The sequence below is a fragment of the Anabrus simplex genome, chromosome 1 (genome assembly GCF_040414725.1).
Source record: "Anabrus simplex isolate iqAnaSimp1 chromosome 1, ASM4041472v1, whole genome shotgun sequence".
Classification (NCBI taxonomy): domain Eukaryota; kingdom Metazoa; phylum Arthropoda; class Insecta; order Orthoptera; family Tettigoniidae; genus Anabrus; species Anabrus simplex.
The window spans coordinates 86,968,762-87,040,850 of NC_090265.1; the positions used below are offsets into that span (position 1 = coordinate 86,968,762).

General features: G+C 41.4%; 1 protein-coding gene across 1 annotated transcript; it reads right to left on the reverse strand.

Moving 5' to 3' along the window:
- Nucleotides 1–9,602: 9,602 nt before the first annotated feature.
- On the reverse strand, nt 9,603–57,925 carry LOC136857114 (hemolymph lipopolysaccharide-binding protein). Its single transcript, XM_068225658.1, has 5 exons — nt 57,911–57,925; nt 55,442–55,573; nt 38,698–38,830; nt 20,881–21,159; nt 9,603–9,908 (listed from the first exon to the last, which is right to left on the reverse strand). The coding sequence occupies exons 1-5, from the start codon at nt 57,923–57,925 to the stop codon at nt 9,754–9,756; spliced, it is 714 nt and encodes a 237-aa protein (XP_068081759.1). The 3' UTR covers nt 9,603–9,753.
- Between the last annotated feature and the right edge of the window lie 14,164 nt (nt 57,926–72,089).

A 72,089-nucleotide genomic window follows, 5' to 3' on the forward strand; every position in this document is an offset into this window, starting at 1 on the left:
TCCCTTCCAATTTGTGACTTGTCTATTTCTCTACCCAATTTCCTCTCCCCTTCTAAAAGCCTTTTAAAATGCCTAACCCACTCGTTTTCTCCTATTTTATCTCCCTTCCCCTCCGGTTTCGTTCTTCTGATCTTGTTTATTGACTCCCAAATCCTCTCAAATTTCTTCTCTCTGCAATATATATTTATTTTTTCAGCTTCCGCCTCCTTCCATCCTCTTTTCTTCTCATTCAATACCTCTTTATATTCCCTTCTCAATTTACAATATTCCTTCCTTTTTTCTTGCATACCCTCCTTCCTAAACTCCGCTAGGGCTCTCATTACAACCTCACGTTTTCTCCTACAGTCTTCATCAAACCATCCATTCATTTTATTCTTTTTTCCCTCTACCCTTCTCCTCACTTTCTTCCCCACCCTCCATACAGGGAGTTCAATTAATTTTAACACGTTATCCATATCATTCCCTTCTACCGCCCTTTCAATTCCTACCCTTAATATATCTCCCTCCTCTTTCAAATGCCGTCTTAATTTCTCTTTGGTATTATCATCCCATACATACTTCCATCCTCCATTCCTATACCTCTCCTTACTTTCCTCCATCTTTCCCTTCTCATCAGCCACCAAAGTTCTCAATTTTATTTTGATATGCATATGTTCTGTCAACCCATATTCTAACACCTCAAAACTTATTATTCTCCTTAACGCTATCTCTGAGCTTATTCCTATGTCCACCACACTCCCTCCATTTGTTGTAATATACGTCAAATCACCCACACTATCCCCCTTCATCCACCCATTTAAAATAAATAAATGTTCTAGATCACATAACTCTAATAACCTTTCTCCATAACTATTTACAACATTATCCTTGCTCTTCCTTTGCACTACCCCGTCTACTTTTACTTCTTTCCCGTATACCGGTACTCTATTGCTCACTCTCGCATTCCAATCCCCCAATAAAATCATCCCATCTTCTACATGCATTCCTTTAATTGTGTTTATTTCTTCAATCAGTTCTTCAAAAAAATGTTTATTTGCATACACTGAATCGCTCGGATGGTTATAAAGCAGTGCCAGACAAATTGCTTCCGCTGCCCCCTTCCCCATTTTTACTCTCAACCACACTACCCCTTCTACCCTAGTCTGTAACGTCTCCACCCATTCAGCTATCTCATTCCTTATTAAAACTACTATGCCCCCTGGGTTTCGGCCCCTCTTCCCTATTTTTTCCCTTAACACGTTAACTACTCTATAACCGTCCCATGTAATTTCAACCCCCTTCCCTAACCACGTCTCTACTAGAGCAATAATCTCAAAATCTTTCACTAAATCCACAATTTCCTTATTCCCTAACTTCCCCATCAACCCCTCAATATTCAGCATCCCTATCACCATATCTAGTTATTTATTTCCTCCCCCTCCCTCCCTATACTTCTGCATTTCACCACTTCCCCCCTTACTTCTCGTGATTCTTCCTTTTGGCTCCACCCCATCCCTCTCTTTCTTCTCACCCCCATCCTTCCCCTTTTCCGTGCCAAAGCCTTTTTTCCCACCCCATAGATCTTTTAAACTTAAGGATCTCGCCTTATTTAACGCCTGCTTTCTCTCCAGGTTTATTTCTGCATTATTCCTATTTGGGGAGGTTAAGTCACTACCCTGACTCCTTTCCCTTCCCGTCACCTCTTCACTACCTGTATCCACTTCACTTCGGTCTAGTGTCCTACTTGTTGATTCACTCCTTCCTGGGCTGTTCTGACTCACCAAGGACTCTGCTGTCTTCGCTACCTGCCCGCTGACACCGCAGTCCCCTCTTCTCTCTTCCTTCTCCGTACTGATGTCGCCCTGCTCTCGATTTCTGCAACTCATTTCCTCCTCACATTTTTCCATCCTCAGCAGTTCCTCCTGTGTCCACGATCGCGACCAATTTCTGCCTGAAGTAACCAGACACCTCCCCACTATCTTGACTCGCAATCCCTCCGCTCTAGCACGCCACATATGCCGCTTATAGACCTCCAACCGCATCCTATCTTCTTTCTCTATCTCAGCCTTCAAATAAATGTTCGATCCTTTCAAATTTCCAGCATTCCTCAGAAGTATATCAGCCATCAGGGTTGATATTAATCTTAACTTCACCGGCCTATGTCCCTTGTTCCTTCCCACTCTATATATATCATCTATATCAACTTCAGAAAAGTTTATCTTCATTTTGTTCGCAACTATGTCCACCACTTTCAATACTAATTCCACTTTTGATTCTGTTCCTTCCTCAGGTACACCATACACAAACACATTTTTTCTTGCCGATTCGTTCCTCGCTAACCTCACTTCTCTCTTCATTGCTTTTAATTCCTCTTCCAGTACCACCACCTTCTTTTTCAAGCTCTCTACCTCATCTTCTATCTCCGCTAACTTGTCATTTACACCTCCAATTTCTTCTTTTATAAAACTTTTTAAGTCCTTCATCTCCTTCATTTGGGTTGCCTGGTGTTCCTGCATCATTTCCTTAATTTCTTCTCCTTTGCTTGCTTCCTTCACCACTCTCTTGATCTCTTCAAGCTCCTCCCAGCCGAACGGTCCCTGGTTTGGACCCGGATTCTTTTCTATACCTCCTACCACCAGCAGCGTCGCAATAACCGTCGCACACAACATAATCTCCAACAGTCCTTTATAACCACTAATTTCTCTTCCTCTCTCAACTCCACCTTCCTTCCAACACTGCCTTGCACCATGCCATCTTCCAATTCTTAGCCTGTATTGCTGTATCGTTATTCCCATATTGCGCATTGTGAATGGTTGAATGGTCAGCGTACTGGCCTTCGTTTCAGAGGGTCCCAGGTTCGATTCCCGGCCTGGTCGGGGATTTTAATCTCTTATGATTAATTCTTCTGGCTCGGGGACTGGATGTTTGTTTCCCTCTCAACACTTTCCTCTTCATATTCACACAACACACAACGCTACCAACCACCACAGAAACACGCAATAGTGATTACATTCCTTCATACAGGGTTGGCGTCAGGAAGGGCATACGGCCGTAGTAAGGTAAGGGTTATTCTGCCCGAAGGCAGGTCCGAACCTCCGCAGAGATGATCCTGAGCCGGAGTTTACGTGCGGTAGGGTGGCCAGTTCCTTTCCGCTCCTCCATTCCCTTACCCCCCACCAACAGCGCATGGCAACCCATCCAACTCCTGACCACGCCCAATGTTGTTTAACTTCGGAGATCTCACGGGATCCGGTATTTCAACACGGTTACGGCCGTTGGCCTACGACCGTAAAACAGGACCAAATCCACATGTGCGACTTAGTTCGCACCCGCGACCCCACAGGTTGTGGGAAAAGCGGTAGGAAAAGAGGAAGAAGACTGCTTATTGTTAGTTTCTGTTTATTTGTAAAATTTCCATGGAGGGGCAGGGCGTTCTAACCCCCAGCAACTCCTCCTTGGCTACGTCCCTGATATATACAACGTTATGCCGTAAGACTGTAAATTAGTTTATTAATAGTTTTTATATTGAAAATGAAATATTTCTTAGGGATTGAAATACAACATAAATAATTATACGTTTCTATTTTTTTGTGTGTTTATATTTTTTAAACTTCACTGTACTCACATTAGATTATAATAAAACTGGACCATGTGACCAACTTTCTGGGATGCAAAGGTATTGATGATTTTACTGCCATCAGCCGGTGTCACATTCGATGATAAGGTGGCTGAAAGTTCCACGAGTCTGTCATTTTCGAAACTGAATTTCTACGAAATTTCTACGAAATGGTATGACCCAAGACATTCGGGAGGAGGTAGGTTCGAATTGCACCATGGGCAGTGTTGAAGGTGGGTTCCCGTGCAGAGTGGCACTCGGTTTTATTTATTTATTTATTTATTTATTTATATATTTATTTATTTATTTATTTATTTATTTATTTATTTATTTATTTATTTATTTATTTATTTATTTATTTATTTATTTATTTATTTATTTATTTATTTATTTATTTATTTATTTATTTATTTATTTTATTTATTACATGCATTATTATTGTAGACCGTTATGCCTTTCAGCGTTCAGTCTGCAAGCCTCGTGTATTTACCAAACGTCGCCACAATTCTCCAGTTGCAACTAGTGCTGTGGCCTCATTTAGTTCTATACCTTGTACCATTCTGTTAATTATAAGAATGGATATTTAACGCTGATAAAATAATGTGCAACAGGACGCTAACTGTAAAGGCGTGATGTTATACCAAGCGCGGGAACTGAAGGGGATTCCCGAGGCAAGGCGTGGTCATGTGTGACGAAGAAAGAATATGTGAGGAAGAAAGAAAGAGAGATGGGATTTTGTCTGGGGGAGAGACCTGCCATCTTAACAGAGATTTTCAGCGGGAACAGACAGGCTCACCACGCTACGGAAATTGAGTCGTAATTCCTATATTTGAAGGTTTTACAGGAGAGTAATAAGATGGAAATTGGTGCCAGAATTTTCCGAAGCCATAGATACCTCAAAGTCTATTAATATATAATTTGATAAATAACTACGTGGGAGGCCGACTGCCGTGAGAAAATGTTTCGAGGCCACATGCCAATCTCAAGTTGTTTCCCGGGACTTCCCAGCGAGTCGCGTGGGTTCCTGGATTCTATAAGAGCAGAGAAAGGTGGAAGGAGGTGTTCAGTCCGTGATAAGATTGCTGTCCGTGCACGTCGCGTTTCTGCTGATACTCGCGCCAGAAACCTTTGTTTAGGACAAAGATTGTGACTAATAAGTGTTGTGGCGATAATTTGATTCAATAGCTCCGAGATTTGTAAAGTTCCGGATAGCAATTTAAGTAAAGGACAATGTGTAGACATGTGCGGTGAGACCGACGAGTGTTTTAGTATTTGACGCAAAGAGTGCTACCTGTGTAGACTTTCATTATGAGGAGATGAGAGAGGTGTAGCGACGGGTAAAAAAATAAAAATAAAATACCCGTAACAATAAGCTAGGATAGTTGGTATTATTCCGGTCAGAGGTAGAAGACTAGATTAGTGGAGTGGAGTCAGTTTCGAGATTCCAGATATCCAGTATTGATTCCCATGTCAAGGGGAATAAATAGATCGGGAGGTGCTGTGCTGTGAATAAACTGAGTATTTCATTTTAGTGAAGAGCGGTGAGGTGTGCAGGAGACTGGTGTTACGAACTGCCGTCCACGACCCCAAGAAGACGACCAACGGGCTACCCAGGCGGAAAAGGACATCATGAACATGGTACACTGGAAGACGGGACCTAAGGGATCGATCTGGGACAACGCTGCCGCCATGACTGCTTAAGCATCCGCAGTCAACCCGGACGGTGAGGAAGAGGTCTCCAAGATGATAGATAAGTGAACAACAATTAATATATATGTGTAGGGTTGGGGGTTGTTATGCAGAAATACGGTGATTAATTTGTAAATATAGTAAGGAATAGGATTACGGCCCATTAGGCCATTTATTAAGGTATTTTCTTTATATATTTTAGGGTAAGGCATATACATTTTAGTTTATTTTTTTTATAGAAAGCAAGGATTAAGGTAGTTTAAAGGATAGTGTTGCTATACACATAGTCGTAGGGAAGCTTATGTACGAGCTTAAATCAATGTTTCTTAGTGCCCGGCATCAGACGATATCTGCTTGTAATTATGGGTCATTAATGATAGAGTACCCTTATGTTGGGAAGGGAATCTGTCTGCATAATGTAGAGCACGCATGCGGCCTGGATTTAATTGTTTACTTCGTGTTGATGTTGAGTTTGATTGACTGTGTGTGTAATGAAACTACACCGTAGGCTATGTCACGTATATTTGCGACCCCTCGTACTCTGCCAAGTAAGGGATTGAACCCTAGACTTGAGGGTTAATAGGAACACGTCGCAGTGGGTTGACGGCGAGGCTGATGTGATAACAGTGTGTAATACTCCATATGGTATAATCGAGACCCAGGGCGGTCTGTCACGGGCATTGGACAGTTACAGAAATGTATGTGATTCCTCACTCATTATTGTGGCGATTTTCGTCATGGGTTGAGACAAGGTCGAGGCAAGAGCAGAGTTCCGCATGCTTGGAAACTAGGTTATGTTTTTATTTTTGTTTGGGGTGAGGGTGCGTTTCACGGCCCCAAGACTTGGAGGTCGTTTCCCCTGCCTGCACAGCAGGGAGCCTCGCAGCCATTTTTAAATAGACAGGGGGAGGGGAGGAATTCCTTCTCGCAGGCGAGACAAGCATGTGACGGCGGCTTCATTCATTCATCCTTTCTTTATCTCCTACTTTCTTTATTTTGTTTGTAAATGGTGGTGCGTTAGGTAGAAACTGGGTACTAAGAAAACTTGCTTAATCAGTACATTTTGTAAATATAACGTTTGTTTGAATGGACCTTGGTTCATATCCATAAAAGAAAAATATATTTCATGCGAGATTAGAAAGGATATGCCTGTAGTTGTAGGTTCAAACTTACTATCTTTGTTGTGTGCACTTTCCCAAATATGTGTGGGGACCTTTTGGTGGCTTTATTTCTGCAGGACCATTTCTCACCCTGGCATCATATACTTTATGTGTAGGTACAGCGAGGCTGTTCCGAGTAAGGACACATTTGTTTCCCGTGTTCACTTATCGATTCTCCGCACGACATCGACCAGCTAGTGTATATTTTTTTTAATGTTTATCTTTGGATTTATGATGTGAGCCTTTGGGGCATCCCTTTTAGCACTGTTAGTGCAATCAATTGTAATATGTAAAGGAAAAGAAAATGTTAGTTTAAGAATACACAACTTTGGCTCAAAATGTCAGTAAATGCGTTTGTGTTCCTCATTTCGTAAGCATACGTATAGATCAATTATTTTTTTTATCTCCCAACTCTCGTTCACAAGAACCCTGTAAACGACCTTTCCTGCCGACTGCAGTTGGGCTGGCGCATTCATCAAATAATAGGTAAGAAGGTAAGATCGACCTTGCAGTGTTGTTTATGCCCTATAGGGTACAACCTCTTATCTTGAAATCGTTAGAAACCGAGTCTATTTGTCGTCTTGGTCTCCCTCTACTTCTCTTACCCTCCATAACAGAGTCCATTATTCCCCTAGGTAACCTATCCTCCTCCATTCGCCTCACCTTTATTTACTTATTACTGGTTAGACCTAAGTTTATAGGATCTTGTTTCATTCATTTGTTGCGTGCTGCCTCCTCTGTAAATATTGTAACCTCTTTCCAGGACACCCAGTATTGTATTCTCCCTATAGGCTCTAAAAAACGAAATGACGTGTCTGGCTATATCCTGAAACTATATCATATCTACACCACTGGATGGAATTTCATGAAATTTTGCACAAACATTCTCAGAGAGACCTGTCATATTACTGTTTTATTTCAAAATATAGGCCTGAAAAACAGTCTTTGTGAAATTATTATTATTATTATTATTATTATTATTATTATTATTATTATTATTATTATTATTATTATTATTATTATTATTTTAGTTTATTGATATGAATGCAATAGCCCACATACTGATAGTCTGAGGTTAGCCATATGTGGTGAAAGTATATCGGTCTTTGTAGACGTCACCTGAACCAAATATATTTTACCTCAGATTTCCAACAGGCCAGCTTCAACAGCACTAAAAGCACGAAAATTCCTCAAAAGTCTGGGGAAAACGAAATGAAAATTTACGTCTTCCGCTTTGAGTTTATCAAATTCAAACGCAAGAGGAATTCGAATTTAAAACTACAATACATTAAACTTGTGTAATTTTGGAAAATAATTATACCAAGCACAAAGTTGTAGTATTTAAATTAACTTATATTTAAAGCAACACGAAAATCTTTCGTAGAAATGTTACAGATTTTGTCTTACCCATACAGCAAACAAGCTCCTGCTAGATAATGGGACGAAACTATCTTCATATCGGTTTGTTTTCAGACCGACATTTTTTGTTCAGGAGTGAGAACTGAGTGGACTAAGGATATCTTCTCCATAAGTTAGAACTAGGAGAATAACGGACTGGGTCTTGGAGGGTAAGAGAAGTAGAGGGAGAAATAGATGAATGGACTCAGGTTTTAATCATTTAATTATAAAAAGTGTGGAACTAATGTAAATAATAATAATAATAATAATAATAATAATAATAATAATAATAATAATAATAATAATAATAATAACGGTTTTACGTCCCGCTAACTACCTTTACGGTTTTCGGTGACGCCGAGGTGCCAGAATGTTATCTCGTAGGAGATCTTTTACGTGTCAGTAAATCTACCGATACGAGGCTGACGTATTTGAGCACTTTCAAACACCACCGGAATGAGCCAGGAACGAACCTACCAAGCTGGACTCAGAAGGCCAGTGCTCTACAACCTGAGCTACGCAAGTGGTGGTGATTATTGTTTTAAGAAGGAGTACAACTGGGCAACCATCCTCTATTAGCATTAATTAGAGGGTTAACAATGAAAGGGATTCAACACTTCGAAAAATGAAGGTATTGGGCAAAGAAAGACAAGGGCCACTAAGGGCGTGAAAATGAAAGAGTCCCTAGGCCTGCATATGTAATACCTTCGGGGTCGAAAAAGAGCAAACGTTGACCAAGGGAGGTCGGAAATTTCCGGTGAACTACAGTAAATGATGGGTACATGTTTCGTATCAAGATACTGACATGAAAATAAAATATTTGCAATTTTTAAAAAAAAATACGTGTAGTTTAAAGTGTGCAAATGGTTAGTCTTATCACCATATAAAACCCGGCTTTCTTTTCTCTCTTCCGCTTTTTCCCACATTGCGGTGGAGTCGTGGGGGTGAACTGTGTCGCACATGTACCTAAGTGGAGGGATGTATTCACAGCTGCGTGTTACAGTAGTGTAGTGTGGTGTGTTGTATGAATATGAAGAGGACTATGTCGGGACAAATACCCAGTCACCGAGCCAGAGGAATCAACCAGATGCGATGAAAATACCCGACCCGATTGGGAATCGAACTCAGGATCCTCTGAACCAAAGGCCTCAGCACTGGCCATTCAGCCAAGGAGCCGGACAACAAGTCCAGCATGTGGACTTAAAATTTAGTGTTCTGTAATAGAAAGACCACATGCATTTTTAATAACTTTAATGGTTCTCCAGGAAATGAGACTTTTGTGTGTTACAGCACGCGTTTTGGAGCACCCGCCGGGGTTGGGTACTTGGCCGGCCCTTGGAAGGTGCTGCTAATTGAGACTAAACACCGGAGTATGATTAAAAACTGTCATCAATGAAAGACACAAAGTGACATCGCCAACTATCGAACCACCAACGACGGATACGTTCTGAGAATTTTGACATAAATATGTTTTATGGCAGGGGGCCATCCGAAGATTTGTGTAACTTGACGTGACAAAATAGGTGACGGAAGTGTAACCATAGCGACCGTGGAGGCTATGATGTAAGGTATGGATGGATGATTAGACAGTGTTACCTAGCAACCGTGCAGACTATGTCTTATGGCTGGTTGCCATGATGCAGCCGATGATGGATGGCCATGACCAAGAGACATATTTGTAATCATTTGATTTTCGAACAGGGAAGAGTGGTTTCTTTTATTATATATATCTGTACAGCTACAACGAATGAACTAACATATTTATGCCAGATAAGTTTATTTCTTCATTTCGTGTTACATTTCGTGTTATTTGCCATTTATGGTTTTAAAAACTCATTTCATTATTCAAAACCTTACAATCTTGCTTCGAAGATGTTTAAATTACTTTCTTGAAATATTTTGCCTTGTTTTCTATTGAATATTGGCTTCACAAATATAGGCTAGTTTCCATGAACAAGGGATATCGTGTAATAATCCCGTATTTGTTGCGGCTCCACAGTTTTCAGAACCACCATTAGGCTGCGTGGCTGCCCATTTGCTATAGCCAGCACTACTCAAAGGGTAACCTGGAACAAATGCGGAAAGAATACAGAAACACTTGAAAAATATACAAAGTGGGTATTCAATCATACATGATTGTCTTTGAATGTCAAGGATTCTCTACTGAAATTGACTTCACTTGTGGTAGGGTGTCTTCTCTACACTTCCTTCTCATCCCAGAAAATTATCTAGATACATTTGTATAATTCATCAAGCTTTTGTCATATCATGGATCATAGGTTGACTTTATTGATGTTTCATAAACTACACATACATACATATTTTAACAGAATAAATATAATCAACTCAATAAAATCAGGCAATCAGTTTTCCCTTATTGCAGGCGGCCCTACTCTTTTTCGGCAGCACTGATAAGCTCCCAGAGAATAGCAGATGGGGTTAGATGCTGTGAACTTGTCACTTTCATCAAGTCATAATTATGCATAATTTCAATCATGTCTCACGTCTAAATGGACAAATCCATTCGGCTAATGTCATATCCTTTAAAGAAACCGACGCACCACTATATTACGATGAAGTTTGTGTATTGCCATTTACTAGAAGTAGGTGGTCTGAGAAGTAATGTATGGAAGGGCTGACAACGGTGTCTAACTTGTGGTCGGATGGTTTTCCCTCCTACAGCCTCAACCCACACAATAATATATATTTCATAGTCTGAGTGTCTCAGACTGTTGAGGTGCTGGCCTTCTAAACCTAACTTGGCAGGTTCGATCCTGCCTCGTGTCGGTAGATTTACTGGCATGTAAAAGAACTCCTGTGGGACTAAATTCTGGCACCTCGGTGTCTCCGAAAACCGTAAGAAAGTATTTTGTTGGAGGTAAAGTCAACGACATTATTTATAGTCAGACATCTGGTCAAGTATTGGCCACGTATAATGTTTGTTAATTTCCATAATAACAAATAATAATAACCGACTTAAAGAAATTCAATCAAGATGCCATTTTCTTGGAGAACTGATGGTAGGTGGACAAAGCTTGTGCTTGAGTGGAGTCCGAAAGATCATCTGAGATCTAGGGGAAGACCACCGGACAGATGGGATAAAGACATCCGTAAGATTGCTGGGATCAATTGGCAGAACATCGCTCAAGACCGTCCCAGACGGAGAGACCTCATGAAAACCTACTTTGCTTCGGTCTTAAAGAGGCCAGATCGTAAAAACGATTAAATATGGCTGTTAGTGAATAATATGTACAAAACACTGTTTGTTAAGACACCCCTAGAGGTGGGGGTGGGGAAGATATGATATGTAACAATAATTAAAAATACAGTAGTGTCGAATCCGTAGTTTCGAGGTCGCCGAGATGGATAGTGACATTCCGGATGCAGATTAAGTCGAAGTTCAGCCTCCATCGATATGTGGGTGAGAAGGGTTGAAAAAGAAAATTCCAAAACGACCGAGATAATGGATGTGTGCATGTTCTAGATTAGTTCTCAACCAAACTTAATGCACATATGGTAAAAATACTGTGGGGGCAAGATATCCCACGGGGAGGGGTTGACAGACAAAAAATAATCGAAAACGACAGATATTAGTGTGGAATGCATAGTTTTCGGGTTCGCCGAGATGAATTGTGACTCTCTGCATGCCATTAAAGTACAAGTTCAGCCCACACTGACATGGGGGTGAGAGTGAATTGGTGAAGAAGAAAATGTCCGAACTAACCGAGAGTAGTGTTGAACCCAGGGTCCGTAGACTGATTGGTGACAGTCCCAGAGAAACTTGGAATCGTGGCGCTACGCGTAAATAGTCTATACACAGTCGTCACTTATTTGTATTATTCATTTGAAAGGATCAACTACTTCCCAGACATTCCCTGGTGCCACAAGGCCGAACTGAAGTATGGAATTATTATTATTATTATTATTATTATTATTATTATTATTATTATTATTATTATTATTATTATTAGCTGATGTACCCGTGCTTCGCTACGGAATTCTACATTGTAGGCCTATACAGAATTGTAAGTTAGGTAGTGGACACATTGTAAGCAAGACTGTAATAAATTGCATAGCTATTAACGTTACCCTAGAAACGCGACGGAGAAATCACCAAACGTCGTTTCTCATATAAAGCTTGGGTTAGGGAATTTTCGTTGTAATGGTAGGCACGCTTGCCTACCATCAGTCACAATCAGGTTGGGGAATTTCATTATAATGGTAGACACTCACTCTCCACCTGCCTGTTAACTTACTCAGAAAGACTGTCTTAGTGGTTTTCTCAACTGAAATGAACATAGGTCACTACAATGGCGTCAGTAGGGATGGCGCGAGTAAAAGGAATGCTTTCACAAATCAAAAACCACACACTTTCTCACTTTAAACGAACAGTACTACGCTGCCGATCTAACAGTCCAAAGTTCCAGAGCTGGAGTGACCAGGCCGCAGACAGCCGTGAGCCATGAACACTCTTCGTCTTTTTTTGGGAGGGGGGGAGCCGAATAGTGGAGAGTCCCAGGGCAAAAACTATGTCATTTTACTAATCTGTTTCCTAGAAGTACGAGATGAGTCGGAAAATCTTAATTCACTACACTGACGGCGGAAAAATCTATGTGCCTTGGAGGCAAATTTTTCCTCCAAGCCAGAAGAGAAACACCCTCTTCACTGCTAATTTGGAATAAATTGAATGTATAATTTAATAACAGCGAAGAGGAAGAATCTCATTTTCAGAAACGGCTCTTTTAATGGTTGAATTTTGAGTTATAATGTGAATTGTGGTGCTATAAGAGTTTTGTCTGTACATTGCTCAGAATTTGAAAATTACACCAACTTCCCATTATTTTGGGAAATTCCCTCCTTCGAAAATCCTGTTAAAAAGTTTAACTACACCTTCTACTATCTGGTCGTGTTTGCCTATTTCCTTCCATAAAACGGTGCTTATACCATTACATCCTCCCGCTGATTTACTCTTAAGATTACTCAGCACCCTCATCACTTCATCCCTTGAGATCGCTTTGTCCAGTTCCTGAATTTGAAACTCTAGATTTCCCTCTCCTGTCATTTCTATTTCTACCTTGTACCATTTGTCTTCGACCCCTAACAGCTCCCTGAAGTAATCAAACCACTGGACGTCTGCTATATTCGGTTTGCCAACCCTTTTCCCTCCCTTGTTAATTTTATCAATTCTGTCCCATACCCTATCCACTTGTTTCATTTTGCACTCCTTGTTTATTAACTCCGTTTTCTCTATCTTCCATATTCTATTTCTCTCTGCGATTTTTAGTTTGTATTCTTTTCTTAGGTTACAGAACGCTATTCTTTCTTGGCACCCTCCCTTCTTCCTAAACTCTTCTAGCGCCACCATCAGTAATTTTTTTTCTTTACATTCATTGTTGTACCAGCCCTCTTCATTCTTCCTCGACCTCCTAGGGACTCTATTCGCCTGTGCCACCCTTTTTATTGGGTATTCGATTAACTCTAGCGCTCGATCAGTATTACCTTCTCTTAAGGCCTCTTCCCATCCAAACCCAATTACATCCAGCTCCCTTTTTAAAACGGCATTTAGCTGTATTTTCCGTCCGCCTGTATTTAGTATAACTAGTGCCCTTCCCCATGCATCCCTATACCTCCTCTCCCTCTATTTTTCCCTAGCTTCCTTTTATCATTACCCATACTGGAGCATGATGGGACTTAGCCCAGTCTCAAACCTGCATCTCTTTGATATACTCTAGCATGTTCTCTGTACACAATATTAAATCAATCACGCTCCCCCCTGTTCCGTAATGAATGTCAGCTTACCCCTCTATCTCCTCCCCACCATCCATTCAAAATATAAAATTGTCCTGTGGCACATAGCTCTAACAGTTTTGATCCATACCCATTCCTTTCTTTATCTGCACTTCACCTTCTTACCCTCATCGTCATCTCGTCTTTACTGTAAACAGGGAACAGTTCTCCTATTCTGACATTCCAGTCCCCAAGTAACAACATTCCATCTTCATCAAATTTACCTCTTATGGTACTCGTTTCTAGTACTAATTCCTCACAGAAAGTTTCGTTCGCGTAGGCAGAGTTCTGTGGGTGGCAATAAGCACAGGCCAAACATATCTTCCTTTCCCTCCCTTGTCCCTTCCCACTACTAAGCCTGGCCCAAATTACTTCCCCCATCTGGTTTTCAATAACTTCTCCTCCCGGAACTCTCCTTTGTCCGCTCTTTTTTCTCTTGGATAATTTACCTCATAACCTTTCCATTTTATCTCTTTCCCAAATTCAAGCCAGATCTCTAGTAGCGCCACAATGTCAAAGTTTTCTATCGTTTTAATAACTGCCTCGTTACCTAGCTTATTTAGTAACCCTTCAATATTTATAAACCCTACCTTCCAGTCAAGCTATGACTTCCCCTCCCGTCACTCTCGGTTATCTCCCTTACTTTTCCTTCATGTTATTATGGCCCTATCTTCTATTCTCATTCTATCTTTATTTTGTCCTTTGGAGCGCAGCCTGTCATCCTTTTCTTCCGCAAGTCTACTTTTCTTACCCCATAAGTCTTTTAGGCTTAAACTTCTCCCTCTATTCAGGGCATCTCGACCTTTTATTTCCTCGCGTGCTCCTTGTTCTTTATTGGACACTTGCCTACTTACATTTAAACTTCCCGGATCTTGTGAGTCAACTTCTGTCGGCACTTGCTGACTCCCCCATTTCAGCTTCCGCACTGCTCACTGGACTGCTCGGTACACTGACCCCTGGCGTGCGTTCCATACTTGCTTCGTTGTCCCGCGCTGCGTCTTCGTCTGTCTTGCTGACAGATATCCTGTTTTCTTCTCGTTTTAGGTTTTCGTCAATCATCTGCAAATTCTCCACCGTCCTACGCTTTACCCAATTTCCGTTTGAAACTATCAACTGCTGTCCCCTGATATGCACTCTGAGCCCTTGACTTCTTGCTCTAAGTAGATGAGCTCTTAAAGTATTGTGCCATTTCACCGTTCTATAGTTGCAGTATTAGGAACAAAAATGGCGTTCCAGCTATTAATGGATCATTATAAAAGCAATTAACAACGGTACGAGCCGAAAAGATAATAATTTCAACCGGCAATCACGGAAAGAACCACTCTTAGAAGGCGGTGAGAAAGAATGACGAGAGCCGATTATTTAAACCGATTATTGAAAAAAGACTTCCATTAGAACAAAACTCAATCCAGCACTGCATTGAAGAAGGACGGAGTCGTGTAAAGAAACGAGTTTCTTATCAAATTCTATAATCAATTATTGAAGAAGAGATTAAATCCGCGACAGCCCGCTCAACGTCAGCTGTAGGCTGACATATATATGTGAAATTATAGACCAGCTATAAGGAAACGTCAAGTTGGTTCAGTACTACGTCACGGTTGGGCTCGGAAACATTATATTTTTGCCCGATACTGCACAACGTGGAGAGAGCGGAATTCAACTGGATATAAAGTGCAATTCTAAAAGCACATAAAATTTACATCTGTTCGGCGAGCAAGGCAGTTGACAATAAGAGGACATTTAGAGCTGTTATAGTCAAATTAGACGGCCCAGAACTCATATATTTCTTATCATTAGCACTACGAAACAGATTACAGCATGTATAAATTAACTAATGCCTTGTGTTATTCTGTCCCTGACGTAATGAAGACCACTATGATGTTCTAAGAGGCTGAGGCAGAGACTACTCCGGCTATGGTGGCGCTTCACGAGATTGACGACCCAGGAGGGTGGTAATCAGCTGAGAGGACGAGATGGACCCGATTACCTAAGCCGAACAATGGAGCGAGGCCTACCATTCCCGATGAACAACAGCGAGATGGAAGTCACTACCCAATAAGCAAAGTTAAGTCCCCTATGAGTCGTTTCGTAAGTAGAAACCTTTATTCCTTTGGCTAAATGTGATAAGCTTTATGACATTGTGTGTGCGTAGTTAATATTCAAGTGTAGTTACAAGGAAGTAGGTATTCATCTGAAGTTACCGTTAATCCCATACATAGGTGTAAAATACCAGTGAATGCCGTTCGCAAGTTTATCAATATGGTGTTAGAGAAGTGATTGATATTTTTTTTTAATCGTTGTCAGTGAAGTGTTAGAGTATTAAGTGGAGGTTAATATACATGCGTGATGGCTTTAACAAAATAACAAACGTGGAGATCGTATTTAGGGAATGTTTACGACAAAATATAGTAGCACAGTTTAATGTTGTGATGTGCTGTGCTTTGATACTATGACAGTAATGATAATGGTTTTATATGTGTAGGTTATGGCACATATGCTGCGTATTTGATGAAACGAGTGCCTTGAGACGCACTAATATGAATACTACGTGATAATTGGAGTGATAAATGGTGAATGAAATAATGATATGAGTTGATAGTAGATTATGATGGTGATAGTTATTGTTATTTAGAAAGTTGGTCATAGTATTCTTCGAGAGATGATGGTATGTGTAAATTGCACATGCTAAGGTATATATTGAAACGTACTGTTTTCAATTGCTATTTTTATTCCCTAATATATAAAATAGAGTAGGATACGATCTCAATGCCATCAATATAGAATTAATTGAGTATGTAGGATCATCAGAAGAGCCGAGAGGCCAATAACGTCAATATTTAGGCCTTCACTGACATATCTACGATCGTTTTCATGTATTCTCACATACGGCAACTTAATTTATGGTTTTATGGGAGCAGTTTGACACATCACTGGTAACTTAGTCTTTCATATATGGACTTAGATGAAGGTAGAGTCTTCTAATATGTTAATTTTTCCGCTTATGGTAATATTTGTTGGAAAGTTAGTTAAATACACTTGGCAATCCTATATTCAGTCAGATACGCACTTTAATTGAATTTTAACCATGAATTAAAGTAATGATTGAGTGATTTAGCCACATAAGCCTTATGATAGAATTAATTTGAGATTACTTACGACTTTAAGTGGACTTGAATTTGCTTATATGGAGATCAGTCAACATGAAATATGAAACATTATGAAAATTCGCAAACTTAAACTAGTGGAAATCCCTAAAGAACAAACATTATTTTCTCACACGATTTTCCTACTGTGCATGGACATTGATATGAAGTTTTCAGCCAAGTGATATGCATTTCTCTAGTCACATGTGAATTTAAGTTCAAATGATAGAATTTTTGGTAATTTTGAGGAGCAATCCAGCTCAATAAGGAAAGATTCCAGATCTTAATTAATTAATTAATTAATTGATTAATTATTGGCTATTTTCACTGCGTCTTCACATTCTTAATTGAAACCACAATTTGAAATACTGTATATAGTAGGGAGTATAGTTTTGTTTTCACTTAAACCAATTGGATGCATCTGATTATTACAACTATATTGAATAATTTTTCACTTAATTATGTATAATTTAAATTTTCCTTTCATTTAATTTTCACGGATATTACTTAATTACAACATAATTTTTCGACAGGCCAGGATTAGCTTATCGATGAATGAGGCCTGATTTCCATTTATTTGTTAAAGGTTTTCCAAACCTGTTTTCTTTCAATGCAACATAATTACGGCACTTAGAGATGCTGATTGCGTATGAAGCCAGCTACATTGTATAATATAATTTCTCATGATACTCTACGTGATTTTCAAATCATACTTAGACTATTTTGTCAATAAAAGCTGAGTAGTGAAAATATAAAAATTCTTTTAATGCCTACTTAGAATAAGAGCTAGATATAAGCCTATAATGACTCTATTTCTGATTGCGATTTCGATGATAACATACACGAATTTCTTGAAATGCCGTAACAACCTGGATTTTGCGATAAATTTCGGCAATATGCAAGTATGGTATCCGACTGATAGCGTGTTGGAGACGTCCTTCTACGTAGGTTGGGATTTACCATAGACCATCGGTGTACTTTCTCATGCGGAACTCACAACCCAACAATATTAGATAGATGGAATCGTTATTAAGAGCTAGTCTGGAACTCATGTATCCCCACCTGGACGCGGGAGCGGTGCAGTATTTAAGCACTTACTACCTTCACTTCCCATATCTCTTCTCACCCATAATTTCTCGCCTTGAAGGTTGTTTGCATTTCTTACGATAATTTCCGCCATCAGAGTTGATATCAATTTCACTCTGATAGGCCTGCTCCCCCTTACTTTTCCAGCATTTTCCACATCGTCGATACCCACTTTGCTAAAGTTGATCTTCATCTTAGTCTGAATTACATCAACCACCTGGAATATGAGTTCAACTTTACCTTCTTTTACCTCTTCCTTCACTCCGTATATAAAAATACATTTCTTCACACATTCCTGTCCACTGTTCACCTCTACTTTCTTCAGTTTCGTTACCTCTTCTTCCAGATTTTTTACCTTTTAATTTCAGTTTCCTGATTTCTTCTTCATAATTCCCCGTCTTTGCTGATACCTCTTCAGTTTTGTCCTTTATCCATCTCTCCAGCTCTCAGAAATTTTTGACTGGTCCTGGAACATCTGCTTCAGTTGTTCTATTGTACAAACATTCTTCACCTCCTGTCTGACTATTCCTTTAATAGCCTCCATGTTGTCCCAACTCATATTGCCGTTAGCATTTGGGCCGGGAATAAGTTCCACTCCCCCAATAACTAACAGAGTCGTAACCACCACAGCCACCAGCGCCATCTCTCCTATCTTCCATAAATCACTCTTGTGCTCTCTCTTCTCAGATTTTTCCCATTTCATTCTCCATAATCACCTTCCTATCACTGCTCGGTACTGCTCCACACCAACCATTGTCCTGCACACTCCACTCAGCACTACCGTTTCCTTCGGTAGCTTGAGTTAGACTGAAAATACGAATCTGGGACGCTATGAACCAAACGCCACTTCGCACAGTATTCAGTTAAGGAGATGGGCTATAGTAATAACCAAGTAATATTTCTTCTCCGCCACATTTTCCACACTCTGATGCGGTTGCAGATGGGGTCTTTTTTCACACGTATGAGCGTCGAAGTTTTACGACAAGATGCCTTTTGTGAAACCAACTACTACTACTACTAAATGTTTTCATTCCTTTCCTGAAGGGGGAGGCGGGCCTCCTAGACCGTGACGCCGTCTGTCAGGTCAGGAGATTTCTATTGGAGAAGTCGATGTGCAGTGAAGGTGAGAGGGTTGGCGGGTAGGGCCTATGCTAAGAACTGTCGCGGCATTCGCCTTAGTGCAGAAAAATGGAAAACCACAGAAAACCATTCCCAGGACAGCCGACGGTGGAGAGCAGCCCCTCTCCGTCTCTCGAATACAGAGGCGTAGAGCAACCCCTCGACCCCCGCATCACACTCCAAAGCTCGGTTGACCACTCGGAGTACAGCGGTGTCGGACCACGGACCAGCCGTGGCCAATTATGTGCCTAGAACCACCCTGCGTTCGCGACCTGGCACCCATGTAGAGGCATGTATTCAATTATTATTTCAGTAGTAGTTGGCAGTGTGGTATTTTGTTCAGCCACATACAGTGAATGAGGAATATTTAATTTCTAGGGCGTGTTCCAATTTTAAATATTTTTTGATGTTTTCAGTAAGAGATATTTTCTTTTTTGCTAGTGGCTTTACGTCGCACCGACACAGATATATCTTATGGCGACGATGGGATAGGAAAGAGCTAGGAGTTGGAAGGAAACGGCCGTGGCCTTAATTAAGGTACAGCCCCAGCATTTGCCTGGTGTGAAAATGGGAAACCACGGAAAACCATCTTCAGGGCTGTCGACAGTGGGATTCGAACCCACTATCTCCCGGATGCAAGCTCACAGCTGCGCATCCCTAAAAGCACGGTCAGTAAGAGATTATGCGATTTCCAGTCATTCGAGCGGATCAGGAAAGTAATGATTGAAGCCCCATCTAGCGGCGAAGATGGGAATTATGCCGGCTGTCGAATTCTGTCGCACTCCTCTGGGGAAATGATTATTGACAGACAGATGAAATGAAATGATATTGGAGAGCGTCGCTGGAATGAAGGATAACAGGAAAAAACCAGAGTACCCTGAAAAATACCTGTCCTTGCTCAGCTTTGTCCTGCACAAATCTCACATGGAGTGACGGGTATTTGAACCAAGGAATCCAGCTAGGAGAGGCAGTCCCGCTGCAACCTGAGCCACGGAGGCACTTTATAGGATTTATAATAACATTACTTTTACCTTTTCCTAATCGAGTCAGTCATTTCAGAGAGGACACGTACCTAAATTGTCGATTTTTTTATTATTGCAGATCAACATTCTTCTCGTCCTGGTGCGCCTTATCACAAAAGAATCGACAATTAACGGAACCAGTAACATGCTGATGTTTAAGGTTGATTTGTGTGTGGTTTAGAAGTCTTTTAAGAAAGGGCACATGTCCCTGTAAAAGTGCCCTTTCTTGAATGACTTCGGGGCTTATAGCAAGAAACAGCTTCCTGCTCTTTGGTCAAACACTGAGTACACCTTTACTTGTTTACTAACTTCGATGACCAAAATTACGGTTACGGTTAATGCCGTTTCTGAGTGTTCTGGTGGTTCTAAAAAGCATAAGAACTTTACTGCATGGTGGCAAAAATGTTGTTAGAGAGGAGGACTATTGGATGAATCTCGAAGAAGGAGAAGAAGAAGAAGAAGAGGGCCTACCACCTAGGAAATTCGTTTCCAGCTAGCATCATTCATGCACTTTACTCTGCCAAAGATCCAGGAACCGTACGGTCAAAACACTTCAATGGGCTTATTGCTATTGATGGGAATAACATGAATGACCTAGACTAGATTATCTAAGTTAGAAACAGGCCTACAAGTAATGTCAAAAGCATATTATGAATTTTCCAAAGGTGGCTTACTAGATTACAGAATAGTATTCTACATAGAATTTTACATGTCCTGGAAAATGTATAGGCTATTGGATGTAGAAACCTATGAACATGAATACACCATAGGTGAAATTGAACATTTGAAAATTCAAATCTACAGACGTGTAATGCATTAACTTCTGGTGTGATTTGAACCTCCCAATTGAGAACTCTCGACTTACGATAAAGAAATCTTACCTAGCACAGTTGTGTATTCACCTTCCACGAAAAGATCATGGAATCCCACATGAACATCGACCACACCGGCTGCATTCGTTATAACAGGATTCCGTTTGAAGAATGTCCTGATGACATCAGCCTCCATGTCTGAGTTGATGACGATGAGATGTGCTCCATCTTCAACACACTTCGACCTGGCTTTTGCCCAGGGCAATGCAGCTGAGTAGAATCTGTAGTAACCGACACCATGAATGGCTTCATAACCGTGAGGAGGAACAAAGTTGGAAGTTGGTGAAACTGCAAGAAAAACAAATAATCATGATCGATATTTGAATAATATTACAATTGAGGATATAGGTAACAAGAATGAGCATTAAATAAAACCGAGCGCAGTGGCTACTCCTATTAACGCGCTATACCTATGGAGCCAAACTCTGTATTCAGAAGGCAGATGGGTTCGAAAGACGCTGTAGGCTGTCATGAGAATGGCTTTCTGTGGTGCACCGTTCCCGCGTCCAGGTGAGGATACATGAGTTCCAGACTAGCTCTTGATAAACGGTTCTATCTGTTTAACATTGCTGGGTTGTGGGTTCCGCTTGAGAAAGTATGCCGATGGCCTATGGTAAATCTCAACCTACGTAGAAGGACGTCTCCAACACGCTATCAGTCAGATACCATACTCGCATGTCGCCGAAATTTATCGCAAAATCCAGGTTATTACGGCATTTCAAGAAATTCGTGCATGTTGCTACCGAAATCGCAATCAGAAAATGAGTCATTATAGCCTTATATCTAGCTCTTATTCTAAGTAGGCATTAAAATAATTTTATAATTTCACTACTCAGCTTTTATTGGCAATTCAGTCTAAGTATCATTTAAATGTTATGTAAAATATTGTTAGAAATTGCCTCATATAACGTAGACAGTCTCATAATGCTATCAGCATCTCTATGCGTTGTGATTACGTTGCAATAAAGGAAAACAGGTTTTGAAAAACCTTTAACAAGTAATTGAAAACCAGGCCTTAATCATCGACACACTAATTCTGGCCTGTCGAAATACTATGTTGTAGTTAGGTAATGTTCGTAAAAATCAAATGAAAAAGAAAAATTATATAATCAAATGAAACATATTAAATATAGTTGAAATAATTAGATGCATCCAATTGGTTAAAATGAAAAGAAAATTATACTCCCTACTATATACAACATTTCAAATTATAGTTTCAAATTAGAATGTAAAAAGCAGTGAAAATAACCAAATAAATAATTAATTAATTAAGATCTGGAATCCTTTCTTAGTGAACTGGATTGCTCCTCAAAGTTACCAAAAATTCTATCATTTAATCTTTAATTCACATGTGGCTAGTGAAATGAGTATCACTTTGCTGTAAACTTAACATCCGTGTCCATATACAGTAGAAAATCGTGTGAGGAAGCAATGTTTGTTTTCTTAGGACTTCAATTAATTCATAAGTTTGAAAATTTCCATGTTTGTTTCGTAATTCACAATGTCTGATCTCCATATAAGCAAATTCAAGTCCACTCTAAGTCGTAATTAATCTCAAATTAATTCTATCATAAGGCTTATGTGGCTAACTCACTCAATTACTATCTTAGTTCATAGTTGAAATTCAATTTAAGTGCGTATCTTGCTGAATGTAGCATTGCCAAGTGTACTTAACTAACTTTCCAACAAATTATACCATAAGTGGAAAAATTGGCATGTTAGAAGACTCTACCTTCATCTAAAAGTCCATATATGAATGACTAAGTCACCAGTGATGTGTCAAACTGCTCCCATAAAATCATAAATTAGGTTACCGTGTGTGAGAGTACTTAAAAATGATCGTAGATAACTCAGTGAAGGCCTAAATATTAACGTTATTCGCCTCTTGGCTCAAACGATGATTCTACATACTCAAATAACTCTGTATTGATGGCATTGAGATCGTATCCTAACCTATTTTGTGTATCAGGGAATAAAAACAGCAATTGAAAACAGTACGTTTCAATATATACCTTAGCACGCGCAATTTACACATACTATCATCTCTCAGAAGAATACTATGACCAACTTTTCAAATAACAATAATTATCACCATCACAACTTAACATCAACTCATATTATTACTTCATTCACCATTTATCACTTCAAATATCACGTACCATTCATATTAGTGCGTCTCAGGCACTCATCTCATCAAATACGCTGCATATGTGCCATAACCTACACATATAAAAACATTTTCCTTACCGTCATAGTATCAAAGAAAAGTGCATCACAATACTAAGCTGTGCTACTATACTTCGTCGTAAACATTCCCTAAATACGATCTCCAAGCTTGTTATTCTGTTAAAGCCATCACACATGTATTTTAACCTTCATATAATACTCTAACACTTCACTGACAACGATTTAAAAATATCAATCACTTTCTCTAACACCACATTGATAAATTTGCGAACGGCTTTCACTGGTATTTTACGCCTATATATGGGATTAACGGTAACTTCAGATGACTACCTACTTCCTTGTAACTACACTTGAATATCATCTACGCACGCCCAATGTCACAAATCATATCACACATAGCCAAAAAAAATAAAGGTTTCTACTTACGAAAAACGACTCATAGGGGACTTAACTTTGCTTAATGGGCCCTGTCTCCCATCTCGCTGTTGTTCATCGGGAATGGTAGGCCTCGCTCCATGGTTCTACTTAGGTAATCGGGTCCATCTCGTCCTCTCAGCTGATTACCAACCCTCCTGGTCATCAATCTCGTGAAGCGCCACCATAGTCGGAGTAGTCTCTGCCTTCGTCTTTTAGAACATCATAGTGGTCTGTAGTACGTCAGGAACAGAATAATACAATTCATTAGTTAATATTGACATGCTGCAATTCATTTCGTACTGCCAATGATATAGGAATATATGTGCTCTGGGCCGTCTAGTTTGGCTATAACAGCTCTAAATGTGCTATTATTTGTCAATTCTCTTGCTTGCTGAACGGATGTAATGTTTCCGTGCTTCGTAGAATTGCACTTTACAGCTGATTGAATTCTGCTCTCTACGATGTGCAGTATCGGACAAAATATAATGCTTCCAAGTCCAACCGTGACGTAGTAGCTGAACAAGACTTGACGATTCGTTATCGCTGGTCTTAAATTTCGCGTATATATGTCAATCTATACAGTTAACGTTGAGTGGGCTGCCGCGGATTTAATTCTCCTCCAATAATTGATCATAAAATCAGATAACTGGCTTGTTTCTTTACTCGATTCCGTCCTATCTGCTGCAGTGCTGGATTGAGTCTAGTGTTCTAATAGAAGTCTCTTTTTTTAAATAATTAGTTTAAATAATCCGCTTCTGTCATTCTTTTCTCACAGCCTTCTAAGAATGGTTCTTTCGGTGACTACCGGTTGAAAGGATTATCTTTTTGGCTCGTACCGATGTTAATTGCTATCAAATTGATCTTTTAATGGCTGGAACGCCATTTTTGTTCCTAATGCTGCAACTATAGGACGGTGAAATGGCACAGTGGTTTCACATTTTTACTTCTAGACAAATGCCGCGACTGTTCCTATTAATAGACCACAACCGATTCCTTACACCTCCTTAGGTAATTTTCATTCACTATCATTCATTACAGTCCACCATCATTCATTACAGTCCACCTTCATTCATTACAGTCCACCATCATTCATTACAGTCCACCTTCATTCATTACAGTCCACCTTCATTCATTAAAGTCCACCATCATTCATTACCTTTGTGATGTAGTGGTTAGTATGATAAACTGCCAACCCTGAAGGCGCGGGTTCGATTCCCGCTGTGCCACGAAATTTGAAAACTGGCACGGGGACTGGAACGGGATACGCTCAGCCTTGGGAGGTCAACTGAGTAGAAGGGGTTCGATTCCCACCTCAGCCATCCTCGAAGAGGTTTCCCAGTCCTTCTCCAGGTAAATGCTGGGATGCTACCTAACTTAAGGCCACGGCCGCTTCCTTCCCTCTTCTTTGCCTATGCCTTCCAATCTTTCCAGCCCCCACAAGGTCATTGTTCAGCGTAGTAGGTGAGGCCACCTGGGCGAGGAACTGGTCCTCCACCCCAGTTTTATCCGCGACCAAATGGCTTACGCTCCAGGACACTGACCTTGAGGCAGTTGAGGTGGGATCCCTCGCTGAGTACGGGGAAATACCAGTCCTGAAGGGTGAACGGATTAAACAACAATACTACCGAGCACGTTAGCTGCAGTCGCGTAAGTGCGGCCAGTATCCAATAATCGGGAGATAGTGGGTTCGAGCCCCACTGTCGGCAGCCCTGAAGATGGTTTTCCGTGGTTTCCCATTTTCACACCAGGCTGTACTTTAATTAAGGCCACGGCCGCTTCCTTCCAATTCATGTCCCTTTCCTATCCCATCGTCGCCGTAGGACATATCTGTGCGAATAGCAAAACAAAAAAATGAACAATAATACTCACTCATTACATCTTCATTAGCTCCTCAACTAAGGTTGGCGTCAGGAAGGGCACCCCGGCGTAAAAACGAGCCATATAAATTCATCTCCCTTCATCCCCGATCCCGTATCAGGAAACGGGACTAATGGATAGGCTTACAGCGTATTTTTAACAAATTACAGTGCCGTAACCTTTCATGACGAAATAGTCGTTCATGTAAAAGTTCAGCCGTATTCACGCAAGTTTCAAAAGTTTTATAAGGAGGTGATGTAGAAGAAAGCATACTAAACTTACGTGGAATTGCTTTTAGAGAATAGATGTGACCGTTTCCAGAAGTTTCCGGCTAAGACAGAAGTATGCTTCATTCCATCTGTGTAAAAAAATAGCTCACCAAAGGCTCAACGTTGTGTTCTTCCAACAAAGAATCAAACATAATTTCAACCCCAAGTACCTTGGCATCACCTTAGACCATTCTTTAACATACAAAAAACACCTGGAAAATACAAGTCAGAAACTTGAGTCAAGAAACAACATCATGAAGAAACTAGTTGGTACGACATGGGGAGCTGATGCATCCACACTACGCACTACTGTTCTCACCATGGTTTATCCAGTGGCTGAATATTGTGCCCCAGTGTGGCAACGTAGTGTTCATACTAGGAAGACCGACGTCCATTTGAACGAATGTATGAGAACCATAACAGGCACACTAAAATCCACCCCAATCCCGTGGCTACATACTATCCGTAACATACCACCTCCAGAACTGAGACGACAGGAAGCAACTATACGCGAGTGGAAAAAGTTTCACCATCCTGATCATCCACAGAATCTTCCAATCCATGCGGTCCTTACTGACCTACCTCCTTCTCGTCTTAAATCAAGGAACCCAATATGGCAAGACATAACTGGCTTCAATATCCAGGAAAAGTGGCGTCAAAGCTGGAGCTCTGCATGTGTGAAACACGAAGGCATCCAAGACCCCACAACTGGACTCTCAGGATTTCACCTGAAGGGACACCAATGCTCTAAACTCCACCGTTTAAGAACAGGCCACGCTAGATGTAATGCCGTGCTATATAAGTGGGGACTTCGAGAATCCCCTGCCTGTGATTGCGGAGCCCCTTTCCTGTCAGTGCAGCACATTAGTGAGGAGTGCCCTCTGAGAAAGTATGATGGACCAGCCCAAGATGTCACCAGTACTACACCCCTCTTCTTAGAATGGCTACAGCAACTGGACATTGATTTGTAAATGTGAACGCTACCAACATTCTTGTCCTTGTATATAGTGTAAATTTTATTTTTCTTTTGTATACTTTCCATTCGATGAAAATAATTGCACTAAATAATTGAAGTTGTTCTTTTAATTAGATGAAAAACTGGTAACATTAATGAAGCATCCACCGCACGAACCCATTTCAATAGAATTACATACGTATTCTGTATCAACAATGGACAGATGCACTGGTGCCTAGATCTGGAAGCGCTATGTACCAAAAAAACGCAGTAGGCTTTGCTACTATTAGTCGTTTCATTTTCTGACCACTAACCCACATAGTATGCCCTGGTGTAGTAAGGTGGGAAAGAAGGTCATTTTGGTCCAGGGCACACTACCCTAACGAATCCAGACCAGTGGTCTTGTCCAGGCCCTACCCAAACCAATGCAGACCAATGGTGTTTCCTCAGGTAACTAGAATCATCAGGCCGCTTCGAGAAGGTAATTTTGGTCCAGGGCTCACTACCCTAACGAATCCAGACCAGTGGTCTTGTCCAGGCCCTACCCAAACCAGTGCAGACCAATGGTGTTTCCTCAGGTAACTAGACTCCTCAGGCCGCTTCGAGAAGGTAATTTTGGTCCAGGGCTCACTACCCTAACGAATACAGACCAATGGTTTTGTCGAAGCCCTACCCTAACTAGTGCAGACCAATGGTGTTTCCTCAGGTAACTAGAGGTCTAAGGCCGCTTCGCGGCTCTAAACCCCCTTTGCTCACTGAGTATAGTAGAGTAGAGTAGTTGGTAGCGTTGTGCTTAGCTCTATCACGTCGTCTGTGAGTCATGGGCGGGAAATAAACATAGGATAGTCATACCGAGCGTAGATATTGGCGATGCAAGCGGTAACCATAATACTAATGTTTCGTGAACACCACTGAACTTTTAATGTCGTTCAAGTAGAGGTAATCACATTTTAAAAGTTCATAACACAGACTAGCAGTCTGCTCTGGAGACTTACATAGGTCTTCCCATACCTACGAAGGTATCGGGCAACGAGATTTTTCCTGCGAGTCCTATTGGCTGCCAGACTTTCGACTTCATCCCAGCAAGCATTCTTTATTTCAAGATTCTAGACTCTAGACAGTGCCTGGAGTGTCTGAGGACAAGTTCGGCTCGCCAGATGCAGGACGTTTGATTTGACTCCCATATGTGACTCTGCAGAGGCTTTTTCAGTTTTGCTGTTAATACAACCTGTGACAACAAAGTTCGGTGAATAGTCCTGTACTATCAACACAGATGAAAAATGCACGACAGTGACCTTACTGTCCTTCGAAATAGTCCCCTCCCATACCTATGCACTGGTGAGATCGGCCATATATGTCCTGGAAACTTTGCAAGAAGGCTTCCTTTGGAATGGTGTTCAAAAGCCTTGTCACGTTTCGTTGGATGTCAGGAATATCGTCAAATCTGTTTCCTTTCAAAGCGAGTTTGAGTCTTGCGAATAGGAAGAAGTCTGGAGGATTGAGATCTGGCGAGTACAGGGGATGTTCAAGTTGCACCACCCCCTTTTTTGCTATGAACTGTTTGACGATATTGCCTGTGTGAGGGCGAGCGTTGTCATGGGAAAAAACCATGAATCTTGTTGTGCGTACTGGGGTCGTTCCATGCGTAGACGTTTCATGAAACGGGCCAAAGTTTCAATGTACCGTGCAGCATTCAACGTCGTTCCATCAGGTAGAAATTCCTTGTGGATAATGCCTTGACTATCGAAAAAGGTGATGAGCATCGTTTTGATGCGTGACTTTTCGGCTCTGACCTTTTTCCGACGAGGAGATCCCGAAGAACGTCATCCCATGCTTTGCCGTTTCGTTTCAGGGTCATACCTGAGACACCACGTTTTATCCTCAGTGACAATACAGTTCAAGAAATTTGGTGTCACATTCGCAGTTTCGACAAAATCCTGTGAAGCCTCTAAACGTGCCTGCTTCTGATCGTCCGTCAAGTGATGTGGCACAAGACGAGAACACATTTCCTCTTCCCTAACTTCTGGGTAACGATTTGTCGCACGGATTCACAGTTAATCTGCAGTTCATCGCTAACATGCGCACAGTTAATCGCTGATCGTTCGCGATGACTGTCCTCACCTTCTCAATGTTTTCGTCACTGACGGCGCTCGCCAGTTCTTCCGCTACGGAGGTTGTCAGAAACATTTTCCAGGCCTCCTCGAAAACGGACGAACCACTCGTACACACACTTCAAGAACAGTGCCTGATCTTCATAAACACATACCAGCATCGCATGCGTTTCCTTCGGTGTCTTGCCAAGCTTAAAACAAAACTGTACATTGATCTTTTGGTAGTTCATGTTCCTGTTCGCCTTTCAGAACCAACACACTAAACACGCACTGTGTCAGACAGGTCTTACACGGCACACAGATAATGCTCAACTGAACAACGTTGAGAGCAGTTGGTCAAAATCTGCTGCTACTGTGACCGTTCACAACGTCACCTATAGTATGTCATGATACCCAGGAGATGAAATATGCCGTTTTCCGCGTCATTCTACGATAAAAACTGCCCAAGTTAGAATTTTTCCACCGGGTGAGTTGGCCGTGCGCGTAGAGGCGCGCGGCTGTGAGCTTGCATCCGGGAGATAGTAGGTTCGAATCCCACTATCGGCAGCCCTGAAAATGGTTTTCCGTGGTTTCCAATTTTCACGCCAGGCAAATGCTGGGGCTGTACCTTAATTAAGGCCACGGCCGCTTCCTTCCAACTCCTAGGCCTTTCCTATCCCATCGTCGCCATAAGACCTATCTGTGTCAGTGCGACGTAAAGCCCCTAGCAAAAAAAAATTTTCCACCCACTCCGGGACACGATTTGCAGTATCCAGAGTCGCGCAACCCAACTCTAGTTGCTGGTAATTAGCAGCAAGGCGGTGCAAGAGCGCTTGTACTAGAAGTTTTCTCACTCCAACCGCGAGCGAGATGAAAAGAAACGCGTTATCACGTGACAGAGAATCTGGGTCACCGGCAGAGCTAATGGAGGATATCCAACGTGAGAACAAACATTATACCCTATTTCCCTCATTCATTCAGCACTGCCAACGTATCGAGTTCAATTGTTTTCCCTGTTAATTTTTATAAATCGTAAGATACTCAATGGATAATCAAGTACAAACATTCATTCGAATCCGGGAATTTTACGCATAATTATGAGACTGAGAAGTGCTCTACTTTACTGAAAGAATGGTAGCTACGCCGTAACAGGGGTGCGACTTAATGGCTAACACTTGTTGAGTCCCGACCGTGGCAGTGAAATGAAGGATTCCCCTAGTGCTCGTCATCATTCACCGACAGAGACAAAAGGACGCTTTTAAGATTGCTTGAGAGTCTACGAAGCTATTTTAATAATATTTATTCAGTGAAAGTGGGAACTCAGGAGCTATAATTTGATATTCTGTTCGTCACTCTACGTTGCGTATTACCGGAGCACCTTTTGAGAAGGGGTTGTGTTTTTCCCCCACTGCTAGTACCAGGGCATCTCACCTATATAGGAAGGAGCTGAAGAGCAGACACTACCAGTTCATTTTCAGTGCAACGCCAGTTCGTTAGTAGTTCGTCGTGATTTGTGTGTTAGTCGTTTATGAAGAAATCATCCTGTAATTTGAGCAGTGTAATGCAGTGATTTATTAAAGTTTGTGAATATATGTGGAAATAATCACAGTCTGAGTAAGATGTTTGCGCGTACAGTGTGCCGCTAATTAATATAGTAGGAACGGTACGAAACCGCACTGACCGCTGTCCGTGTGTAGAAGAGGTCGTGCATCGAACCTCATATATGCCTAAACTGAGACGGCTCAATTAACATAAATAGGCACGTATCTAAGTGCGTGGAGTGTGTGTACTCGATATAAATGAGAAATATAAAGAAAGTGAGTGAACGGCTCATTGTCGGCATAATTAAGGGCAGTGTCACGTTGTATAAATCCCTAACGCAGTAGAGAGCTTGACTTACGCATCACTAAGTGAAATAGAGTATGCCTGAAGTACTGTCATGTGACACGAGAGTTTTAACCCAGTAGTGGCCTAATCAGTGACATTTTTAGGTGAACCAGTGGATACTCAGGGCCTAGAATAGCTGTCTGCTGTCTATAAAAATGATAAGTAGGTGAGAAGGGAACAGTGTCGGGCTTCAGAGACTTTACCGACATTGGGTTGGAATGCTTGTGCCATTGAGCAGATACAACCATGTATTTAAATGGTGATGTGTAACAAATTAACGCATTCACGTGAGATAATTTTCCCTCATTTACATAAGGAGTGTACAAGAACGTCGGAGTGAACGGGACATCCAACTGTATGCCAGAATTTTGTCTGTGTAGCAGAGAGAACGAGACATCTAGCTGTCTGCCGAAGTTTCACCTGGTGTAGCAGAGAACGTCTGGAACGTCGTACGAAATAAAGCCATCATGTTCGTGACTTGCCAGTTGGTCACCAAAGAACTTCATATCGCTGAAGACGTTATGGATTCCGAGCAAATTCATGGCGTGCCCTCCTGTAATGCTGTGAACGTGGTGTCCTGAAGGCTAAGTACATTTCCAAGTATTTATATCTTTGAAGATCGTTACCCATTGTAAATATAGAGTAAATTTGCATTTAGACGTAACGTAAATCGCTAATATGCCATTTCAGAGGGATAATAATAATAATTTCATTTTTATTTTGGGTCTTTTATGGAATACTTTCATCATGGTTTTGGGACGACCATATTTTACTTCCATTTTTTATAAGGGTTCGATAATGCATGACGTAGTTCTAAGGACCTTAGATTAAGTAAGTGTGAAGTGCTGTCAAGTAAAGAGGGCTTAATATTCTGTAAAACTGACTCCAGTTATCATCTTCCTATAGCAAATATGAGTCATCAAAGATCTCTCAAAAATTGATTTTTTTTGTACTTCACAAGCTCTTAGGGAGTCCTCCTGACTAGTAATTAAGGCTGCTGAAACGACGGATGAAGACATGAGATTGGGGATATATTGTTAAATTGTTTAGCTCGCGAGTGCAAGAGGTAATTTGGACCCGTGTGGCAGGAGTTCATCAATAAGTAGCATTGTATTCGAGGTCTCGAGAGGAAGAGCAGGGTGGCTAGGCAGGTTGTAGCCTTAATGGATATAGTGAAGTAAGAATGTGAAGTTCCCTTGGAATTTGTTATTACTATGCGCGAAGCGGATACCGCGCTATGAATATGTTGATTACGGCCGGACATAGAGCCGATATTTAATGTGATGCCATTGTGGCCAGAAGTGAAAGAAAATGTGATTATTGCCGTGGAGTAATTGTGTGCGAAGGGCCAGTGGCCCGCTCTTTGGAAGTGGGACACGGACGGCTCGCATTTGGGTAATTTATGAGCCGGTCTATAGGGGAGAAGGAAAGTGTTTTCTCCACTGAAAGGGAACATAATACAAATAGCTGGTTCATTCCTCTCGAAACAGCGATTACATGCGTCAATCTAAATATTCCCAACGTCGCGTAGATTCCAATATGCATTAATATGAAGGATCCCTCCAATTTATTTCTTAATTATTTACAGCGTGTAGGGAGTTCCAAGTTAGATTATACCCCGTCTCAGAAGACGGGTTCATTCCAGGAGACAGTGAAAGCTTACTGTTACCAACAGCGGGTGGGTTGTGCCATCTGTGCCTTATCGTGTATGTGTGGAGTGTATTTGCCCTTACAGGAAGTGCTATGATAATCTGTTTATGATGTTTGGTATTGAAGTCGCGTAATGCTTGTCCCTAGGTAGCAACGTTGTGTAAATAATGCCCTGTTATGTGTATTGATAAAAATCATAATAAAATGAGCGTGTTAATTATATTGCCTATCCGGCAATGATTAACTTGGGAAGTGTTGAGATACGACTTTCAAAGGATTGGGAGTGTACATAGTTGAAATATATGCTTATTTCAGTTCATCCGATTTTAACAGACTTATATCGTAGCTTCATATAATTTGAATATATTAATTCTCAGCCGGTAAACAGGATTATAGCAGGGTATGTCCATACTGATTAAATATGTGTGTAAAGTGAAATAATTAGAGAGGAAGCGCCTCTCTAAGTCTGAGATAGTGTAAATAGTTCAAGAGGGAATGCCTCTTAAGTTTGAATAATGGAGCGCATAACGAAGTGTAGAGAAAGACTACCGAACATTTTAAACGTCAAGATCACCTTCAATATCATATGTAAAGGGTTTTGTATGGCATATTCATGTTAATAAGCCGGCCCCGTGGTGTAGGGGTAGCGTGCCTGCCTCTCACCCGGAGGCCCCGGGTTCGATTCCCGGCCAGGTCAGGGATTTTTACCTGGACCTGAGGGCTGGTTCGAGGTCCACTCAGCCTACGTGATTAGAATTGAGGAGCTATCTGACGGTGAGATAGCGGCCCCGGTCTAGAAAACCAAGAATAACGGCCGAGAGGATTCGTCGTGCTGACCCCACGACACCTCGTAATCTGCAGGCCTTCGAGCTGAGCAGCGGTCGCTTGGTAGGCCATGGCCCTTCAAGGGCTGTAGTGCCATGGGGTTTGGTTTGGTTTGGTATTCATGTTAATAAGACGTGTTTCACTAGTATAGTAAATTTGTTATACTAGATATTGTGTCTCTTCTCATTGGTAATGAACTAGTATTCCTCTCATAATTAATATTCCCCTACTATAGAGATTATTAGAAATGTTATAGCCCCATCGAACTCTCCAGTGAAACCCGAAAATGCGATGCCGACTCAGCTAGCAAATTATTCTTGTAGGGGAATATGAGGCTTCGATAACCGGGCTGAGTTCGGAGCTCATAGGAGGTGCTCCATTCTAATATCATACTTATGAAACACGACAACTTGTTTACGTACTGAAGCCTTGGACAGGTACACTACGCAGGAGCAGCGTTGTATGTCGCCAGTGTTGCCGGATCGACCGTTCTGACTTCATTCACTGAATTTTATTTTCACAGGTTGTATTAGCAACTAGGTCATCATCGTTACAGATACGACTGCCCATGTACGGTGCACGGTACACGTTGGTGCGCTGTAATTCCGTCAGTTATGTATATGCCTCTTTTGTGTGCATTTATTCGTAGCCCTATGCAACTGGCCATCTTGTTTAGCTCGGTGGTTATCCTCTGTAGATTTGCTGTTGTTTTAGTGAGGAAATCAATATTGTCTGCAAATTCTAAGACAGGAAGGGGAGATATCTCGTTCCATCGAATGTCCGTATCATCACCATACCTTGTCTTCTTCATGATAACGTCCATGGCGAGCATGAAAAGGAACAGTGACAAAGTGCATTTAGAATTTATTCACTACGATAATGCTTGTTTTTTAAGGGGTCTAACATCTAAAACATAGGCCCCTATCTTTATTCGTCTTCAACAATATTGTCTTAAGACGGAATAGTTTTTGTTGTATCCATTGAGTGGCTTGATGCAGATCTTCAATCCTCCGTATCATCATGTTAGCTTTCTCATTTCTATGTAACTACTGCACCTACTTTAATCTGCTTCTCTTATTCATGTTTTGGTGTACCTCTACCATTCTTATCACCTACTCTTCCCTAAAGAACTGACAGAGCAAGTCCTGGGTTTGTTAAGATGTGGCCTATGATTTCTACCTTTTCCTCTGGTCAAATTCTTCCAACATACCAATTCGATTCAGAATATCTTCATTCGTATTTCAATCGACCTATCTAACCTTCAGCACTCTTCTGTAACACAACACTAAAAATATTCTCTCTTTCCCTGTGTCACTTAAATACAATTCCATGTTCCAGAAGAACAAGTGTTTCTTTTTCATAAGAAATGCCTTCCTTGTTTGTGCTACTCTGCATTTTATGTCATCCTTACTTCTGCCCTTGTTAGTTATTTTACCGCCCAACTAACAATATTCGTCCACTTCCTTTAAGATTTCGCTTCCTAACCTAATATTTCCTGCATCTGACTTCATTCGACAGCATTCACTTACATTTGTTTTGGATTTGTTTATTTTTATCTTTTACTTTCCAAGATGTACGCCTCTGTGGTGTAGTGTTTAGTGTGATTAGCTGCCACCCCTGGAGGTCCGGGTTCGATTCTCGGCTCTGCCACGAAATTTGAAAAGTGGTACGAGGGCTGGAACGGGGTCCACTCAGCCTCGGGAGGTCAACTGAGTAGAGGTGGGTTCGATTCCTACCTCAGCCACCCTGGAAGTGGTTTTCCGTGGTTTCCCACTTCTCCTCCAGGCGAATGCCGGGATGGTACCTAACTTAAGGCCACGGCCGCTTCCTTCCCTCTTCCTTCCCTATTCCTTCCAATCTTCCCATCCCTCCACAAGGCCCCTTTTCAGCATAGCAGGTGAGGCCGCCTGGGCGAGGTACTGGTCATTCTCCCCAGTTGTATCCCGACCAAGAGTCTGAAGCTCCAGGACACTGCCCTTGAGGCGGTAGAGGTGGGATCCCTCGCTGAGTCAGAGGGAAAAGCCGAACCTGGAGGGTAAACAGATGATGATGATGATGACTTTCCAAAATTAGCCTTCGTTGCTCACGCGGTAGCGTGCCGGCCTCTGACCACTGGTTTCCGTGGTTCAAATCCCGGTCACTCCATGTGAGATTTATGCTGGACAAAGCGGAGGAGGGACAGATTTACCTCCGGGTAGCTCGGTTTTTCCTGTCGTTTTCCATTCCAGCAACAGCAACACTTTCCAATATCATTTCATACCATCTGCCAGTCATTAATCATTGCCCCGGAGGAGTGGGACAGGCTTCGGCAGCCGGCACAATTCCTATCCTCGCCGCTAGATGGGGCTTCATTCATCACATTCTTGACCCGGTCGAATCACTGGAAACTGGCTGTGGATATTCATATTCACTATCCAAGATTGTGTTCATATCATTCAGCAATTTCTCCGATCTTCTGTAAACTCAGATAAAATAACAATATCATCGACAAATCTCCGAGTTTAAAGTTACTCTTATTTGATTGTGATTCCTTTTCCAAATTTCGTTTTGATTTTCATTACAGTACCACATTTTATGAACACTGAAAAGGAAAGGGGAAAACTGCAAACTTGTCTCAGTCCTTTCTGGATTGGTGCTTCATTTTCATAGCCCCTAATCCATATCACTGCAGACTGATTTTTGTACGCATACTGTTGACCGATAACCAAAGAACGTATTTACCACCAACGGGAAGAATCCCTATTGCAGGTGGTATAATAAGGTGCAAAATGAAATCAGGTTACAGGTAGAAACAACTTAATCTAACTAAACAGATAATCATAGCCAGAACATAAGAAACAAATTCAACATACATCTAAGCTAACCGCTAAAGAGAGACAGAACATGGAATGAAACCAAAAAAATATGCATTTAACTTAACCGTTGAACAAGACAAAATATACAATAATATTTCTTTCTTTATTCTTTCTATCTTTCTTTCTTTCCTGTTTACCTTCCAGGGTCGGTTTTCCCCTCGGACTCAGCGAGGGATCCCACCTCTATCGCCTCAAGGGCAGTGTCCTGGAGCGTGAGACTATGGATCGGGTGAAAACTGGGGAGGAGGACCAGTACCCCGCCCATGGGTGCATTACCTGCTATGCTGAACAGGGGCCATGTGGATGAATGGGAATATTGGAACGGACAGGCAAGGAAGAAGGAAGGAAGCGACCGTGGCCTTAAATTAGGCACAATGCCGGCATTTGCCTGGAGAAGAAGTTGAAAACCACGGAAAACCACTTCGAAGATGGCTGAGGTGGGAAACGAATCCACCTTTACACAGTTGACCTTCCGAGGCTGAGTGGACCCCGTTCCAGCCCTCATACCACATTTCAAATTTCGTCATAGAGCCAGGAATCGAACCCACGCCTCCAGAGGTGGCAGCTAATCACGCTAACCACTACACCACAAAGGCGGACATGTACAATAATGCAGACCAAAAATAGCCGGGCTGAGTTGCTCAGACGGTTAAGGAGCGGGTCTTCTGACCCCAACTTGGCAGGTTCGATCCTGGCTCAGCCCGGTGGTTATGGAAGTTGCTCTAATACGTGAGCCTCGTGTCGGTAGATTTACTGGCACGGAAATAACTCTTGTGGGACAAACTTCCGGCACCTCGGATTCTCAGATAATCGTCAAAAGTAGTGGGACGTAAAAACAATTACATTATTATTATTAAACAAAAAATACGTACAACTCTGACTTAATCCTAAGTCCAATGTTCATTTGTATATACTGTTCTATTTACATGCAATTTTTACATTTTTGAGCAGCATTAGTCCTATTTTAGATCCCGGAAGAAAATTCCGAACTGTATTCGGCGAGGTGCGTAATGAATCCGTGCTTTCACCCAAAAGTGGTTGTTTGTACACAGAGCCCGAAGAATCCAAGAATTGGGAAATGCCTCCGTCCTTCACTTCGGAAGATAAAGCGTGTATTTCTTCCTCGTGCTACAGCCTGAACGTTAAATGGTGTCAATTTCAGGACATACTGTACGGGCAGTCCATTTCACCACTTATGCTTCAGAATACCATCCTGACATTTACACATTTTCGATGTGCTCACAATGTGTACTTGTCCATTGCTCCACTGAACACCTCATAGCGTTCAGATGAAAGCGACGTGCTCCCATCCCTGTAACTAATTTACCTTATGAATCGTACCTGACCATGTTCGAGTTTTTTGGTTAAGTACTGCTGTGATGTTCGCTGTACCTCAGATTATTATTCGAGATTGTGGAAAATACTTCTTTCTCCGTATCTGATCCTAATCACCTTAAGAATCTCATAAACCTTCGTCCATTCAAAGTTATCGAATGCCTTTTTTAGATCTACGAATACCGCGTACGTAGGCTTGTCCTTCTTAATTCGAATCGCTAAGATCGGACGTTAAGTACAAGATTTCCTTACGTGTTCGTACATTTCCTTTGAAGGCAAACTGATCTTCTATCAACTCAGTTTCAACTTATCTCTCCATTCTTCTACAGTATAAATAATACTTGCTAAAATTTTGAAGCGTGAGATACTAAACTAATAGTGTGGTAGTTTTCACACATGTCAGCAGCTGCTTCATAAGGAATAGGAATTTTATAACAACATTATTTTTCATATTGAATGGCACTTCCCCTGCTTCATACATCTTAAACACTAAACCGAATAGTCCACCCTTGCCAGTTTCTCCTAAAGGAGTCAGTAAATCCGAGAATGTATCATAAATTACAGGTTCCTTGTTCTTATTTAGGACTCTTAATGTTCTGTCTAATTCTGACCTCAAAATTGATTCTCCCTTTACATCATAATCAACTGCCTCTTCTTGTTCCAGACCGTTATGACATACTTTTTCCCTTGATACAATTCTTGAATATCTTTCTGTCTCGTCTTCTTTCCCTAGAAGTGGTTTTTCCAAGTTAGCTTTCAATATTCACGCACCTGGTTTTCCTTTCTCCAACGTTTTCCTTTGTTTTCCTATATGCAGCGTCTACCTTCCCTACATCCATATTACTTTCAACTTGGTTGCACTTCCCTTACAGCTATTTCAGCTATTCTTCCCTAGCTGGCCTCCACTTTCTATCTACTTTATTGTTTATTCGCCCGTATTCTTTTCCACCCTCGTCATTTTTTTTTTTTTTTTGCATTCCTCTCATGAAGTTACACGCGTTATTCTTAGAAGAATTTAGCCAGTATGATGAATAATCTATGACGACATTGTAACGATGATGCAAACGATGTGTAAGCAAGAAGAAGCTACTACATTATATGCTTTTCTACTGCTAAAACACGTTCTCGTTGGAATACCTTCATAACACCCCACGGGGAAGAAAATCATCAGAAACTCTCATGAAGAAGAACGCAGTATCTACCAACAACTCAAATAAAAACGTCATAAACACCTTGGATCTACGATTCCTGATGGTGGCTTATCAAAGACGTGAATGCGAACATTGTCCAAAATCGTCCGACTTCTGTGGTGGTTCGCAACGTGCAGCATTGTGGTAATGTATATGAAGACGAGTGTATAGGGAATCAAACTTGGGACTCTCTGAACCGAATTCCTTGACGCTCGCCAGTTAGCCAAGGAGCCGGACAAGTAAAATGAATAAATATTGAACTATAATTAACAATAATTAATAAAATATTTGTTACCTATGTTTACTTACCCACGGTCTTAGCACTCAGGATTACCGTTTCATTACTCCCACAGGCAAAGACTTCGTAGCCTAGGTCCAGAGTCACGTGCCTCTTCTTTCTGAGTTGTGGAAATCCTACCGTGTCAGTAGCCGCGGTGTCAACCTGTTAATTAATAGATTAATTGTTTGATAATTGATCATATCTTGTACGCAAGAAGAAACCACTACATTTCTATGACTAAAATAGAGTCTCGTTGGGACACTTTTATTACACCTACAGGGGTGATATAGATGTTTATTCCCATAGGGAACCTGAAATATTTGTCCCGAATGAGTAAATTTATAATACCAATATAAATGGTCCATTATTGGACATTATAAAGTTTCCAGTTAACTCATTCCTGGTTGCCAGCGTTTTGCCCCAGTGTGTTAAGTTGGGTTCATTACTTGGTAAATAGTACATCCACCGACTGAATGAGTTAACCGGAAAATTTATAATGTCCAATAACGGATCTTCAGGGGTTGTAGCAAGGATGTAAAGGAGACGGCATATTAGTCCTTGGTAAGACCCCAAATAGAGCATTGTTCCAGTGTATTGAACCCTCACCAGGATTACTTGACTCAAGAACTGGAAAAATCCGAAGAAAAGCAGCTCGATTTGTTCTGGGTGATTTCCGACAACAGAGTAGCGTTACAGAAAGTTGCAAAGTTTGAGCTGGGAAGACTTGGGAGAAATGAGACGAACTGCTCGACTAAGTGGTATGTCCCGACCTGTCAGTGGAGAGATGGCGTGGAATCACATCAGTAGACGAATAAGTTTGAGTGGTGTCTTCAAAAGTACGAAAGATTACAATATGAAGATAAAGTTGGAATTCAAGAGGACAAATTGAGGCAAATATTCGTTTATGGGAAGGGGAGTTAGAGACTGGAATAACTTACCTAGGATGATGTGCAATGAATTTCCAATTTCTTTGAAATCATTTAAGAATAGATAAGTAATACAACAGATAGGGAATCGGCCACCTGGATGGCTGCCCTAAATGCAGATCAGTAGTGACTGTCTGATCGAGGTGAGGTAAATTATTGTGCCGTGCATTTATCGTTGAATACGATAACGGAAAGAAAACAAGAGTAAGACACGGGAAGTCTAGCCCCTCGGTGTAGGAGGCAACGCGTCCACCTGTTATCCGGCGGCCACGGGTTCGATTCCCGGCCGGGTCAGGGGTTTTTTAATTGTCAATGATTAATATCCCTGGCCTGGGGACTGAATGTTTGTGTGGTCCTTAATGTTCCTTTCCTCACATTCAACACTTTACACTTCCGCAATTTCCAAATACACACAGGTTCATAACATACCGGGCGAGTTGGCCGTGCGTGTAGAGGCGCGCGGCTGTGAGCTTGCATCCGGGAGATAGTAGGTTCGAATCCCACTATCGGCAGCCCTGAAAATGGTTTTCCGTGGTTTCCCATTTTCACACCAGGCAAATGCTGGGGCTGTACCTTAATTAAGGCCACGGCTGCTTCCTTCCAACTCCTAGGCCTTTCCTATCCCATCGTCGCCATAAGACCTATGTGTGTCGGTGCGACGTAAAGCCCATAGCAAAAAAAAAAGGTTCATAACATATGGTGAAAAGTAGGGGCAAAAGATCTTTCTAGGTCGTCGCCCTGAATAAATAACATTTTTTTATTAAAACAGACACGGGAAGATATCTCGTTGTTGAACAATTTGAAATTTCATGGCCAACAAGAGCAGAGTATGTAGTTAATAGAGAGACTTGTTCAGTAATAACACTAGTTAACTTTTTCCAAACAAACCAAACCAAATCTCATGGCACTACAGCCTTGATGGGCTTTGCCCTACCAACTGACTGCTGCTCAACCTGAAGACCTGAAGATTACCAGGGCAGGTACCGAGTTCTCTCGGCAGTTATTCTTGTTTTCCTAGACCGGGACCACTCTCTCACCGTGCGATAGTTCCTAAATTGTTTTCGCGTGTTTTGAATGCGGTGAAATATACTACATTGGTGCTACACATTCCCTTGCCATGCTCGAGCCCAGAACTGGTGTCCGTAAAGATGCTGGTTCATCTCCGTAGGTGTAGCTCCTCAGTTTGCGTAGGATGGTGTTTCCGACACAAAAGTTACCGTTCGTATTAAGATAGTGTTGCTTGAAGGACAAAGTACTGTCGAGGATCACGCTGAGGTACTTGGAGAGCTGCGGCGTAGTAGAGGGATGCTCACTCGGATACTTATGAAAATGTTTTCAATTTTTGAATAAGATTTGAAGCTCGAAGAAACCAACTATCTCTAGTGTTTGATTTTTATATTTGGACATGTGCAGTTTTCTCACGATTTATGTACAGTAAGAGAGAGTAAGGAGAAGTTGGTAAGGGAGAGCAGGACATACCCGTAAGAGGATGGGGTAGGACAGGCCTACCCCATATAAGTGAAAGAGAGATATACACTGAACGAGGAGGAGAGAGGCGAGGTACAGAAGGAGAGCGGTTACAGCCTCACAAGGTCGGCCGCAAATTGAATGGTAAGAAAGCTGCGCTGTCATCTGGTAGGGGTTGTTGGAGGCTACTCGCGGGCCCCGCGGATAGGGCCAGTCGTGTCATTAATGGGAGGGCGGTCTTCTTCTCACCAGGGATGATGAAATGGACGGACAGCAGTAGTAGTAGGTTGGTAGTTTACTTTTAAACTTTTTGTTACTTTTTATTTATTTTAATATCCAGCAGGATCGATGGACGTGGCATGTAGGGACTGAGGATGACTTCTGTGGTGAACCTCCCTAGGGAGTGTCATGTTTCCGGAGTATCTGATGGACCTCATGGCATGCCCAAGGAGTCTCGTGTTTTTTTTTCCTTTTTCCTTTTTTTGTAAGTTGTTTTCATTGTAAACATGTATTTGGGATGAACGCCTGTTATGTTCAATAATAATAAATACAAATCTCTAGTGTTTGAAAACTATTTCTGTATTTCGACCGACAGTGTCTATTTATAATACCTGTAGCTGTGTTGTCTTAACCCTCTCCAGCCCAAATTTATGAGAAATATGAACAAGAAAATTCTTGAAAATCGCCTTCAAATAGTTTTGAATAAATTGTGTGTGCAACAATCCATACAATTGAAGGAAAAATAAAGAAGTGATTCCAAAGAGGTCCGCCTATGTGGGGTAGTGGTTAGTGTGATTAGCTGCCACCTCCGGAGGCCCAGGTTCGATTCCCGGCTCTGCCACGAAATTTAAAAGTGGTACGAGGACTGGAACGGGGTCTACTCAGCCTCGGGAGGGCAAATGAGTAGAGGGGGTTTCGATTCCCATCTCAGCCATCCTGGAAGTGGTTTTCCATGGTTTCCCACTTCTCCTCCAGGAAAATGCCGGGATGGTACCTAACTTAAAAACACGGCCGCTTCCTTCCCTCATCCTTTTCTACCCCTTCCAATCTTCCCATTCCCCCACAAGGCCCCTGTTCAGCATAGCAGGTGAGGCCGCCTGGGCGAGGTACTGGTCATTCTCCCCAGTTGTATCCCCCGACCCAAAGTCTCACGCTCCAGGACACTGCTCTTGAGGCGGTAGAGGTGGGATCTCTCGCTGAGTCCGAGGGAAAAACCAACCCTGGAGGGTATACGGATTAAGAAGAAGAAGAAAAGAAAAGAAGAAGAATAAGATTCCAAAGGGAATATGAAAGAGTTACCTACTTAGAAAATTCACAGAAAACATGAAAGTTAGTGATTCCAATTGGAATCGTAGGCCTGGAGAGGGTTAATCTGAAAATGAACTTACTGAAATTTAACCCATATTATATGTAGCATATAAAACATTATTGTTGATCTACATCCCGTAGCTGTCAGCTTGAATTATGGAGATGAGGGGTTAATAATAATGTTATTGGCTTTACGTTCCTACTAACTACGTTTTGTGTTTTTGGAGATGCCGAGGTGCCGAGAGTTTGTCCAGCAGGTGTTCTTTTGCGTACCAGTAAATGTACCGGCACGAGGCTGAGGTATTTGAGCACCTTCAAATACCAACGAACTGAGCCAGGATCGAACCTGCCAAGTTGGGTTCAGAAGGCTAGCTCCTCAACCGTCTGAGCCACTCAGCCCGGCAATACTGAGTTCATTTCCCACTGTCAGCAGCCCTGAAAATGGCTCTCCGTGCTTTTTCACACCAAGCAAATGCTGGGGCTGTACAAAAATTATGGCCACGGTCAGTTCCCTCCCGACCGGGCGAGTTGGCCGTGCGGTTAGGGGCGCTCGGCTGTGAGCTTGCATGCGGGAGATAGTGGGTTGGAATCCCACTGTCGGCAGTTCTGAAGATGGTTTTCTGTGGTTTCTCATTTTCAGTCCAGGCAAATGCTGGGGCTGTACCTTAATTAAGGCCACGGACGCTTCCTTCCAACTCCTAGGCCTTTCCCATCCCATTGTCGCCATAAGACCTATCTGTGTCGGTGCGATGTGAAGCCACTAGCAAAAAAAAAAAAAAAGTTCCTTCCCGCTCCTAGCTTTGTCCAATTCCCATCAGCGCCACAAGACGTATTTATGTCGGCGCGATGTTAAATAATTGTCGTCCTTCATCCCATTCGGTGGATATACCTATTACTTTGCTAACAACTGCAACACGGGTATTATTAATTATAGACAAGGCATCCTAAATCAAAGGAATTGGTTTCCAGCTGCCCCTTAAATGGGTATGTCTTACTCATCTCCATCTACCTGATACATTTGCTATGTAATAATGCTTGATGTAAGTTCGGTCAGCGACAGGTTTTAGTGTCAGTGTGGTTGTGAACTCAAAGTGAATTTTAAAAAAATATATGTTTTTGCAACAACAACAAAGATCACAAATAAGCGAAAAAAAACGAAGCTAGAAATCTGAACTAAGCATTACTCCCATTATCTGCGTTATTTGTGAGAGGAGCGTAGCCAGCGTAGTGATGGGAAGGAGAGGGAAGTTACAAAATTCCGATAGAACGTAATGGAGGTGCGTGTGTGGTGCGCGCATGCGTGAGTGTCATGATAAGGACACTGATACAAGAGAATTATGTTGATATTCAGATTGCAGTACACTACAAAATCTTATATATTAAAATACAGAACAAGAACAATACGATACTTATTTCGTGGTTAGTTCGTGTTTCATTTTAGTATTTTCTTCTTCTTTTGCTACCGCTTTTCCCACACCTGTGGGGTCGCGGGTGTGAACTGCGTTGCACATGGGGATTTGGCCTTGTTTTTCATCCGGAAGCCTTTTCTGACGCCAACCCTATATATGGAGGGATGTAATCACTATTGCGTGTTTCTGTGGTGGTTGGTAATGCAGTATGTTGTGTGAATATGAAGAGGAGAGTGTTGGGATGGACACAAACACCCAGTCCCCGAGCCAGAAGAATTAATCAGAAGTTATTAAAATCCCCGACCCAGCCGGGAACCGAACCCGGGACCCTCTGAACCGAAGGCCAGTACTCTGACCAATCAGCCAACGAGTCGTTTCATTTTAGTATTTTATTTCATTTAAATTCATTTAATTTAAATGTAGATAAACAGAATGTAGCGAAAACTGCAAGCAAATTGTCATTACTAGCGTCCATTTGTACTAAAAATTTAATGTGCTGCTAATACTGATTGCCACAACTCATCGCTTAACAAGCATATATATTTCATGCCTTACTTTACATGATTTTCTTTTTATATGTCGGTTGTTTTAACTGGTGTCAGTTTAAGACTAGAGATATTTCTTTTGCAGTTACTAATTCTTAATTTATTTTATCTTTCTGTATTTCCACTTTTATTTTATTTAGATATTAAGTATTTTAGGTCATAAGTCCACTTCGAACTTGAAAAAGAATTAATATGCTATAAATTCCGTTTGCTGATTTACTTTTATTGCTTTATTTTTATGTTTAGATATTAAGTTCTTTCTGACATTTGTTATTTTTAATAAGTAATGTAGGCCTATAGTGGGTAAGCCACTTGTAATTGGAGAAACATCTCTGTTGGTGATACGAACTAAATAAACAGTTTTACAGCGAATTGTATGGTTAGTTTACAGTCTAAAATCCAATTTCCGAGGCTTCCTAGAAAATAGGTTCAACAGATCTGTTGGTTTTACAATTATGTCTCTGAATGTTTAATTAGTTTATTCTCAGTTTCTGTTTATGTTATTTTTGCAAAAATTTCCATGGGAGGGGGGAGGGGTTGTAACCCCCCAGTAAATCCCCCACTGGCTAGGCCCCTGATTTTTTATGTGAATCCCCGGATGCTATCAATAATCCAAGCTTATACATTATCTCTGAAACATGTTGCATGTAAGTTAGATGAGAGCCCTCCCCGTCTTCAGTTCATGACTACGCCACCTCTTAGGAGTTGGCCAGTGAAATGCTGCAATCTATCTCCTATCCATCTGATATGAAGCTCCCTTCTCGCCTGTTGCCCACCCATAAATCTTTTCTCCGCTAAATTTTAGTTGAAGATCCACTAAATTGCGCTAAATTTCGAACTCAAGCAAAATAGCATATACCAGTTTTTTAATAAAAGAGCTTAACTCAACACTCGCCATTTTCAGAACAGGAGTTCACCATCTTCTCCTCCCCGCACTATATGCTCTGAAGCAGATGTAATCTCACTGGAAGAGATCATGTGTAGTGGAGCTCCGCGATCTTAACATCTTTTCTCGCGTTCTGTGTAGTGTTAGTGGGTATCAGGGAGTATTTGAGCATTTAATTGGTGCGGTGGATGTGTGAACGTGTTATCTTAAGAGTCTAGAGCTTGTTTTAATTGATTTGAGGGCATAATTGTATTTCATTTCATTGCCCTAAGTGCCTCCATGATGGATTTTGCTACAATTGCTCCATAGATAAATTACTAAGAGTGCATTTTGGTTGCTAACCTTGCCCTAACAACCACCCACTTGCTAAATTTTCTTGGTCTCCATAGATACTACCGAATAGATAGCTCCACTCTTCCATTGAGGCGTTTCTAAGGCAACAGATCTTTACCTACTGCTGGGAGCCATCTTGGTGGTCTGCGATAATACAATAATGGGAGTAAGATGCGTCGTTGCAGTCCATCTAGCAACAATAATATAAGAACTCGGCATGTTTGAGTTCTCTAGCTTCTCTTACTCCAACTCCAAGCACGTAACCTACAAGAGGAGCCCTTGTTAAACTGAGCAACCCAGTGGAAGGTTGGGTATCCAACCCCAGCGGGAAACTGGGCCAGTGAGCAGATCAGTGCGGGAGGATCACCACTCTATCATCCACTAAAGTGTGGTGATTACTATGGCATATTTGGCATGCTGTACTGCTTGTAGCCATAGGAGCGCAATCAGAGATAGTCGGCAACTAGAAAGACGCTCCTGGAGGATACCATCTTAATCTCCAAATGTCGAATAAAGTACAACTCCAACCACACCTGATTATGTCCATGAGGTCTAACAACCTCAACAGTTTTTGGATCTCCAGTCGTCGTAGATTCTATGCCACTGGGCCAGCGTTCCGAAACTGTTAAGGGTCGTGTGACTGTTGATGTGCACCAGCATTCCCACGTAAAAAGATTTCACGCACAGGCGTCATTTGGAAAGCAACATCATCTGCTCAATATTAAAGTGTTGCGGCGATCGGCAAGTTGCGACGGGGGCAGGATAGTGTAATCTGGGAGCTACTAGTGATGAGTCGGCACGTAAGCGGCGAGTGTGTGATCGCCGTTTTGCTCAAGGACAGACTGTAGAGCAACTCGTGTGCTACACCCGTGACTGAGCAGTCCTATTTAGGATCCCCTCTGCTCACCCTGAATGGGGAGGGGGCTATAAAAGGTGCCCTAAACATAGGCAGTCTAACTTCTCACCTGACTGGATTACCGCGCTCAGTGGGTACATCAATTCGCGGTAGAAACAAAAGAAAGATTTGCAACATGAATATAGCTACCTGGAATATTCGTACTCTGATGGACACTGATGTAGATAACCGTCCAGACCGACGTAAAGGAATAATAAGTCGTGAGTTGAAGAAATACAACATTGATATCGCTGCTCTTAGTGAAACTAGGCGCTCTGCAGAAGGACAACTCAAGGAACATGGCGGTGGCTATACATTTTTCTGGAAAGGAGAAGATGAAAACGAATTAAGAATTCATGGAGTAGGTTTTGCAATAAAGAATGAGCTCATTCACAATCTTGATGAGTTCCCATCTGGAATTAATGAAAGACTCATGACACTCCGTCTGAAACTCAAGAACAACCAAAGAGCCACGATAATAAGTGCATATGCCCCAACACTGAAGTCAGAAGATGATAAAAAAGAAGCATTCTATAACCAACTTGATGAACTCCTGTCGAATGTACCCAAGTCAGATAAGCTTATTCTGCTGGGAGACTTTAATGCTCGGGTTGGCAGAAAATCATCACTTTGGCCAGGAACTATTGGTAAAGAGGGTGTAGGCAAAATCAACGCCAATCGAACCCTTCTACTCACGAAGTGTTCTGAATATGATCTTGTCATTACAAATACACTCTTCCGCCAGAGGGATAGATTTAAAACAACATGGCAACATCCCAGATCAAAGCACTGGCACTTAATCGACTACATTATTGTCCGCACCAGAGATAAGCGCGATGTTCATAAACCAAAGGTTTTTTTTTTTTTTGCTAGTTGCTTTACGTCACACCGACACAGACAGGTCTTATGGCGACGATGGGACAGGGAAGGGCTAGGAGTGGGAAGGAAGCGGCCGGGGCCTTAATTAAGGTACAGCCCCAGCATTTGCCTGGTGTTAAAATGGGAAACCACGGAAAACCTTTTTCAGGGCTGCCGACAGTGGGGTTCGAACCTACTATCTCCCGAATACTGGATACTGGCCGCACTTAAGCGACTGCAGCTATCGAGCTCGGTAAACCAAAGTTATGACCGGTGCTGATGATTGCTGGACCGACCACCGCTTAGTTCGATCTGTGATGGCTATACAGGTTCCTCCAAAACGTCGGATTCAGGGGAAGGCGATAAAACACAAACTAAATACTGAACAACTTAGGAACAACAGTATCAAATCTGCCTATCAAGAACTATTGGCTGATAAACTTCCAAATTAATACCCAGAAGATATTGAGCAGCACTGGTCGTTATTAAAATCAGCTATTATAGCAGCTGGCAAGGAAGTAGTTGGTGTTAATAAGAGGAAACATCAGGATTGGTTTGACGAGAACGACAAATAAATATGTGACCTAATTGATGAAAAGCGGAAAGCCTACAACGCGTGGCAAAATGATCCAAATTCATTTCCCAATAAACATAGATATCAACAACTCAAAACGGAAGTGCAGAAGAGATGCAGGATGTTCAAGAATGAATGGTGGATATGTAAATGAAAGGAAATTCAGAATTTAATCGCCTCCAACAACATTAGTGCCTTCTTCAGCGCTACCAAAGCAATTTATGGTCCCTCCACCAAAGGTCTTAATTGTCTAAAATCCAAAGACGGTACTGAAGTTCTTAAAGACCCTGACTCGATAGCTTCCCGTTGGAAAGAACATTTTCAAGACCTCCTGAACAGAAGCTCACATGTCGAGGAAGATGTGTTTGCTGATATTCCACAACAGCCAATTCAAGATCACTTAGGTGAAGTCCCTTCTATTCAAGAAATTGAGAAGGCCATTCATCAGCTGAAGAATAAAAAGGCACCCGGACAAGATGGAATTCCAGCCGAGCTCTTCAAGGAGGGTGGTCCTTTGCTAATTCAGCATACACACATGTTGATTGTCAAAATATGGAACATGGGAACAAGCCCTGCTGATGTACGGGACGCTTCCATCATCACTATCTTCAAGAAAGAGGATAAGACTCTGTGTAACAATTATAGAGGAATATCATTACTCTCTGTTGCAGGAAAAATTCTTGCTAGAGTATTGTCTAATCGTCTACTGCCATTGACTGAAATGTGCCTACCAGAAACTCAGTGTGGTTTCAGGCCAAACAGAAGTACAATTGATATAATTTTCAGTGCAAGACAAGTGCAGGAAAAGTCTAGAGAGCAAAACCAACCCTTGTACATGGCTTTTATCGATCTTGTCAAGTCGTTTGATTCTGTTAATCGAGAAGCTCTATGGAGAATTCTAGCTCTGATCGGATGTCCAAACAAATACATACAGATACTCAGACAGCTACACGATGGCAAGTTTGCTACTGTTCTTTCTAATACGAAACCAGGAGACCCTTTCCGTATTTCTACTGGAGTCAAACAAGGTTGTGTAATTGCTCCAACATTGTTCTCACTATTTGTTGGAACTATACTACACCTTGTGGATGATAAACTGCCATCAGGAGTAGAACTTCTGTATAGAACTGATGGAAATCTGTTTAATATTAACAGACTGCGAGCTAAGACCAAGGTGTCCTCAGTGTCAGTTATAGAGCTTCAGTACGCTGATGACAATGTTATCTTAGCCAACACAGAGGAAGATCTGCAATCAATCCTCAATGCTTTTAATCAAGCATATAAAAGTATCGGACTGGAAATTAATATTGATAAGACTAAGATCCTTTACCAGCCGGCGCCTAATTCCAATAAGAGAACTCCGACTGTTACAATCAATGGCCAGTCTCTGCAAAACATAAATAATTTTCCTTACCTTGGAAGCCATCTCTCGACATGTGCAAACATTGATGCAGAAATCCAATATCGTTTAAGATGCGCTAGTGCGGCTTTCGGTCGTCTCCTAAGAAGAGTGTTTGACAATCATGATATCAGTGTGAGAACCAAACTGTATGTTTACAATGCTGTTGTAATTCCTACTCTTATCTATGGTTGCGAGACCTGGACAACCTACAGGAGAAACCTAAAATGCCTGGAAAAATACCATCAACGATGCTTGCGGAGAATACTGAAAGTTAAATGGCAAGATCGTCGAACGAACATTAGCATCCTCGAGGAAGCCAACACTACAAGCATAGAGGCAAAGATAGTCAGGCATCAGCTACGCTGGGCTGGTCATATCGTCCGCATGCTAGATACACGCCTCCCAAAGAAAATTTTGTAGTCCCAACTAAAGAATGGCCAGCGTAACCATGGAGGGCAGCTTAAACGATATAAGGATGTTCTAAAGTATAATCTTAGAAGATGTCATATTGATACGATCAACTGGGAAACTACAGCCGAGGATAGGCCCAAATAGCGTAGTATTGTATACAATGGAGTTGAACTTCTAGGAAAAGATAGGAGAAGATTAGAAGCTGAGAGGAGGAACCGCAGGGATAAACGAGCGAATGCGAGGGATGGCATTCTTGCACAACCATCTGCTGCAACTACTAGTGTGTGCTGCCACTGCAATAAAATCTGTGCATCCAGAATCGGACTGTTCAGCCATCTGAGACGACACAATTAATATGTCCAAATGACATTGTATTTATATACTACATATTCATTGACGAATAAATGCCTATGATGACTGGCAGTTCACAGCAGCAAACCACATATGGAAATTTTCAAATCTATTTCGAAAGTTTTTTTGAATTTCATTACTGTTTTCATTGTTTTTGATTAGTGCGGAAGGAAATAATGTCAAACTACTTCGCATTTATATCGCACTGCCAACAGACGCACCGTCCGTATTTGGGATCACTGGGAAGCTCAACCAACTAGTCTTTTAAAGTTTAATTTATTTTACCACTCTTTACAGAATATCTGACTACTTTTTAACCTATTCTTTGGACATATTGACGTGCCAAAAAGAACCTGATGTCAAAAGAAGTACGGTATCGAACACGACACTACCCGGCTCATCAAGAGTACAGTAATGATTGTAACAAATTCTGACTGAGGCTGTGGGCCAGAGCTGGTCTAGAAAACGAGTCGTAGTATGCAGCATACGTTCAATACAACGGGAATAAGTAGACTATTATGCCGTAGTAAGTTCTATATTATTTTTTTATCCTGGTGATGAAAGGTGATACTGTTTCCGCTGAAACTCGCTAAAAGAATTTTGAAAACCCCCTAAAACATCCGCTGTCTGGTAAATGGAAAATTTATCCGCTGTTCCATTTAAAAATCCACTGAATTTAGCGGAAAATCCGCTGAGTTGGCAACCCTGCTGCCTATAGCTCAGATGAAATGCACACACGTTTGTCTTGCATGTTAAGTGGATCCCTCTATGCCTGTCTGCCGCAACAGGCCACATTTTTAAGTGGTAAACCCAGGGCTCGTAATTTTGGGGTCCATGGGTCCCTCAGTACGAAATTGCTCCCGCTTACTTTATCCAGGCTCCTTAATTTCACTTCCTTTGTCCAACTCTTGTTCTCTTCGAACCCCGAGCGTATTAGGTTTGCGAAGCCTAGGAAGTCTTTAAAATTCCCTCGTCTTTCGTGGTCCAGCTCTTTCTTTTGCTAATTCATTAATTCTTCGAAATTAAATGGCGTATGGCTTTTAGTGCCGGGAGTGTCCGAGGACATGTTCGGCTCGCCAGGTGCAGTTCTTTAGACTTGACGCCTTTAGGCGACCTGCGCGTCGCGATGAGGATGAAATGATGATGAAGACGACACAATCACCCAGCCCCCATGTCAGATAAATTAACCAATGATGGTTAAAAAGTCCCGACCCTGCCGGGAATCGAACCCGGGACCCTTGTGACCAAAGGCCTGCATGCTAACCATTTAACCATGGAGCCGGACAATTTTTCGAAGGGTTGTACCTTTTCCATTCTTCCTTTCTTCCTCGTAGGCCTGTTAGTATGAAGAGAGGACGGTTAAATCAATACTCACCACCACAAATCAGACGGATAAATGATGTTCAATATAACGTACACAGACAACTGGGAGAAACTTCTACGGAGACAGAAAGTCAGTATATAACATTTCTTATTCTTAAGAAATAATATACCGGGCGAGTTGGCCGTGCGTGTAGAGGTGCGCGGCTGTGAGCTTGCATCCGGGAGATAGTAGGTTCGAATCTCACTATCGGCAGCCCTGAAAATGGTTTTCCGTGGTTTCCCATTTTCACACCAGGCAAATGCTGGGGCTGTACCTTAATGAAGGCCACGGCCGCTTCCTTCCAACTTCTAGGCCTTTCCTATCCCATCGTCGCCATAAGACCTATCTGTGTCGGTGCGACGTAAAGCCCCTAGCAAAAAAAAAAAGAAATAATATTTCATTGCTAATTATTTATTTTACGTCGCACCGACAGAGATTGGTCTTATGGTGACGATGGGTTAGAAAAGGGCTAGGAGTGAGAAGAAAACGGCCGTAGCCTTAATTAAGGTACAGCCCCAGCATTTGCCTTGTATGAAAATGGGAAACCACGGAAAACCATCTTCAGGGATGCCGACAGTGTGGTTCGAATCCACTATATCCCGGATGAAAGCTTACAACTGCGCACCTCTAACCGCACAGCCAATTCGTACTGTAAGAAATAATAAATTGAATCCCTACTAATTCTAGAATTCAATGTTAAACACCTTCACAAACAGTAACAGGTCACATCAAATTTCTGATTCCCTAAAATTCACATAAAGAGGGTAGATAAACTAAACTTAGAACAAATTGCTTCATTACACAGTGCGCCTGGCACGGTTGGGTCACGTAGTTGTCAGCCTTCATTCAGGGGATAGTGTGTTAGAATTCCACTGTTGGTAACCCTAAAAGTGGATTTCCGAGGTTTCCAATTTTTACACCAGCCAAATGCTGGACCTTAATTAAAACCACGGTCGTTTCTTTCCTAGTCCCATCCCCTTCTCATCCCACTGTCGTCAGAAGACCTCATCGGTCATCATTCGGAATCCTTGTACTACAAGAACATCATACAGATTAATTGGATGGATACTGTTGAAGATGTTGCTTTGATAGAGAAAGAACCTAATTTGTGTAAAAAAGAAATGGTTGTGTAGAGATTAGTGGAGGAAGAGCAAATTAAGCATTTCTACTTGTTAAAGTTTTATTTTGAATTCAAGTAATTTTAACCGAACGTTTGTATTTCAATCATGTTTTGCCACCAGGAGCGCTCAGAAATAAATTTTGTACTGTTTCATTTATTTACGAAACTGTTGAACGTTTTTATTTGATTCACGTTTGTACCTGTCCATTACGTAAATAATACACTCATGTATCATAGAAATCAGAACATCTTGAAAGACTAGAGATAGAAAGTTCATATTCACAGGACATGTTCATTAGTATGTTCTGCAGAAACGATTAACATTACAGTCACCTAGGTTCAGCATGTGACCTGATGCCTAGTAAGGACTGGGTCATCCATGGGCACTGATAACTTGTTCCATGCATGATAGCATCGACTTGATAAGGTGTGAATGGTGTACTGGGGTATAGATATTCATGCTGCATTCACCCGGTTCCACAGTTTATCTTTGGTATTTGGCAATGGGTCACAGCGCCGCACCCGTCGTTTCACCTTATCCCACACATTTTCTATTGGCGACAAGTCCGGTGATCGGGCGGGTCAGGGTAACAGTCTGACATCCTGTGACAACAAGAAGGCACGTGTTCGTGCAGCAACATGTAGCCCCGCATTGTCCTGCTGAAATATGGCGTCTGGGATGTCATGCAGAAAGGGTATGGCTACGGGTCGCAGGATGACATTCTCGTCGTCAAACTGGTCACAGTGCGCTCGAAACGTACCAACTGCGATTTTTGGTTGTACCCAATAGCATCCCACACCATAAGACCTTGAGTTGGCGCTGTATGTCTTGTGCGAATGCAGTTGATGTGATGCCTCTCCCACTGTTTGCGGCGAATCAAAATGCGGCTATCATTTCCACACGAACAGAACCTGGATTCGTCCGAAAACACTCTCTGCTGCCATTCCTGTCCCTAGTGACGTTGTTCCATACACCACTGCAGTCTAGCATGTTTATGCAAATTATTCAAATGTAGGCGGAGACAGTAATAAACGTCGACGGACTGTCACTCCTGATAGTGTACGATGTGTTCCACTGTTCCACTGTTGCGCCAGAGCCGAGCAGGACGCAGACCTGTCCTACAATGGATCGGTCCTTGGCATTCAAACAACAGTGCATCAAGTTATCGAGGAAACTTGGTTCAAGAGTGAATCTACTCCGCAAGATTGCCGGAAGCAGCCGGGGTGCAGACGCTAATACTCTACGTTCTGCTGCACTCGCTCTTGTGTATTCTGCTGGTGAATATTGTGCCCCTGTATGGGAAAACAGCGCTCATACCACTAAGATTGATGTGCAACTCAATGAGACCATGAGGGTTATCACTGGTACTGTTAGATCTACGCCCACACAGTGGCTACCAGTCCTAGCTAATATCGCTCCGCAAGATCTAAGGAGGAAAGCAGCTATGGCAAGCTTTCTCAAGAAGATCAGCTCTCATAAGAACTCTCCGTTGTATGATGCCCTTCAAGATCCACCAACAACACGTTTGAAATCACGCAAGCCACCCTGGGTTGATTTAGAAGGTATCAATTCTTTCAACATGACGTACAAGTGGCAACAACGTTGGAACGAACATCCACCCCACAATACTCACCTGGTTGAAGATCCTACAATAGAGGGATTCCAACTACCACGCCAAACCTGGTCGAAGCTGAACCGCATTAGAACGGGTCAAGGGAGGTGTGATCACACCTTAAAGAAATGGGGTGCCTGTGACTGTGGAGCGGAGGACCAAACCATACAACACATTGTTCAAGGGTGCCCACTTCGTGCATTTGACGGTGGTCTGAAGATTCTACACCAAGTGACACCATGTGCTCTAGAATGGTTGTCAAATTTGGATATTTCCATTTGATTATTTGTAAACTTTTGTGTACTTGCACAACCATACGATATATATATTCGGATGAGGTGTCGATCTTCTTGAGGGATGGTCTAGGTGGTGCGACCAGACCAATCTCGTCGTGTTCTACGGCCTTCTGTGAACTATTCTGTACACACCCGTTGCACTGCCAACACATTCGTTCCACACGAGCAGCAATTTCCCGGATGGATGCATCACGTTCTCTGATGCGAATAATGCGCCATCCTTCAAACTCACTCTTTTGACGTTACGATTCTCGCATACATCTGCGAGGCATCCTGCACTTCTGCTCAAGTCACCCTGATCCATTATCTTCGGTTTATAGCGTCAACGGGAGCCGCAGGCACATTTTACCAGTTGGTGGTGTTGCGCCGAGATATCGATGTGGACCTTGAACCTGAGGGCCGACATAGTTCAAATGCTAATCATTTCTTCAGAACATACTAATTCACATGTCCTGTAAATATGAACTTCCTATCTCCAGTCTTTCAAGGTGTTCTTGTTTTATGAACATGAGTGTACTAGAATTTCATTTTGTCAACAGTAAAGTTATAGTGTCTTATGCTTCTGCTGATAAAGTTTGTATTTGTGACTTATTTACTTTAAAAGGGATTGGATTCGCTATACAAAGCTAAGCCATCGCACTGACCACGTGGCACTCCAATATCTGAAAGCCATCAGGCTGGGAAGTAGTCCTCTTAGCAGATTAAAACCCTTAATGGGCTATAGGGGCCACTCTAAGGAAGGGATTGTTAAAAATACTTGTAGTTTCCTGCAACGACAAAATGTTAGCGACACTAGTCTCTGGTCAAGAACTCATCACGCATGCGTGGCTCTTCCAAGTCTGAAGATCATCTCTCTGGACGGTAACCTTATGGCAGGCCCAAGGCCCTTCATTAACTGTATGATCAACGTGCAAATTTTAGTTTCGTTACTATTACTAACCAAGTACTCCTCGATTTTTCTAGTTGGCAATTAGGTGCTCTTAAAAGTATGTGATATAAATTTTAAAATCTCTTACCCATGTTATCAAGTGTCCCGATTCATTTCTTTGCGCCTTTACAGATAAATCAAAAGCACTGGTCCGGGTCTCTAAACAGCGTTGGGCAGTCCCAGAAGTGGCACTCAGTGCCAGCACAATGAATGTCACCCCCTGAAAAGAAAAGGGATATATAGCTGCAAACTGACAGAAGAAATGCACTCAAGATATAACTTCGTATGATGATATTTATGATATTCATTGAAGAAAACGGGGTGATTATTTACCCGCTAGATCCAGGACTGGAATTTCCATCCGAAAATTTATCTGGTGCTGGAAGGACATCCGGTTTTGCCCTTGGCAACTGTAGAAATAAACCAAAAAACTAACCCCATGGCGCAACAGCCCTGAAGTGCAATAGCCTACCAAGCGACCGCTGCTCAGCTCGAAAGCATACAGATGACGATGTGTCGTTTGGTCAGCACGACGAATCCTCTCGGCCGTTATTCTTGGCTTTCTAGACCTGGGCTGCAATCTTACTATCAGATAACTCCTCGATTGAGTGGATCTCGAACCAGCCCTCAGATCCAGGTAAAAAAATTCTGACCTGGCCGGGAATCGACCCAGCGGCCTCCGGCGTCGGAATTAACTCTCGTCTGGGGGCATCGACGGTCTGACAAGTGCTCCGAGGAGTATTACTGATCGAGTATCATGAGATAGGAATTCTTGCAGTCGGATAGCGAACTACTTTCCTCTTCCCCACTTGTTAGCAGCAATCACCTATATAAGTGCTTACCACATCTAATATTTCTTACCTTCGGTGATCATACAGAAAGCGTCAATTATCTCTAGTAATATACTCTACAGTCCGCCTCTGTGATGTAGTAGTGTGATTAGATTCTACCCCCGGAGGCCCGGGTTCGAATCCCGGCTCTGCCACGAAATTTGAAAAGTGATACAAGGACTGGAACGGGGTCTACTCAGCCTGAGGAGGTCAAATGAATAGAGGGCGGATGTTCGAATCCCACCTCAGCCATCCTCGCAGTGGTTTTCCGTAGTTTCCCACTTCTCCTCCGGGCAAATGTCGTGATGGTACTTAGATTTAGGGCACGTTCACTTCCTTCCCTCTTCCTTGCCCGTCCCTTTCCCTGTTCAGGATAGCAGGTGAGGCCGCTGGGCGAGGTACTGGTCCTGTTCCCCAGTGTACATCCCGACCCAAAGTCTCACGCTCTAGTATACTGCCTTTGAGGCGATAGATGTCGGATCCCTCGCTGAGTTCGAAGGAAAACCAACCCTGAAGGGTAAACAGATTAATCAAGGCTAATAATGTTATTGGCACTAACAACTTAAACGGATTTTGGAGACGTCGAGGTGCCGGAATTTAGTCCGGCAGGAGTTAGGGCTTTCTTTTACGTGCCAGTAAATCTACCGACACAAGGCTGAGGTATTTGAGTACCTTCAAATACTACGGGAATGAGCCAGGATCGAACCTGCCAAGTTGGAGCTCGTAACTAGGCCGCTCCGCGCGTCTCTGGAATGAGCTATCACCTAAAATAAAAAGCCTTGCCTCGAACACAGTTTACAAACCATGTAAAAGAGATGTAAATCTATTTGTGTACATGGACAGCAGTGAAAGGGATTGTAAGTGTCGCCGAGTGAATGGATTACTGTGAAAATCCACAGCCTATGTCCAGTCATTCCACCAGGTCAGGAATGGAATGAATGGATTACTGTATGAGTGTAAATATGTGAATAATGTAATTATTGTAAATATTAGCTTAGTAGGTCTATGAAGCAACTAATGTTCATGGAGCTTGCGCTTTTTCACTAGACCATTCATGAAATCTGTATGATTTGTGGTAAATAAACACCGGGCGAGTTGGCCGTGCGGTTACAGGTGCGCAGGTGTGAGCTTGCATACGGGGGATAGTGGGTTAGAACCCCACTGTCGCACGCCCTGAAAATAGTTTTCCGTGGTTTCCCATTTTCACATCAGGCACATGCTGAGGCTGTATCTTAATTAAAGGCACGATCTCTTCCTTCCCAGTCATGACCCTTACCTATCCCATCGTCGCCATAAGAGCTATGTGTGTCGGTGCGACTTAAAGCAATGTAAATAATAATAATAATAATAATAATAATAATAATAATAATAATAATAATAATAATAATAATAATAATAATAATAATAATAATAATAATAATAATAATAATAATAATAATACCAGGGGCTCAACCGTCTGAGCCACTCAGCCCGGCCCAATTGCTTTCACTTCCTTAAGAGGATCTATTTGTATTCTGGGGAACCACCTTTATAGCCTGTAATAATTACCGTATAGTTAATATTGCGAAATGTTATTAATGTTTTAAAGTAGATAATTATTTCTATATTATACTATGTGGTATGGCAAACATCAAATGATGAAAGTTTAAATAAGATAATATCTTGTATTGACTATATGTTACCTGTAATTCACCCTGCACCAATACCCTCTCTGCAAAACAACTTACCAGATACAGATGCATGGTATAGGAAAGACTTGGAATTTTACCACAGATATTTGTATTTATAGTTGGCATATATATCTGGGGATTCTTTACTGCAGTGAGTGTTCATCTGGTGTGGTAGGTTGAGTGTGAACATGATAACATTTGAACTCGTCTTGTGATGTGATAAGCAGGATATTCAAGAACAAGCAAGATAATGCACACGCCAGATAGATTTGTTTATTTCGCCTGTAACATGTACATGAATTCAAGTTATTATTATTATTATTATTATTATTATTATTATTATTATTATTATTATTATTATTATTATTATTATTAGAGGATCCTTATGACTAGATCTTTTGGAGGTTCGCTTTCGTAAGAAATTGGTCTATCTCGTGAGCTCGGCTAATAAAATTTCCTTTCTCTCTTCTCAGAGTGGTTTCCGGGACTAAATACTTTTGAGTATGGCGAACAAGAATTAAACATATGACAGAATTCAGAGCGGTGTAGGACTTCAAGATCAGAAGTTCCACTGAAATCCAGGTCTTTTTCAACCTCGTTGCCCCAAAGGCTTCCAGTCTTATAGCTTTTAATGTGAGAAGATCTTATTGTCCGTTGAACATCAACCATCCACGTCGCATGCAGTGTTCGCCACTTCAACTGTTGCTATAGTTCAGAATTATACTCAGTTGCAGACAAATATACAAATGTTTATATATATAAAACCAAACCAAACCCAACTCCATGGTACTACAGCCCTTGAAGGGCCGCTGCTCAGCCCGAAGTCCTGCAGATTACGAGGTGTTGTGTGGTCAGCACGACGAATCCTCTCGGCCGTTATTCCTGGCTTTCTAGACCGGGGCCGCTATCTCACCGTCAGATAGCTCCTCAATTCTAATCACGTAGTCTGACTGGACCTCGAACCAGCCCTCAGGTCCACGTAAAAATCCCTGACCTGGCCGAGAATCGAACCTGGCGCCTCCGCGTAAGAGGCAGGCTCGCTACCCCTACACCACGGGGCCGGCACATATATAAAGGTATTTTATAAACCAAGCTGCACTAGAAGAAAAATCATAGAGTATACGTATATATATATTTTTATTATTATGACTGTAGTGCCCATGAATGTCTACGGAGGAAATGAAATAAAGTGGTTAGCAGTTCTGTGCAATCCTTTTCCCCAGGAATCAACCTGGGATCATTTCTGATGCATGTAGGGCGAACTCCGGAGTCATTTACCTCCCTAAAGGTGGGTTTCATTCCCTGTAAGGTTCTCTTTCCTCACAGAGTATAGAACCCACGTTCGTCTGGGTGAACCGAACACATTGTTACTGTCAAATGATAAGATATATAAAGAATGAATACAGTACACACAGTACGTAACAGTTAGGCTGAGTTGTTCAGACGGTAGAGCACAGGCTTTCTGAGCTCAAGTTGGTGGGTACGATCCGACTCAGTCCGATTGTATTTAAAGGCCATCAAATACGCCAGCCTCGCGCTCTTGGATTTACGGACAAGTAAGAGGACTCATGCGGGGGATGTTCCATCACCTCGGCGTCTTCGAAATGTGTAAACTTAGTTAGTGGGGCGTAAAACCTATAATATAAAAGAATATAGGAAAGAAATGTGTGGGTGCCATATTCGCAAATCTTATTAATCGAATCAATTTAGAGCTAGAATTACGTCATTTGGAAAACCCAGATGAGCCAACAAATAATACTGATGTGTAAAGGACTGAATGATCCGGCGTGGAGCTCCTCAATCACATTCTAGATATGGTACTTCTCGCACTTGAACAGTGACTACTTGTGCCGTCCATGGTTTGACACGAGTTACGTTTTGTTGTTTTGCTTTTTGCTTTACATCTCACCGACACAGATAGGGCTTATGGCGACAATAGGACAGGAAAGGGCTAGGAGAGAGAAGGAAGCGGCCGTGGCTTTTATTAAGGTACAACCCTGGCATTTGCCTGGTGTGAAAATGGGAAACCACGGAAAGCCATCTTCAGGGCCGCCGACAGTGGGGTTCGAACCCACTATCTCCCGAATACTGGATACTGGCCGCACTTAAGCGACTGCAACTATCGAGCTCGGTGAGTTACGGTTTAACATAGGCCCTATCCTCACTCGCGGGAGCAGATATTTTGGAGATGCATTTCTGTCTCGGTTTACAAGAGTTGCTTCCTGATATTTTAATGATTGAAATTACTGTTTTATGCCACAATAATTCTTACGGCTGTGAATGACGAGGTTGTTCGCTAATCGATTCTAAGAGATGGAATTTATTATTATTTGAGGTTGAGGGTCACTACTGATCTTCTGGAACTCATAAATTAGGTCACTGGAGCAATATAAATAAATGCAGTTCAGTTCCAAACTGCAGTGGAAGACTTTGAAATGAAATGACAACTAGGAGAGGTTGCGTGTTTTACTATAGAATAAATTTATTAGACAACTACAGTATTTACAGTTTTTTCCAAGCGAACCACAGTTCGAGTTACCCACTTCACGCAGTTTGTTCTCACCAACTAGGTGACCTCATAACTAGAGTTTGTGATTTTTAGCATTTGCGATAAATGCGAAATATGCCGAAACTTTGTCAGGGTATGTACCTTCATCTTATATGACTCGTACGGGTGGTTTTTAGCGATTTCGAATTCGTGATAAAATGCGAAATTGGTTCAAAATGCGAAATTATACAATTTAAGCGAAATAGGTGCGAAAATCTCAGTTTTATACGAAATAAACATATATATTTTAAAAAACGATGCATTTTTCTTAGAAATAAGATATAAATGTTGTTAATTATTTCAGGAGAAATAATTATTACGGCGCCCATTGCGATCGTAAAGCGGTAACATACTTTGACGGACACTTCCGTCTTGTTGCACGGACCATCTATAAGTTCATTATCGCAGTTAGCTGGTCGGAGGGATTTATTCTCTTTGTTTTGCAGCTTACCGATTGATGTCAGATGATACCTAAAGTTATTTTTTCTCTGTGTAAATAGTAACTCTGAGCTGGCTGAAATCGGAAAATAAAAAGCACCTCATTTTGCCGCTCGTTGTAAACAATCATGGCGGCATCCAAGCGCGGCATGGATGAGTTTATTCGTAACTGGCTTGTAAATAGTGAATGTTGAAAGTGGAAAAGATTCTCTGGAGAGTGAAAATATTTCTTCAAATGACAGTGATAAAAGTGATTCCGATTTCAGTTCCGAGATGATAGTGCCAATTGAAACAACGTGACAAAACCAGAATGCAACAAGCGCGAGTGAGAAGTCAAGTTTTCCTTTTTTTTTTTTTTTTTGCTAGTTGCTTTACGTCGCACCGACACGGAGAGGTCATACGGCGACGATGGGACAGAAAAGGTCTAGGAATGGGAAGGAAGCGGCCGTGGCCTTAATTACGGTACAGTCCCAGCACTTGCCTGGTGTGAAAATGGGAAACCACGGAAAATCATCTTCAGGGCTGCCGACAGTGGGGTTCGAACCCATTATCTCCTGGATGCGAGCTCACAGCTGCGCACTCCTAACCGCACGGCCAACTCGCCCGTTGAGATGTCTAGTAAAATGATACTTGGAATTATGATCTTGTTGACAATAAACCTCTTTCTGTAAGATGTAAACCAGTTTTTGAAATACACTCTATAGTGAGGAGGGCGTTGGGTAATAATCCGAAAGAAATGGACTTAGGGAATGAATTTTTAACCCCACAGTTCTGGGATCACGTTACTAAGGAAACCAATGCCTATGCCTCTACATTTATTGCTAATTTATCTGCTTCCCTTGAAACCAGTAATACGAACAAAAACATTGGTTTCCTGTTACTATAGACGAGCTAAAAGCTCACTTTGCTTTGTGTATTCGTATGTAGCCTATGTGATTAATCAAATTTATATTAAAGTGATGAAAAAATAAATAGTATGTAAGGGAATATTTCCTTTCACAAGTAATGGCACTCCAAAGGGTTAAATAATTCAATGTATTGAATTTCTTTCACTGGCTAAAGAGCACTGCAAAGACCAGTCAGTCAAACAGCAAATACACTTTCAAGCACCACGTTCATTCTCTTTGTGTGTTGACCCTTGATCTTAGTCGGTTATTCTTGACATTGGTGTTGAGTAGTAGTTCTGTTTAAAAGTACGGTAGCGATTTATTTTATTGTCTGTTAGCCATGGGTAGAAGCGAAGTGACGATCAAACAGCACGCCGAAAGTCGCAAATCGGGACATTTTTATGTAAGGATACAGATGGCCTATATTGATGTGCCGACTCTGCAGTAAAAAACTTGAAGAAAAATGTTTTGCAGTCCTTCCTTTGCCTTGACAGCACTTCTGTGCATTTGGGCCTCTACGAATAGTGTCGATGTAGAGTATTTTTCAGCAAGTACAACATAATTGTAACTGATAGGCGGTCTCAAATGAAGGAGGGCACCTTTTAAACAATTGGCATGTTGTACTTTGAAATTCCTCTTCCTTGTAGGTGTGTTGTACTGTGATAAATAAATACGTTCAGAATAGTATTTTTCACTTTGAAATTGTGTTTGTAAATTTAAAAATAAGCACATTCCTGTGTGTTCGTTAATACTTCTTGCAGTCTTATGTTGACGTTTGTCTTATTTTCCATAGTGAATTCAAAACTGCATGACGAGCAATGTGTGATTAAACAGTATGATTTTACTCCTAACTGCTGTGTGTGCAATTTAGCAAATTACGCCTATTTTTAACCAATTTGCTACAAAACGCTAAATTTGAGAAGTTTAGATGCTACAAAACGCTAAATTTGAAAATCAAAACGCTAAATCTCTGATTTTTAAATGCTATAAACCACGAACTCTACTCATAACACTTCGACGCGTCGAATATTTACTCTCCATTGATGCCCCTCATAGCGCACTGTCGTCTTCAGAGTAGCCCATTCTGTGTATGGCAGCGGTGGTGTACAGCCACGGAATCCCCTGCTTGTCGTAAGAGGTAACTAGAAGGGGATCCAAGGGCTTTCAACTTCAGAGCGTGGGTTGATGACCAGACTATCTCTAGGTGAATTTGGTAGCCTATTGTTTCCACTTGTGCCAATTTCCTCACTTTAATCTGTCCTATCTGACCTCCCTTAGTTAACCCTTGTTCTTTTCCAACCCTGAGCTTATTAGGTTAGCGAGGGCTAGGATGTCTTTCATTGTCACGCCCTTCGTGGCCCTTTCCTTTCTTTAACATTGTTAGAAGTGTCGGAAATCTTCCATTTTCCATCTGATTAGTGTTAAGAGAGGATGGTTGCCCATTTATACTTCCTTTTAAAACAACAATCGCCACGACCACCAAGAAATCAACTCGCACGCCACGCGTAACCCAGACCGTCTTGCACTTCCGTACAGACTCGCTGTCTGTCTCGTGATTGACCCAATACTCATATGCCCTCACCTATCACATTGAAATTTGTAATTCCTCACCCTGACAGGGTGGCATGGGCCACCTACAAGGGAACACCCTTTTTCTGGCGTGGAGAGTTAGGGAAAAGGTGATTATAATGTGAGATTGTTAAAGGTATGTGCAGGAATGGGGTATCGCGTGTATGATGAGTAGATAACGGGGCCCCTTGGCTAGCTTTTTCTACTCACAAATGTTCTTTTACAGGCCAGTAAAAGATTCTCACAATTTCCACCTCCAGATCAATCCAGTCGCTTCTTCGCTGGTGGCTGTTTCCCATAACTTCTAAAAGCTCCCTTATCGCGTGCCACGACAATATACCAGGGCTATTACTATGCTAGCCACTGGCAGCGACCTCATTGTTGCTGTTGCACTGGCACTGCTGATGCATCAACCCTCACACCCCGCAGCTCAGCTTCTCGATCTTTGTATTCACATCAATAAGCTCATCTTGTAGTTGAGTTGCATATTAGTCGGTCTTTTGTTGAGAATATCAGCCAGACAAGGCCACATACATTGCACATGATAAAAGCAATCCCGAAGGTGAACAGCACTAGGTGTTATTATTTCGATGTACGTAGTACCACACAATTCTAGAAGTATGTTGTTTCAAAGTAGGTAATCGCACAATCGAAATCAATATCTTATTTGTTGGATGGAATATAGATTTTCCTATTGGGGTTAGAAGACATCTGTTCTCTGCACTCATCGCCGTGGATGAAACAGAGTTGACTTTACTCCTTTCTCACACCAGAAAATATGAGATCCACTTGTATAAAGTATACACTAGATCATAAAGGCCTATACATAATTCTCTTCTGATGTTGTTTCTAAATGCACACTTACGACATACATATTTCTTACAGTGAGACGTAGGCGAAGTCAGTGAATGATGGCATCACGCCCGAAACAAGTAGAATGAGTATATTCAATCCAGTGTTGCCGGCCCAATCAGTTATAAAAGTAGGAGATTCCATTATGAAAAGTCAGTACATTGCAGGAGAATCTATTGTACCCTTTTGATGGCATGTGTAGCGGTGATCGTCCTGCAGATTTGCCTTCGCTGCTGAAAAGAAATGATACTCACCGCGCACGTAGAAACTTCCATCAGGGCTGGTACGTCCATAGTTCCTCGAATTTTAGTGCCGATGGGGGATCCAGACAACTACTATGGGTCAAGCTAATCTACAATAACGTATCCCAGACATTTAAAACCAATAAAAATTATTGGCAATACGAAATAAAATCAAACAGCATTTAATTTAACTGTAAATCGAAAATTTAAGTGAATTTATTCGCACTCAAAAAAGCGCAAATACTACAGAACAATAACGATTCTAAAATAAAGAAAGTGTCCTGAAATCTCAGCAAAAATCAAAAGAAAAATCATCAACTAACCGTAATCAATAATGACTCAAAATCAACTTAAATTAAACAAATAATTATACTCGAAGAAATGATAATAAAATTTAATCAAACTGCTACAAGAGTCTTAATACCATTAATTCCTAAGACCAAACATCATCAATGAAATAAGTTTATTACAGTAATAATCCACTTCATTCGAAATAGTTAGGTAACCCAGCATTGCAGTATGTTAACTCTTATCTATACACATAATTCATTTTAGGGTCATTTTACTCACACACTGTTATCAAATGGCTTGTTGTTGCCTTTCATGGGTGTCTTTAAATTTAATACAATGAGAAATTAAAACAACTTATCAGCCATGAAAATATAAAGTTACTCACTGTGACAGTCATTGGACACTAAAATTTAAAAGTACATTCTATTCTGCCATTGATCAATTGAACTCGCCTTTCTACACATATAGAAATTATACCGCTGATTACTCTTAGCAACCCTTCTAATTTGCAACTATATTGCTGTTGCGGCAGGTTTCCGCACTCTTAATCAATACTTTCGGGGCATTTATTTTGACATTAATTTGTCAAGGTCGGTTCAATGACATGACATAATTTCACAGCTATATTCATTGGTTGTGATGATTTATTTTGCGATATCATTCACTAAAATAAAGAGAAATGTTGCAATTTAATAACGATGACCACAGGGTTGCTCTTTCTTACTATAGATAAATTAAAGGATCAAATCACCCTTGAAATTATATACAAATATACATAACACCGCCAAACGTAGAGTTCATAAAATAGAATAAACAAAAGCACACAATCCTGAATTACACCAAATGTAATTATCTTCCAGCGTACTTCCCTATACACGTTCCTCCCCGCCCTACACGCAACCGGCGCACCCATCATGTGTCCCATCCGCGCCTAACCTTACAACAACGCTCTATCTTCCACCGTCTCCCTACACTTGGTAATTCACTACCCGATATCGAAATATTCACACCTTTCTCATCCTTCAAACAAAAAATTAAAAGATCCCTTTGAAGTCCTCTCCAGGTTTTCACTTTCTTCCGTCCCACCAACCCTTGACCTTTCTTCTTCCTAATTTCTGAAACCGACACTTGCCAGTTACCGTTGTCATTGTTGTCACATTGTTACTGTTAAAATTGTTAATTATTGTTGTTACTTCATATTGTTGTTTATACCTTTGTTATCTCTTATACTTATTTAAACTTATTATTATTATTATTATTATTAGTAGTAGTAGTAGTAGTAGTAGTAGTAGTAGTAGTAGTAGTAGTAGTAGTAGTGGTGTAAAATGGCCCTCCATAGGCTGTATCTAATAAATAAATAAATAAATAAATAAATAAATAAATAAATACAATATCTACACTGAATTTACAACATAATTTGACATTCCTACATTGATTGGAACACAAACATTATCGCCATAACTTTATTATCATCGTGTCAGATATAATAACGTCGGTTTGCTAACTGGCATCTACAGTGACTCTGTTCTTTATCTCACTAAATGTACCAGTAGCTCATGTCTCCACCATTATTTCATGAGTATGTTAATCTTGGTCGCGTAATTAAATATTTACTCTATGGTCAATGATAAATAGCACAAGGTACTACGTCAAATACAATACAAATTAAATTACAGTTTATAATATAGTCACTCACCTGGTTACAATCTACTTTTACATATTTATTCACACTGAGGTGCTACTGTCGGCAATGAATCCATACACTATTATCCTCCTATAACTTTACTATAATCGTCTCAGAATTTAATCATTTAATAAATATTACATTATTCCTATCTCACTGCCATCTTGCTTATTGATCTCATATCTTCACTGGTCCGTTTGTTTCCACGATAATATCTACGAGCACCTTTGTCTCTGAAATAATGACAATCTGTCATTCCTTCTTCTGTCTTGTCCACCCCTGTTAATTACTGGCGTATTGAACAGCTCTTATTGTTTTCATTTCATATTTATCCACGTAGATTTGAGCTCCGATTCATCGAGCTAATTATTTTAAATTATCATGTCGTCTTGTATTACCTTAAAGACGATTATCACTTATTTCCTTTCAGTTTCTACACTCGCATTTTACTTATTAATTACGTTAGGGATATCACTTTATACTCGTGATCGTATTTTCCATCTCTCACTTGAACCTCTTTATATTATGCATCTCATTTCTTTCCTCTTCTGCAAGTTAGCAATGGAGTCCATATTTACCAATGCGGCATTGCTATTTCTATAATCAAACTATGATTTCCTACACAATAGGTTTTGCTTCCATATTTCAAGCTCGCGTATTTTACACATCTTTCCTTATAGATTATGACATAAGGTTATTAATATTCTCACTTCATCTGTATTCATTACACTCTTTTATTTTTTTCTTCTTGATTATCATACGCTATCTCAGCTAAATTTATTATACGTTCAAGATAAATTTATTATTATTATTATTATTATTATTATTATTATTATTATTATTATTATTATTATTATTATTATTATGCATACCTAGTCGGTTATTTATTTATTATGGACATAAATTATCACTATGACCAATTATTACCAAGTACACGCTAACTACAAAGATTTCGTATTATTGACGATATTTGTCTGACATTTTCTTCCTCCCATTATTATTATTATTATTATTATTATTATTATTATTATTATTATTATTATTATTATTGTGGTATCTCTCCTTCAAGCCAAATGGCTGTCATATTTACTCCAATAGGCGTCGGATATCTCAGATTATTAGGACAAAAATAAAAAATGACAATGGTACCCTGAAACTTAACTCCTCCATCTAGTGATGGGACATTTGATTCATTTTACTGAATCGATTCATTTGATTCCGTTCACGTTACTGAATCGATACAGTCATCCGATTCACGGCACATTAGTCACCGCTCCTACTGCATCTGTGTAGTATGTGCTGGTAAGTCAGCAGCAACAACATTCAGTGCTCGCAGCTGCCATCTGGTTTTCATACTATGAACTCCTTTCTTAGCAAAAATGCTAGTCACTCTAATACATCGAAGGTTTCCGGCGACGCAGGGTGGGAAAGGTTAGGATTAGGAAGGTAGCAGCCATGGCCTGAATTAAGGTACAGTCCCAGCATTTCCTGGTGTGAAAATGGGGGAACTACGGAAAACCATCTTAACGGCTGCCGACGGTGGGATTCGAACCCACCATCCCCCGAATGCAAGCGCATAGCTACGCGATACTAACCGCACAAAAACTCGCTCAGTCATTTTTGAAAATATGCATTTTTCTATGAGCTGAGGATTTTTTAAATCGTCATATTTTGTATAGGCTACCCCAGATGTACAGTAGTAGCCCGCTAGTTTTCTGATTCAATATACTGTTGGTTAAGTTAGTGCGTCTGTCCACATATGATTGAAGCCTTGTGCAACGATGTGACATTGAATTGAGAGAATACTGACCCGTTGTTCCCAATATAATACAGGTACTTTTGAGTGGTCATGAGCATGACTCATAGTCATAGGGCAGGCTAGAGTCGAGTTTAATTGGCAAATTCAACTAAGTTATAATTCTAAGATTCATTAAACTAATAAATTGTATAACCTAATAGCCTACCTACTTACTAGCTACTTCAGAATTATGTTTTGACTACCTTTTTAACACTGCAAATAAATCCATCTATTATTTAAACCTTCCTGTAAGAAGAGGACAGTGAATGCAAATGGGTATTATTTTCAAATGAGCTGAGCTCGAGAGTCCATTATAGCATACGATTCTTTCAGTGTACCTTGTATGTCTCGCTGCAGTGGAAGCTCGGCTCTCCGTGTGTTCAGTGAGCCGATAAGGAGCCGTGTGTATCTTGTGTCTCACTGAGCCGCGCTCGTTCACGATTCTTTCGATGTGCCATGATTCACTGTCTCGCTGCAGCGGAAGCTCGGCTCCCCGCTACACAGCACTGTCTGCTGGGAGTAAGCTGAATCGTGTGCCGTGAGCTCGCCGTTCCTGTGAATCGATTCACTCGGACACTTGAATGAATCGATACACTGCTTCGAATCATGCATTCAGTAGCCAACACTATCTCCGTGTGTTCAGTGAGCCGATAAGGAGCCGTGTGTATCTTGTGTCTCACTGAGCCGCGCTCGTTCACGATTCTTTCGATGTGCCATGATTCACTGTATGTCTCGCTGCAGCGGAAGCTCGGCTCTCCGCCAGCGCCAGTGTCCAGTGAGCCGATAAGGAGCCGTGTGTATCTTGTGTCTCACTGAGCCGCGCTCGTTCACGATTCTTTCGATGTGCCATGATTCACTGTCTCGCTGCAGCGGAAGCTCGGCTCCCCGCTACACAGCACTGTCTGCTGGGAGTAAGCTGAATCGTGTGCCGTGAGCTCGCCGTTCGTGTGAAGCGATTCACTCGGACACTTGAATGAATCGATACACTGCTTCGAATCATGCATTCAGTAGCCAACACTACCTCCATCATGCTAGATTAAAACATTCAAATCCCGATCGTTAAATATGGCTACTCCAATCTCCCAAATGGACTATAATAATAATAATTATTATCAGGTACTTGAATTACATTTCTTCATCTATAACTAATCACATAATCCTCCCCGTGGGGATTCTGTATTATTCTAACCTACATGGACAACGCTTTGCTCATCGTCACATTAATTACAAAAAAAGTAAATTCAACATTTTCTTTACCTTTTACTGGATCTTCGGTTAATTACTACGTTCAGTCAGTCCCCGTTTCCACGACGAAGTTATTCCATGACAAACGTCGTAATCATGGTATGGGAACCGTAGAATTCACCGATAGAATGCATTTTATTTCACTGATCACACGCATTAATTTATCGTACGCTATTCTTGAAGCTTATTCTAAATAACGCACTAATTACACATATTTTTACAATTAGATTATAAACCATGTTTGTCTATGGAAAAGACGATTCATATAACCGAAATCATCCTTTACTGATCAGCTGTTCAGATCTTTTCTACCTCTGCAACTCCTGGCTGCCATTAACTGTTTGTAAACAGAGCTTAGTGGTCTGCCGAACTGGACTGTCGTTAGGAATGTGTTCTTGGCCATATCCCCTTTCATCCATGTGAATTGCTGGCTACCGTCTACCCTTCTGCTTGTACAAACTGTGGCTTTAATGAGTCTCTCTTTCACATGTACTGTCCTTACATTTTTCCCCACCTCTTCTTATTTTCATCAATCGTTAGAGTATTATAGCCGCTTCCTTGACGATAAGCTACCTTCATTGTTCAGCATTTTGAGCTTGTTAAATTAATTATACGACTTCATCCCACTTTACTTTTCTAACGATTAAAGTCTGATTAAAGTTTATGAAATGCAACTTACATATATTTGTTGAGTAGGACACGTCGAATAGCACTGCTCCGAGGAAATCTTGACATATTTCCAACTCTCTTCCTACACAAAAGTTAGTATCGCTGCGACGCGGCTGATACCAAATGACTAACAAGTACCGCTGATAGAAAGATAATAACTGAATAACTTTAGGAATTGATCCTAAGACTCTCTGCAAGACTGACTGTAAGACGCAGGACTGTGTGTACCAATGACTGTAAGACGTAAGACTGTCCGCTTCACGGTGTCCCAAGCTTGTTTTGCAAAGTTATCGGACCACGCCCCGGAACCAATTTTTTTGTAGAGGGGGTAGAGGATTGACACAGTAAATACACGTTGATATCTCTGATGTCTGTGGCTTAATTAATCAACTGAATTTTGTCCATGACTCCAAAAATTGTTGCCATTGCACTGCTGCAAAGAATTACAAAAATCGTTCGTGCACATTTAAATAAAATGATACGGGCAAGTTGGCCGTGCGGTTAGAGGCGCGCGGCTGTGAGCTTGCATCCGGGAGATAGTGGGTTCAAATCGCACTGTCGGCAGCCCTGAAGATGGTTTTCCGTGGTTTCCAATCTTCACACCAGGCAAAATGCTGCGGCTGTACCTTAATTAAGTCCACGATCGCTTCCTTCCAACTCCTGGGTCTTTCCTATCCCATCGTCGCTATAAAACCTATCAGTGTCGGTGCGACGTAAAACCACTAGCAAAAAATAAAATGATAAGCTTCACTGGTATAATTTCTCCTATCGAATTTGTAAAGAATTAACGAAGATCGCCACTTCCTCTTGGACGAAACCACTTCACACATTTTTACGGCATAGTTGCTTATAATTAATTATCTAGGTTATAATTTTGCACTTAGATTATCACAAAAAATGTCCTAATTATATGAAGACAAGAGCACTGTACTTCGTCATTTAATTCACCTCCGAATCGCAAAAACGAACTAGTTACGAATTACTTCCGTTGAGTGGTTGCAATTATCGATGTTATGATTGGTTGGGTAATGCCTACGGCCCTTTTGATGTAATGCAGGTTGGATCAAACCACAGTTCCGATATCCGATATTCCGTGGGAAGCTTTCATTTGTAGTAGTCACCAGTCGGCTCATTAATTTTTATTGAAGGCATTTAAGGCTTAAGAGCGTAACCGAAATGTGACTACAACTAAGTGCGGAGGAAATTCTTGAGGAATTGGAGGTCTCTTTGTTGCCTTCCAGTGAAATGTCTGTACTGAATTCACTGTATTCAATCAAACATTAATTTTTTCATGAGCCTATTCGACTTATTGGTGCACCATATATATTGAACCATATCGTTCATGATGTGAAACTAGAAAATTTAACGCATCAGAAACGCTACGTCAGGGAGTCGAAATTGGAATTGGCGCGAAGAGTAGCTTGGAGCGCGATGGGGGCAGATCAAGCCAGCACGGGCAGGGCAAGATGTGTGAGAGAGCAAGGAAACCTAGAGTAGAGGATAGAGCGACTCGAATGTTGTTAGGGGATTCACATGCATCATCCTGATAAAAAGAAACATGGCAGAAAGCAAGACTGGCAAGTTATGAAATTAGGATGATAAATACTCCTATGAACGAAATTCGAAGAGACGAAAATGATAGAAAATGTTATCATAATTTAGTGCTCTGGACTGATCTGCTGTGTTAACATTCATCGCCTTTCTTTATATGACTCGATCGGAATGACCATGGGAACAAAGCTCTCATCTGGACAAAGGAATAGCGTGTGTATTTTGGGGATTACCCTTGTGTGGCGTCTCCGTATGAACTGATAAAGAGAGAGCGCAAAGTGAAAAGGGGGTAATTTATTCTTTCTCGCTGCGGAAGTTGGACATGAAGGAGTCTGCGTCGTGAACTCGCATAAAGCACACAAAGCATCTCTTTCAAAATATGTAGTATCGAACATTATTAATAATTGTAGCTTGGATAAATAGCCAGTACCCGAAATAGGAAGTGAATAATTAATAAACTAA

What these genes read in the sequence shown, in the direction of transcription:
- LOC136857114 (XM_068225658.1), bottom strand. An exon ending in CCTGAGTGCTAAGACCGTGG is followed by an intron (nt 21,160 to 38,697) that starts GTAAGTAAACAT and finishes TTTTTCTTGCAG; the next exon opens with TTTCACCAACTTCCAACTTT. An exon ending in TGAATACACAACTGTGCTAG is followed by an intron (nt 9,909 to 20,880) that starts GTAAGATTTCTT and finishes CATTTGTTCCAG; the next exon opens with GTTACCCTTTGAGTAGTGCT.